The 61,444-nt window shown below is 39.2% G+C and overlaps 2 protein-coding genes across 2 annotated transcripts; both read right to left on the bottom strand.

Annotated features, from left to right (window-relative positions):
- Positions 1 to 9,574: 9,574 nt before the first annotated feature.
- mov10b.2 (Mov10 RNA helicase b, tandem duplicate 2) lies at positions 9,575 to 32,302 on the bottom strand. The gene is made up of 22 exons (XM_079827404.1): positions 31,820 to 32,302; positions 31,633 to 31,738; positions 28,380 to 28,573; positions 27,351 to 27,589; positions 26,958 to 27,207; positions 24,149 to 24,274; positions 23,141 to 23,300; positions 22,908 to 23,062; positions 20,877 to 21,053; positions 20,627 to 20,774; positions 20,297 to 20,464; positions 19,941 to 20,038; positions 19,759 to 19,856; positions 19,541 to 19,639; positions 19,234 to 19,336; positions 15,796 to 15,913; positions 15,515 to 15,706; positions 15,319 to 15,390; positions 15,114 to 15,239; positions 12,588 to 12,676; positions 12,377 to 12,492; positions 9,575 to 11,914 (listed from the first exon to the last, which is right to left on the bottom strand). The coding sequence occupies exons 1-22, from the start codon at positions 31,969 to 31,971 to the stop codon at positions 11,853 to 11,855; spliced, it is 3,048 nt and encodes a 1,015-aa protein (XP_079683530.1). The 5' UTR covers positions 31,972 to 32,302; the 3' UTR covers positions 9,575 to 11,852.
- A 360-nt stretch (positions 32,303 to 32,662) lies between these two features.
- On the bottom strand, positions 32,663 to 59,874 carry LOC307133280 (putative helicase mov-10-B.1). The gene is made up of 22 exons (XM_079828261.1): positions 59,415 to 59,874; positions 58,926 to 59,025; positions 50,542 to 50,741; positions 50,213 to 50,451; positions 49,728 to 49,983; positions 49,506 to 49,640; positions 49,183 to 49,354; positions 47,943 to 48,097; positions 46,989 to 47,162; positions 46,744 to 46,891; positions 46,444 to 46,611; positions 45,578 to 45,675; positions 45,373 to 45,470; positions 45,173 to 45,271; positions 42,202 to 42,304; positions 40,921 to 41,038; positions 36,330 to 36,521; positions 35,571 to 35,642; positions 35,350 to 35,475; positions 35,173 to 35,261; positions 34,951 to 35,069; positions 32,663 to 33,847 (listed from the first exon to the last, which is right to left on the bottom strand). Exons 1-22 carry the CDS (start codon positions 59,558 to 59,560, stop codon positions 33,786 to 33,788), a joined length of 3,069 nt encoding a protein of 1,022 aa, XP_079684387.1. The 5' UTR covers positions 59,561 to 59,874; the 3' UTR covers positions 32,663 to 33,785.
- Between the last annotated feature and the right edge of the window lie 1,570 nt (positions 59,875 to 61,444).

Raw genomic sequence — 61,444 nt, 5'->3', positions numbered from 1 at the left:
TGGCTGTTTTTGCTTATAACTTCTGAACCGTTTGTCCAAAAATCATAAAAGTGGTCTCGTTAGATTCAGGACGACATGCCGAGTTGTCTGATATTCAATTTTACCATATCGGCCATTTTGGCTGTCGGCCATTTTGAATTATGTGCTAAAATGCTATATTTTACAAATGCATTAGTGTATTGTTACTAAACTTGGTATGTGTCTTCCACTCCATGCCCTGAAGGTACTCAACAAGTTTTGGGGCAGTGTCACCTTGTGGTCAAAAGTTATAACAAACTTGACAAAAATGCTAATAACTTTTGATTTAATTAGCTTAGTATAATGACACTGGTCATAATACATTAATTGGCTCATGCCGATTCAATTGCACCCTATGACGTCATTTTTGGTCATGATAATTTCCCCGCCATATTTAATTTTCCAAAAAACCTACTTTTGCGAACTCGTCCTAGACGGTTTGTCAGATTTGCACGAAAATTGAACCAGATCATCTTCAGACCATGCTGACAAAAAATCTTGCAAATCAAGTTGATTCGTCAAATCATTTGCGATAAACGCACAAACAAATTTTACGTAGCGGTTGCAAAAACACTCATAAGACTATATCTCCGCAACGCTTTATCGTATTCAAACCAAACTTGGTACATGTCATCACAAGCATGACTTGAGGCAACATACAGCGTTTCGGCGCAGCGCCACCTACTGGTCCGGAGATACGAAAAATTGCTATTTTTGCTTATAACTTCTGAACTGTTTGTCCAAAAATCATAAAAGTGGTCTCGTTACATTCAGGACGGCATGCCGAGTCGTCTGATATTCAATTTTACCATGTCGGCCGTTTTGGCTGTCGGCCATTTTGAATTTTGTCAAAAAATGCTATATTTTACAAATGCATTAGTATATTGTTACTAAACTCGGTATGTGACTTCCTTGCTATGCCCTGAAGGTACTCAAAAAGTTTTAGGGCAGTGCCACCTTGTGGTCAAAAGATATAACAAACTTGACAAAAATGCTAATAACTTTTGATTAAATTAGCCTAGTATATTGAAACTGGTCATAATAGAGTCATTGGCTCATGCCGATTCAATTGCAACCTATGATGTCATTTTCGGTCATGATAATTTCCCCGCCATTTTTAATTTTCCAAAAAACCTACTTTTACGAACTCGTCCTAGACGGTTTGTCCGATTTGCACGAAAATTGAACCAGATCATCTTCAGACCATGCTGACAAAAAATCTTGCAAATCAAGTTGATTTGTCAAATCGTTTTCGATAAACGCGCACACAAATTTTGCGTAGCGGTTGCAAAAACACTCATAAGCCTATATCTCCACAACGCTTTATCGTATTCAAACCAATCTTGGTATATGTCATCACAAGCATGACCTGAAGCAACATGCAGCGTTTCGGCGCAGCGCCACCTACTGGTCCGGAGATACAAAAAATGGCTATTTTTGCTTATAACTTTTGAACTGTTTGTCCAAAAATCATGTCTTCCGCACCATGTTTTGAAGGTACTCAAAATGTTTTGGGGCAGTGCCACCTTGTGGTCAGAGGTTATAACAAAATTTACAAACATGCTAATAACTTTTGATTAAATTAGCCTAGTTTAATGAAACTGGTCATAATACAGTCATTGGCTCATGCCGAGAACAGAGATACTAATTTTTCCATATTTGGTCAAAAATCCTGTCCTCAATGTTCTTATTTGATCAAAACCTACTTTTTCAAACTCATCCTAGACCGTTTGTCCAATTTCCACCAAAATCGAATCGTATCATCTTCAGACTGTGTCAACAAAAAGTTAGGGATTTTGCATCAATAGATGAAACCGTTTTTGTAAACCGCAGCGACGAAGTTGAGCCATTATGCCAAAATGACTCTTGAGGCTGTATCTCTGCAATGCTTTGACATATTGGCATCAAACTTTGCATGTGTCATTGTTCGCTTATTCTGACCACACCACATCAATTTCGTATCTGTGCCACCTATTGGTCAAAAGTGATAAACCATTAACTTATATTATCAGTGACTCAATATATGATATTTCAGCCATTTTGCCTAATCTTCTTAAACTGTATAATTGTTAATTGTTGCAGTTGGTCTGACACTCTCAGACTACAATGCATTTTTCAGCCTTTTGCCTAAAATCATATTAAAATGTGATTAATTGCTCATTGCTGCAGTTGATCTGACACTGCCAGCCATTTTGGCATGTCTTGTCTTCTTCTTTGCGCTTGGCCCCGGTATTGCTGCTTGCAGCTATATTTATTATTCATCTTCTTCTTCTTCTTCTTCTTCTTCTTCTTCTTCTTCTTCTTCTTCTTCTTCCGCCACGAAGTCTATGGCAGCCCATAGAACCGTATGGTAAAAAGTTGTGAAATTTGGCACACTAATAGAAGACAGTCTGAAATGTCACCGAAGCAAATTTGGAGTCTCAAACTCAATCCCTCTAGCGCCACCATCAGTCCAAAATTTGACTCATGTTTATGCTAATAACTTTTGAACCATAAGGGCTAGAAACAAAATCCTTTTTTCCTCTGATTCCTTGGCTCAAGACGATTCGATTGCACCCTATGGCGTCATTTTCCGTCATAATAATTTTCCCGCCATTTTGAATTTTCCAAAAAACCTACTTTTGCAAACTCGTCCTAGACGGTTCATCCGATTTGTACGAAAATTGAACCAGATTATCTTCAGATCATGCTGACAAAAAATCTTGCAAATCAAGTTGATTCGTCAAATCGTTTTTGATAAACGCGCACACAAATTTTACGTAGCGGTTGCAAAAACCCACTTAAGGCTATATCTCCGAAACGCTTTATCGTATTCAAACCAATCTTGGTACGTGTCATCACAAGCATGACCTGAGGCAACATGCAGCGTTTCGGCCCAGCGCCACCTACTGGTCCGGAGATACAAAAAATGGCTATTTTTGCTTATAACTTTTGAACCGTTTGTCCATAAATCATAAAAGTAGTCTCGTTAGATTCAGGACGGCATGCCGTGTCGTTTGATATTCAATTTTACCATATCGGCCATTTTGGCTCTCTGCCATTTTGAATTATGTGCTAAAATGCTATATTTTACAAACTCATTAGTCTATCGTTATGAAACTTGGTATGTGTCTTCCGCACCATGCTTTGAAGGTACTCAAAAAGTGTTGGGGCAGTGCCACCTTGTGGTCAAAGGTTATAACAAAATTTACAAAAATGCTAATAACTTTTGATTAAATTAGCTTAGTTTAATGAAACTGGTCATAATACATTCATTGGCTCATAACGATTCAATTGCACCCTATGACGTCATTTTCGGTCATGATAATTTCCCCGCCATTTTTAATTTTCCAAAAAACCTACTTTTGCGAACTCGTCCTAGACGGTTTGTCCGATTTGCACAGAAATTGAACCATATCATCTTCAGACCATGCTGACAAAAAATCTTGCAAATCAAGTTGATTTGTCTAATCGTTTTCGATAAACGCGCACACAAATTTTGCGTAGCGGTTGCAAAAACACTCATAAGGCAATATCTCCGCAATGCTTTATCGTATTCAAACCAATCTTGGTACATGTCATCACAAGCATGACCTGAGGCAACATGCTGCGTTTCGGCGCAGTGCCACCTACTGGTCCGGAGATACAAAGAATGGATATTTTTGCTTTTATCATTTTTTTAACCGTTTGTCCAAAAATCATAAAAGTTGTCTCATTAGATTCAGGACGGCATGCCGAGTCGTCTGATATTCAATTTTACCATATCGGCCATTTTGGCTGTCGGCCATTTTGAATTATGTGCTAAAATACAAACGCATTAGTCTATCGTTATGAAATGTGGTATGTCTTCCGCACCATGCTTTGAAGGTACTCAAAAAGTTTTGGGGCAGTGCCACCTTGTGGTCAAAGGTTATAACATTTGCCATATTTGGTCAAACATTCTGTCCTCAATGTTCTTATTTGATCAAAATCTACTTTTTCAAACTCATCCTAGACCGTTTGTCCGATTTCCACCAAAATCGAATCGTATCATCTTCAGACTGTGTCAACAAAAAGTTAGGGATTTTGCATCAATAGATGAAACCGTTTTTGTAAACCGCAGCGACGAATTTGAGACATGATGCCAAAATGACTCTTGAGGCTGTATCTCTGCAATGCTTTGACATATTGGTATCAAACTTTGCATGTGTCATTGTTCCCTTATTCTGACCACACCATATCAATTTCGTAACTGTGCCACCTATTGGTCAAAAGTGATAAACCATTAACTTATATTATCAGTGACTCTATATATGATATTTCAGCCATTTTGCCTAATCTTCTTAAACTGTATAATTGTTCATTGTTGCAGTTGGTCTGACACTGTCAGACTACAATGCATTTTTCAGCCTTTTGCCTAAAATCATCTTAAAACGTGATTAATTGCTCATTGCTCCAGTTGATCTGACACTGCCAGCCATTTTGGCATGTCTTGTCTTCTTCTTTGCGCTTGGCCCCGGTATTGCTGCTTGCAGCTATATTTCTTATTATTTTCTTTATTTGACAGTAGTCCTTTTTTCCCTGAACATAGCAAATACTGAACCGTACCGAAACGGTGAACCTAAAACCGTGATACAAACCGAACCATGAGCAATCTGTACCGTTACACCCCTAGCGTAACGTATGCGAGGGGGTGCCACAAAATGGAGGACATTTTCAAAGGGTGCCATGACTGAAAAAAGGTTGGGAAACACTGGACTAACAGAAAGCTGTTTGTTTGGAAAGTGACTTCTGCGTACGGCTACATCACTACTATAGAAAATTAACCTTTTTGCCCACGGTATATCGACAAAATGTGAGTTATGAACTCGGAATAGCAATAAATGAACCCGCAATTGTGAGAAAATGGGAAAATTGCTCGTTAACTCACAATTCTGACAATTTTCCTCAGAATTGTAAGATATAAACTCGGAATTGTGAGAAGAAAAAAAAAGAATTGTGAGATAAAGTATATACCTCACAACTCGTGAGGGAAAAAAAGATTGCGATTTATAAACCTCAAATTGCAAGAAGTCAGAACTGCGAAATGTAACCCCCTTAACTGTCACCGTCCCGCTAGCTGAAAGCTTTTGGCGCTCTTTTTATTTATAGCCTTTTCTCATTTTAGTAATCATCATACATTCGGTATCATTCGAAAGCTTATGAACTCAAACTTTTTAAAATTGGACCTTGTGTTACCATGGAAACGGTTCTTTTAACCTTTTCTAAGCTTGACAAAACACATATCGCCAGAAAGAGTCTCATGGTTCCATATTTTGTGATGGTGATCAGTGATATTTGGGCAGAAATGTATTCATTTGTTACAGGACAATGCATAAAAAAATTCAATGGAATGTGGGTGACACCCGGTGGCTATTTTAGGTTCAATTTAAAAAAAAAATTAAGCACAACTTGGTTAGACGTATGGCTTTGATTTTATAGTAATTTAAAATATATATATATATATATATATATATATATATATATATATATATATATATATATATATATATATATATATATATATATATATATATATATATATATATATAATAACATTTAAACTAGGTCTATATTCAAAAGCATTCTTGAAGTTAATTTTCACGTCCATCTCAAGAAGGGTGACAGTTAAGTCAAGTTGTGAGGTGTAAATGCTATTGCAATAGAATTTAGATAAAAGTCGCTTTTTTTTATTCTGTGGTGGAAACAAACTTCCATAGCTGGCAACACAAATATATATGGGTTAATTGCAGGTAGAGGTGACTGAGTTACTAAAATCTATTTATGTATCCTTGAACAAAAACAAAAAAAAGTACCCAGTGGAAATGTCCCTGTAGCCTAATTGGTGTCCAGCATGCTATTTTAAAATGAGAGACAAGAGGGCCCTGATTGGTTTAAACGTGGTGTAAGCAGTTTGTTATTTTTAATGGCAGTCAGAAAATATCCGATTACTTGACAGATAGCACTAGATCAGGTGTGCTGATGTTGCAGACCTGACAGACATAGGCAATATAAAATGCTATGATGAGGGCAGAATTGTGAGCCTGAAGGCGGTTGGTGTAACAGTATGTAATATAAGGATAATGGCAGTAATCTCAGATGGGTATAGCAGTGCATCCAATAGCCACAAGGGAGAGACATGCACACTGTAAAACCACTCGACAGAGGGGAGGTTTTCATTTAAAAGTAATTTAATAGACTTAAAGGGATAGTTCGCCCAAAAATGAAAATTTGTGATCGGTTTGTGCGAGAAACCGAACAGTATTTATATATTTTTTTACCTCTTGTTGGGGTAACAGTTTAGGACCCAGGACCAGTTGTGAAAAATGAAGACCAAGAGTCAGGAGTTAGATTAATTAAATAAATATTTACTGAAGAATAGTTTGCAGTTTCATCAGCAGAAGCCAGCTAACAAGGAATTCGTAGGCCGCGCTCCCTCTAACAGTCTCCCCGCCTCCGTCTAACGTACATACAATTTTCTGAACAGTTATACTGTTTTCAAGGTCTAGCCACATCATTACTGCCATGTGGAATGATTCTGATTGGTTCTAACAACATGCAATGTAAGCAACTTTCCACACGTAGACAGATAGGAGCATATATCACTAAAAATGCGTAGACTCGTTGTCGTCCAGGCCTAGATTTAGATCACAATGACCTCGGAGGTCATAGAAAGGCTCCTCCAGGTCTGGCATCGCCTGCCGAAAAGCCCATCTCCAATACTGGATCTGCACAGATCATGCAACGCACATACACACAAAGCTCCAGAGAATAACAGTTTCCTCAAGGTTGAGAACATCTTAACTAACTATCAACAAAGCACTTCTCCAAAACATACTGATACTAACTCTAGTTCAGAAGTGAATTTATTCTATTAAGTAAGAAAAGCATATAAAAGAGGTACATTTCTCGGAGTCCCCAAAGAGTCACGTAGACCTGTAACATATGTGACCCTAAGGTCACTTTAGGAAGACAGTTAAACACATGCTAGGGGCCTTCTCACTCCCAGAGTGTTTTTACACACCAAGGACAGTTGCCTGTCAGCACGTCTTGACACAGACATCAGAGCAGCACCTAAAGAATGTGGATCCAAAATCACACAGCAAATATAATACTAAAATCTTCAAAATTACTTATATAGAGGTTATATGTGAACTGATTTATCAAATGTAGGAAATGGTTATAACTTGATTGTCAATGATTCTTATTTTAATATTGAACATAAAATCATTCTTGAAGGATATGTGTCTGATGAAGAGGCAAGTGATGTTTGACTTGACCCTTGACCCTTCACTCTAATACACCACTATGTCCAACAGCCTTCAGCGCGCGATCACTTCCGGTAAGTGAGGTCAATGTACACGATCACGACATAGATAGACCGTAAAAAAATATGGACGACGCAACTTCATTGGCTTCCGCTGAAATAACTGAAGCCTCCGGAGGTCCGAATATGGCGCTGACATCTTGGGCAGATTTGGGACAGAGTCTGCGCAGTAGTGATCTCGGGACCGAAATCTGTGCGGTAGAGAGCAGGAAGTAGAGGAGCGATATCAAAAGCCCGCCCACACTCTCACAGATGCTTAACAATTCATTATGTTGGTGTGAAATAAACAGTTATGGAAATGTAGAAATTAAAGCTAAAGCTCCAATCTCCACCCGAAAAAAGTCTGTTAGTGCCTCAGTGACAACTTCACTCAGAGAAGCCGTCGATCTCAGCTGTCAATCATGACGTCACCCCCCCCCCCCCCCCCCGTTTTTATAGCATCAAATAACTACAACTAAACCTATTTAAAAAACGAACACTTGAAATGAAATCATCATGATAAAAACTGCCAACAATGACAGAATCCAACTTTTGGAAAAAATGATTTGAAGTGTAATTTGATTGTTTATCTCACGTCCATTAGAAAACACGGAGGGGCGGGGCTTATGACCTATACTGGAACCAGCCACCTGGGGGCGATCGAGGTGCTGAGGCTTCAGTTTCTGAGAGGAGTGCTACAGGCTTGAGAGATACACGCGAGAGATCACGTCTGGCGCTTGCGTCAACTACGTCAGATCGTGTACATGACCTCACTTACGCTGCATTCACACGGGGCGTCGGCGTTAACGCTTGGCTGAAGCTTCGTGCTGATGTGACCGTCATAGCGACAACAGCCAATCACACGTCTGCTCTGGGGTTGCATGAACGCAATTGGCTAGCGTCTGCTCTAGGATATTTGCATTTTGCATTTCAATCGATCTGAAAAGCTTGAAAAGTTGAGAAATCTTCAACTTCTGCCCCTTGCAACGCGAGTGAAGTGATGCGATGTGACCCACAATTCAGTTCGGCAATGCATGACATCACCCATTCAAAGTAAATGAGAAGCGTTGACGCCGATGGACGTGTGAATACAGCGTTACCGGAAGTGATCGTGCGCTGAAAGCTGTTGAACATAGTGGTGTATTAGAGGTAAAAATTATATAAATACTGTTCGGTCTCTCGCACAAACCGATCGTTTCATGTCTTAAGACATTAATGGGTTGTCATGAGCCACAGGACTTAATATGGATTTGTCTGTGCATGTTTTTTTAACTCCCATAGATTTTGTTACCATTCACATGCATTATACGACTGACAGACTGCAACGGTTGGAGTTAAACATTTTCATTTGTGTTCTACTGAAGAAACAAAGTCACCTATATCTTGGATCACCTGGGGGTAAGCAGATCAGTCCTGAACAGGTATTTCTGGAACGGGTGAAAAAATCTGCGTCGGATATGGATACGGGTGTGGGTCGGACAAGGGAGAAACACGGGTCTAAACACGGGTTTAAAACAGTCACGTGCAAACGAATCTATTTAGAAATATATGCATGTATATTGTAGATGTTTTCCTAAAAAAATATATGCATATTTTTAGGAACCCATCTACCCATCAAAAATATGCGCGGCGTGCGTGCGCCATCCCAGGAGAATTACAACTGAGTCCGCGCGATCTGCCTGCACTGCAGTCGTCCAGATGGATCCTGAGGAGTTTAAGAAAAGATCGTATATTGGATAGCCGCAAATATGGAACTTCATCACTGAGGAAGCACACAGATAACTGTGGAAATTAAACCAAGCACAAGCAGTTCTATCGAACAGTATTTTTCAAAAGGGGACAGAACTGAATGTGCCTTGCAGGGATGATAAGAACACATAATCGTGCTTTTCATGATGTAGCCTTTTGACAGCTTCGGCTGAAGTTGTCCTTGTGTTAATGGTCGTGTAATAACTTCTGTATGCTGGCAATAAACATTTCTGTAAGTGTGTCTATAATGTGATATGCTAAACGGATTTTATTTCGGGTGCGGGTCGGGTCGGGTGCAGATTTTAATTAGTGCTGCTGTCGGAAAACGGGTCAGATGCGGTTTTAAGCACTACCGGTACGGGCGGGTGCGGTTTTACAAAAGCGGACCCATGCAGGACTCTGAAGCAGATAAACATCACATTTTCATTTTTGGGTGAATTATCCCTTTAATTATAAAATATATTAACATGACTGTGGTTTGGTAATAAAAAACAAAGCTGAAATCCAAAGAACAAAGGATTTATTAATAACGGGACTGACAATGTTCAGATGTTAAAAATAAACTATTTTAAAAGTCACATTTTGTGCAGAGTGAAACAAAAACTGTTTGGTTTGCTTACAAAGAAACAAATTGAAACAAATTAAGAAAACCGATTTAATGTAGAAATCAGAAAGTCACTTTAACAGCAAAAATGTCTTCATATTTTCAAGAAAGTTTAAAATATTTTCTCTCGTATCATAATACTTATTATATTGGATTAAAATTATGTTGTGCAAGCTTGAAAATTACGGCAGGTTCAAACTGCAATGTTTTGGCTACAATGTATCATACATTCTGACTTAAAATGGTTGATGTTGCACAGTGTTAAAGGGGTCATGAACTGAGAAATCAATTTTCCCTTGAGCTTTTGATATATAAAAGGTCATGGTAATACAAGAATATTCTGTAAGTTTCAGAGCTGAAAACTTTCTTGTTAGTCAAAGAAAAGCTTTTATTGACACCAGGCCTGACAAACGAAATATCTCAGAATGTGCCCGGCTATGACGTCAGAGTGTAGTGAAACACCGCCTCAACAGAAGACTTGTGCCTGGCATGTTAGATAAATAACAGGCCTACGTGGAGCTAAACCGAATCGAACTTCTAAGCAATAAAGCTTATGGCATGTTTCAAACATGAATTAATCCTTCAGATTCCAAAATGCATGGTTGAACTTTATTTTTAATGAAGATCCAGCTCACGTGGGGAAGACATTGCATTTGTTCGCTTCATTTCACCGCGGATTCGTTTGTAAACAAGACTGGATTTGCAGACAGAATGAGATTAAAAAACCATGCTGTGGCTTCTGAATCTGACAGGAATGATGCAACACATTTATGTGAGTAAAAAAAAATTTTTTTTTATATGTGATAGTATTGCATTGTTGTGTTTGATATCTATTAAGGCCTGTTCACACCGGGACGATTTTCGTGCGCGTTTATCGCCGACGTTTAACTCGTGACTAAACAAAGGCCGCCAATGTGAGTGTGCACACTTGTCGCGCCTAACGGCAGGCGTAAAAGCATAATTTAAAAAAAAACGCATCGTGTTAATTTTTTTATTTTGATGCGGGCCGTTAAAAACTGTCCGACCAATGAGATCAGCGCTTTTGTTCACGTGCCTGGAGCTGCTGAAGTGACAGTAAAACACGACTTGGTGGCGCTCAAGCACAAAACGGTCTTGCCGAGCACACATTGATAAAACAAAGAAGTAGTAAGTAGACAAAGAAGAAGATGAGCTGCTAATGCTGCTTGCCAGTTAGCAAAAAGTGTGTGAATGGTTTTGGCCATAGACATAATAATATGCACGTAAATACTGTCTCTCTTCTTCTTCTGTGTGACAAGCGAGTGTCAGAAGCGTAAAGTGCCGTAGCACCACCTTGTGTACCGGGAGCGCTATCTACTGAATTTGCACGTTCACTCGGCCCAGTGAAAATCGCTTGGGTGTGAACACTCAAAACGCGCCGAAAAACGCTGGCGAAAAGCGTGCGTGCGATATTCGTCCCGGTGTGTACAGGCCTTTATGTACTTGTCTAACTAAACATAACTTACACACTGTCACAGGCTTTGTATTTGAGGTGGTTCATTGACTCCTACGATTCCTGATCAGACTTGAACATGTATGGGCCAGGGCCAGGGTGTGTGTGGTATTCACAGTTTGCGGTTATATCCGCTGATCGGGCTGGCCAAGTAATAAAAAATAACATTTCAAGTAATAAAAAATAACATTTATTTATTTGATAAAGACATTTTGCGACCCCTTTTGGCAAATCATACCGGTTGCCGTTTTCCCACACGTTTCAAAACAGTTCCCCACGTGTACTGACGGGGAGCAGAAGCTCATTATAATATGCAAAACGGTCATCCAATCATTGCAGTGGGTGTTTACTTCCAAGTCTTCAATGCGGCACGCCCATAAAAAGAGCTAGGCTCAAAACCAGGGTAGAAAATAGCCTATTACTTATTCATTATGATTTTTTGAATGTAAAAACCATGCGAATGTCATAAGTTGACCTCAGACAACAGTATAAAACAATTTTAAAAAGCCAGTTCATGACCCCTTTAATGTTAATCGTCAAAAAACAGTGGTTTATAAATCAGTCCATGTGCTCTTTTTTCAAGGTAGATTAAAGTATTTTTCTACAGTAAAAATCGTAGTTTTCACCCAGCTTTAATGAGAAGATCCAGGATTTCCATACTAGCTTCAAAAGGAGTAGAACATGTGTGGCTAGTGAAGACGGGCTCTTTAGTAATCATGTCTCCACTCAGGATGCAGCTGTTGTTGGACCATACTCTCCTCAGTTTCCACTAGGGGGTGAAAGAACACAACAGTTTTCACACCATGCCTTTTTGAAACAATTATTCAGGCTATACTATAAGTAGTAATATAAATTACTATTGTATTATTACTATGTATTACTTACTATTACTAAACTATAAATCATCATAGAACAAGACTGCAGTTAACTTTTCCAATTGAGCAGAAGCTGATTATTTATAGAACAATATTGCCTTGAGCATTTGCATCAAGGCAAAACTTTGAAATTTGAAACGATGTAATGTTTTTGGCAGAACATCAACAGACATGGATGACTACTCCATGAATGTTTTTCAAATGAAGACTTCCCAGGTATTTTGAGGGCATTAAACTAAATCAAGTTGAACTTTTCATCCCAATGAAAGATTACTTCTGAAATCTACAGCAGCCAATAAAGTTGTGGCATGTTTAAGTCAAACACTGCCACAGGTTTATGATTAAAGCCGTCTCACCGCTCTCATCGTCAAAGTTAATAGCAAGTAGACGCTTTTCAACCTCCTCTATGCCCTCTACACTGGTAAAGGGAAGCCCGGTGTAACCTCCCTTCTCGGAGCAGAAGTCAATAAACCTATGGAAATACACAAGCGATACACATCATTTAGTCAGTTCCTCATCAGGGTTTCCAATTCATCCATGTGTAAGTTGGAAGTTTACAATACATACCGGCCCCAGATTTCATCTGTCTGCAGAATGAAGGGGTTTCCCACCATGATGAACAGGGATTTTGCTCTTGTCACTGCCACATTGAATCTCTACAGAAAAAGACATGAAATTAACACAAAAAGTTCAAGACTAAGTACGTTTAGCACGTTGTTACAGAAAGGGCATATTCACAATGTAGCACACAACTTAGTTCAGGTTCGCATCATTTTGTGTTGAGGCATGTTGTGATATAATCAGTGTTGGGGGTAACGCATTACAAGTAACTTGAGTTACGTAATAATATTACTTTTTCCAAGTAACTAGTAAAGTAATGCATTACTTTTCAAATTTACAACAAAATATCATTACTTTTTCAAAAAAGTCAGAGCAAGTAGACGCTTTTCAAAAAAGTAACGCAAGTTACTTTTTCACATTAATTTGACTGACAGCTCTCCTGCTCCCATGTTGAGAAAAATAAGTGCAGAGGCGTTGTGTGTAAACATGATGGTTATTGTAGTTCCAGACTAAATGTGAGCATTTATTTATCTCACTTGCACAATAAAGATTCAGTACTCCTCAAAATGATTAAAATCAGTCAAATGCAAAATCAGAGTACTATGCAAACCTCCAATAATTAAATGTTAAATAAAACAACTATTTTTATGCATAATCTACCTTTATATTTAATTTACCAATGTCTTGCTGCTGACCTTTGATGATGAAAATAACTAGATTTTTTGTTTTTATTGGTAAAACTTTTTTCTCCTGCATCCTATTCTACCATTATCCAGAATGGCAGCACAGCAGAGCTGCGCCCTCTACTGTTCATGCGTGAATTTGCATTTTTACCTCAGCATGGGCCTTATTATTTCAATTTTGGTATTTACCGTTGCACAAAAATATAACTTTTTTTTTATAAACAAAAACAAAAACAAGCCCAGCCCAGGTGAGAAAAAGTAACGCAAAAGTAACGTAACGCATTACTTTTCTTAAAAAGTAACTAAGTAACTGAATTAGTTACTTTTTAAGGGAGTAAAGCAATATTGTAATGCATTACTTTTCAAAGTAACTTTCCCCAACACTGGATATAATATTTTATAAGATTTTTTGATGTTTTTGAAAGAAGTCTCTTATGCTTACCAAGGCTACATTTACTTGATCAAAAACAGTAATATAGTGAAATATTATTAAAGTTTAAATGCAGATTTTCTATTTTAAATTATAATTTATATCTGAGATGACAAATCTGAATTTTCAGCATTATTACTCCAGTCATCAGTGTCACATGATCTTTCATAAATCATTCTAATATGATGATTTGCTGCTTAATAAATATTCCTTATTATTATCAGTTGAAAACATTTATTGCGCTTAATATTTTTGTGAAAAACGTTTTTTATTTTCCTATTTATCTTTGATGACTAGAAAGTACAAAATTACAGCATTTATTTGAAATAGATGTTTTTTGTAGCAATGTAAAAGTCTTCAAAAAAGTAAAGTGATGTGAAGGCTAAGTATGGTAACCCATACTCGAAATTAGTCCTCTGCATTTAAAGGAACACACCACTATTTTTGAAAATAGGCTTATTTTTCAACTCCCCTTGAGTTAAATAGATGAGTTTTAATTTTTTCGAATCCATTCAGCCGATCTCTGAGTCTGGTGGTAGCACTTTTAGCATAGCTTAGCATAGATCATTGTATTATTACAATGTATTATCAAATTGAGCAGAAGCTAATTATTTATTTCAAGGAACTTTGCTGCCGTACCATGGGTGCACCAGGCGCAATGATATTACGCAGCGCCTGAAAATAGTCCCCAGCACGCTCTCCCTGTGCAAGCAGGTTGGTTGTCACGTTGGTTATGTTGATGGAAGTTAGCCTTTTTCAGGTGCTGCGTAATATCATTGCGCCTGCTGCACCCATAGTACGGCAGCAAAGTTCCTTGATCATTACACAGTAATGAGAGAATAGTTCCTAGCCATATAGGAAAAAAATCACAACTTTTCATTTTCTGTCGGGCTTAGTACACGATGTAACTACAGAAGAGTCAAGTTTTAAATAGGAAAAATATCGCAACTCTTTGGTCATTTTTGAGCGAGATGCTAACGGTCTAATCAGATTCAATGATCTATGCTAAGCTATGCTAAAAGTGCTACCGCCAGATCCAGAGAATTGATTCGAAAACGGTAAAACTCAACTGTTTAATTCTAGTTCGAGTTGGAAAATTAGCCTATTTTCAAAAATAGTGGCGTGTTCCTTTAACCCATCCAAGGAACAGTGAGTAGTGAACGTATACACACACACCCGGAGCAGTGGGCAGCCATTTTCTGCAGCGCCTGGGGAGCGATTGGGGGTTAGGTGCCTTGCTCAAGGGCACCTCAGTCGTTTCCTGCCGGTATTGAGAATTGAACCCACAACCTTCAGGTTACCAGTCTGACTCTCTAACCATTAAGCCACAACTGCCCTTCTGTTCTAGCCTTATTGTCACATTAAAATTTAAATGTACATTTATGTTGTGTTCTCTTGTCAGTTGTGTTTAGATACTACCTTCTCATTCTTGAGAAACCCAATGCTGAATGTTTCATCCAAAGTGATGTGTTCCTTGCTGCTGCGAACAGCCGACACCATGATCACTTTCCTCTCTTGGCCTTGAAACTCCTCCACGGAACCAACCTACACAACACACCGAACACACAATCATTTTGTCATGTCCTAATTTAAGATAAAAAGCCATACCAGAGTGTTTACTAACTTTCAGGTCATCGATGCACATGCACTTTATGAGGTCCTCGTCTGATTTGATGGCCCGTCTGATCTTCTCCACCTATGAATACAATCCCAAGAGAAATTAAAGTGAAGGAAAAGACCATCAGAGTCAAGAGAAGTGTCATGGTCATTTTAACTGCTATTTTGGTCACAGAATAGAGCTGTCCAAGAGCAGGCTCCACCTGTTTCCTGTAGGGGGCGATAATGCCAATCTCTCTGGGGGAGATTCTAGAGATTCCTTTCTTGGCCTGTGTCAGGAGCAGCTTCTTCAGGTAATCTATGATGATGTCGATTTCAAAGGTGTTAAAGAATGAGGGGCTGTTCGACTCTCTTTCATCCTTCCCAGGAACTCCATGAAAAATCACAGGAAATCCCTGGGGGGGGGGGGAAATGCACAAATAGGTAATCTCCAGGAAACAGATTTAACCATAGTGACTAAAGTGCTGTTTAATATGTCTCATACTCTTTGGGGCAGGTACTCCCAAGTGCAGTACTGGTTAGAGCTGATCTCATTTGCACATGCCCTCAATTCCCCATCATAGAACAACTCATTGGGAACCTCCAGAATGGACGGATGAGACCTGAAGAAAGAGAGAGAGAGAGAGAGAGAGAGAGAGAGAGAGAGTGAGATAATAAAATAGGTGCACACTATAGCATATCGGATGAATCAATGGAACTCATAGGAAAACTGGGGCCGTTTCTCAAAACCAAGTACGCGAACTTCTGACTTGTGTCCTTGGTAGTTCAGACTTGCCAAGTTTGACTCTGGAGAACGAACTCCCGAGGACGGGAGGACACAAGTCCGGTACTCTGCTAACGGAAAAGCTGCATCACTCAGCTTGCTCTCACTCCAGTTATCTCTGTAAGTATATTTTAGGCTACAAAACGAAATATGTCATAAAACACCACTCTGCATTTTTTCATTTTCATTTAAAACAAACCTTAAACATAATAGCCACACAAATGTGGTTCAGGCAATGCGTACATTGATTATCTTTACTGCATGTATATTTATAACAAAAGGAAATATAAAACACAACCCTACCTCTTTTTGTTTACATAAAAAATGTAAATTAAACATAATTATGTGGTTCAGGCAATAAGTGTGCATATACAGTGAGGAAAATAAGTATTTGAACACCCTTCTATTTTGCAAGTTCTCCCACTTAGAAATAATGGAGGGGTCTGAAATTGTCATCGTAGGTGCATGTCCACTGTGAGAGACAGAATCTAAAAAAAAAATCCAGAAATCACAATGTATGATTTTTTAACTGTTTATTTGTATGATACAGCTGCAAATAAGTATTTGAACACCTGAGAAAATCAATGTTAATATTTGGTACAGTAGCCTTTGTTTGCAATTACAGAGGTCAAATGTTTCCTGTAGTTTTCTCCAGGTTTGCACACACTGCAGGAGGGATTTTGGCCCACTCCCCCACACAGATCTTCTCTAGATCAGTCAGGTTTCTGGCCTGTCGCTGAGAAACACGGAGTTTGAGCTCCCTCCAAAGATTCTCTATTGGGTTTAGGTCTGGAGACTGGCTAGGTCACGCCAGAACCTTTATATGCTTCTTACAGAGCCACTCCTTGGTTATCCTGGCTGTGTGCTTCGGGTCATTGTCATGTTGGAAGACCCAGCCTCGACCCATCTTCAATGCTCTAACTGAGGGAAGGAGGTTGTTCCCCAAAATCTCGCAATACATGGCCCCGGTCATCCTCTCCTTAATACAGTGCAGTCGCCCTGTCCCATGTGCAGAAAAACACCCCCAAAGCATGATGCTACCACCCCCATGCTTCACAGTAGGGATAGTGTTCTTGGGATGGTACTCATCATTCTTCTTCCTCCAAACACGGTTAGTGGAATTATGTCCAAAAAGTTCTATTTTGGTCTCATCTGACCACATGACTTTCTCCCATGACTCCTCTGGATCATCCAAATGGTCATTGGCAAACTTAAGACGGGCCTGGACATGTGCTGGTTTAAGCAGGGGAACCTTCCGTGCCATGTATGATTTCAAACCATGACGTCTTAGTGTATTACCAACAGTAACCTTGGAAACGGTGGTCCCAGCTCTTTTTAGGTCATTGACCAGCTCCTCCAGTGTAGTTCTGGGCTGATTTCTCACCTTTCTTAGGATCATTGAGACCCCACAAGGTTAGATCTTGCATGGAGCCCCAGTCCGAGGGAGATTGACAGTCATGTTTAGCTTCTTCCATTTTCTAATGATTGCTCCAACAGTGGACCTGTTTTCACCAAGCTGCTTGGCAATTTCCCCGTAGCCCTTTCCAGCCTTTCCTGTACAATTTTGTCTCTAGTGTCTTTGGACAGCTCTTTGGGCTTGGCCATGTTAGTAGTTGGATTCTTACTGATTGTATGGGGTGGACAGGTGTCTTTATGCAGCTAACGACCTCAAACAGGTGCATCTAATTTAGGATAATAAATGGAGTGGAGGTGGACATTTTAAAGGCAGACTAACAGGTCTTTGAGGGTCAGAATTCTAGCTGATATACAGGTGTTCAAATACTTATTTGGAGCTGTATCATACAAATAAATAGTTAAAAAAATCATACATTGTGATTTCTGGATTTATTTTTTTTTAGATTATGTCTCTCACAGTGGACATGCACCTACGATGACAATTTCAGACCCCTCCATGATTTCTAAGTGGGAGAACTTGCAAAATAGCAGGTTGTTCAAATACTTATTTTCCTCACTGTATATGACTATCACTGTAATAAAATTAAATATGACATAAAACACAACCCAGTCTCTTTTTGTTTAATTATCAATAATAGCCATTATACAAGTATAAGTAAAATAAATAAAGCAAACAATAATTAAATAGCCTAAACATATAAAGTTATGAAACTTCTCTTTGCCGTCCGTCAAAACAATTTACCAGGGAACAAATAATAGACTCATGAGACCAAAGATCGGCCATTAGATCTACACAAGATGAATTATATCTCATGTTTAACCACTACAGAAACATCAGAGCCAGCGGCAGACGTCAGAAGGACTAGCCGAGGAAAGGCTGCTCTCGGCGGGGTTAATATGCACTGAGTGCCCAGTGATCTCCTGGATCTCACAATTCGTGGATTTCACACTCCGAAAAAGCCAGGTCAAAATTTTCAAATAAGCACTCTCTTTATAAATAAACCACAGATTTGAAAAAGTCTTCACATTACGTGGGTTTTCTCATCCGCTACTGACGCTTTTTGGTTGGTGCGAGATGTATTCTGGGATACCTGTCTGTCTCAAGTCCATTCAAGTCACCTCTCGATGCATCCTCGATAAAAAGGGCGGCTCAAGGACACATTCGGGGATTTGAACTGCACTTGGCTAGATGTGAACTTTGAATTGAAACAGGACTTGGGCAGTGACTGATGATGTTCCACAAGTCCACAAGAACACAAACTTACAGATAAGAATGCATTTTGAGAAACGGCCTGGGTCAAAGGAAAACAGGCAAACAGAAACTGAACACAATGAAAACAAAGACCAGAACATAACCCTGACTTGACTGTAGGTTGTCTAAATTAAAAAAAAAGTTAGTCTAAATAAATGAAACATTTTGGAAGCTAGTTTCTGCCATGGATTAAAAAATAAAATAGATAATTATGACTTTTTATCTAACAATTCAGCCTTTTTTCTCGCAATTGCGTGTGATTGACAGGTTGTCCCGCCCTCGCGCCAGTAAACACATCTTCAGAGAAGAGATGTCGTTACAAGAGGGAGAGGAAGTTATTTTGATTAAAGATTACAAGAGCACGTGAATTTTATTAATATAATAACGCTGTACACAGGTAAATCATTTACAACAAATACTGCCATATTCCATAAAAATTGTCAATTTAGATTTTATGTTGATTTTAAGAACTAAGCAGACCGGTGTCCTACCTGTAGTTCAAAAGAAGTTTGGTGACATAGCGTTTGTCAAACTCAGTGTTATCTTTCTTATAAAGATCATTCTGTGTCATCAGCCTCTCCAGCAAAGAGACATCTACAGGAAAGACACACAACTCCAGATTACAATACATTACAATGAAACACATATTCATAAACACCATTTTGCTTATGTCTCCTTTTTTTAATTTACAACAGTCATGATTTAGCGATTGTTAAAGGTTAAATGGTAAACTATAACAATACTATTTTTAGGAACATAATTTTAACATTAAAATAATTATCTTAAAGGGCATCTCACCAAGTCCATGATTCATAGCAAGAGGAGATCTCAGGATCGGTCCCAGCTGCTTGGGATCTCCAGCCAAAACAAGCTGCCCGTTCTCTGCATTCAGCAGTCCTAAACACACCCAACGAGACAATGTAATGATTCCAAAAATGGATCTCGCTACTATCAGACGTTAAGACTTTTACTACTACAGTACATATGTATGCATCTGAGCAAGAGTGATTGCCCACCTGCCACACTGATGATGGTCTCTGATTCCACAGCATGTCCTGCCTCATCCACAAAGATGTGAGAAAAATGATCCACAGGAAAACCCCCAGTGACCAGCCTACCAACACAGACACAGTGTTTACAGACTGCTGTAAATCATACCTGTGAGAGAAATTTGAGTTTATAAGATGACGTCCTTCACCTGCCAGCGGTGACTAGAGTGCTGACCAGGATCTTGTAGGACATCAGATCCTCTTTACATGGGAAAATAACAATTTCTCCCTCCACATTACTGTTGTTCTAAACAACACACACACACACACAACATGGACAATCAAAATAAAAACTATAGCATACTTGCATATAGTAACTCCATATAGCATTTGGTCACTTAAAAATGTCACTACATTAAATAAAGTGTGACTATCTTTGTTAAATTCATCTTTATTTAAAAAAATATATATAATGTTTTACATTATTTATAATATAATATATTTTATATATTGTTTTAATATATTATACTATATTATACATTTTAATTTAATATTGTTTATTTACCTTTAGATATTTAGGGATGTCTTTTGGATTGCGTGAGCTAGCGTAGAGTCTGTATATTTTATGTGCATCCACATGTTGACTAGTGATCAACTTTTCACACAGTTGATCAGCTGCGCTGTTAGATGGAGCGCAAGCTAGGATATAAGCACCGGGTATATTCTTCTCCACCTGAGAGATGTTGAGAAACAGAGAAACAAACAGAAAGAATGACTGAATGCATTAGCTATTACACTGAAATCTTTCATGCAGGCAAGCATAATCCCAAATAACATTTTCATGCAGAACTGGTGGGGGTGTGTTTACTTTGGTGTGTATGATAACTAGTTTTACCTGTTTGATGGCCTCCACTATCGTGACGGTTTTACCAGTGCCAGGAGGTCCAAACACCAAGTACGGTGCCGGCTTGGACGTACCGGCCACGATGTTACATACTGCGCTGTACTGTTCAGGGTTCCTCTCAAGCTGTTGATCAAAGAGTCTAGAGAAACACACATTGTGCTGAAACACTCAATGTTTCCTTCTGAAGGTTCAACAGTATAATAATAATAGCATATTAATAGCACTCCTGGGTCTTACTGACCTCAGTGCAGGTGGAGACACGGGGGTCACAGTCCTTGGGGCCACAGGGAACAGCACGTCTCTGAGATTGTGCTGGACCGCCATGTGTACAGCTCTGTGTTGCAGTCTTAATGGGAGACGATTCACCGTGAACTCCACACGGAATTTCATCTTATCTATGTATACATGTTCAAGGAACCTTAACACACACACACACACACACACACACACACACACACACACACACACACACACACACACACACACACACACACACACACACACACACACACACACACACATGTTTGGTTTTCATCTTTTATGGGGACTTTCCATAGGCGTAATGGTTTTTATACCGTACATACCGTATATTCTATCCCCCTACACTGCCCCTGCCCCTAAACCTAACCCTCACAGGAGACATTCTGCAATTTTACATTTTCAAAAAACATCACTTAGTCTGATTTATAAGATGTTTTCCTCATGGGGACCTAAAAATGTCCCCACAAGGATGAGGATTTCGGATATTGCTATCTTTGTGGGGACATTTTGTCCCCATAACGTGATGATTACCAGTCCACACACACACACACACACACACACACACACACACACACACACACACACACACACACACACACACACACACACACACACACACACACACACACACACACACACACACACACACACACACACACACACACACACACACACACACACACACACACACACACACACACACACACACACACACACAAAGAATGAATAAACATCTATTGATGCATTTATTTAATTTGCTGATTACATTGCCCTGCAAATAATTCTGGTAATTTGATGTTTGCTGAGATTAAAAAATATCAATAAAAACTTTCCATCATGTACATTTTTTCAAATTATATATATATAATTTGAAAAAATTTACATGATGTATATATATATAAATTTACATGATGGAAAGTTTTTATTGATATTTTTTAATCTCATATATATATATATATATATATATATATATATATATATATATATATATATATATATATATATATATATATATATATATATATATATATATATATATATATATATATATATATATATATATATATATATATATATATATATATATATATATATCCCAGCTTTAATGCATTACAGAAGCGGTCAAATGTCAAAAGTTTAAAAAAAGTCATTTAACATACAATAAAGGAATGGAAAAATATACCCAAATATTCAATTTAATGCACAAGAACTTTACATAAACACAGAGTTTATAAATAAATAAACACACACACAAATTCTGTAATTTTCTGTCGCTGAATGGATTTAGTTAAACACCCACAGATGTAACAAAAAAAAACATCTGCGCCATGTTTTCATTTTCTTCTGTCACTGGCCATAATTTTAAACCTGAAATCAGACTTAGGCATAAAATAATGTAATACATGGGAAAATCGGCTGAGAATTGAACAAATAGTTCTAACCTGGCTCAGAGGACGTCTTTGTGGCAGTTTTTCTAGTGTTTAAGTGATAACAAAATGCTACGACATGCATATTATATGTTATGAGAAAGAGTGTGTGCTAGAGCAAAACAGGTACCATTTTTGGAATCAGCACCCCAAAATTAAAGGGATAGTTCACCCAAAAATGAAAATTCTGTCATCATTTACCCACCCTCAAGTTGTTCCAAACCTGTATGAGTTTCTTTGTCCTGCTGAACACAAAAGATGATATTTAGAAGAATGTTTATAACCAAGCAGATAGAGCAACCATTGACTAACATAGTAGGGGGGGGAAATACTATGGTAGTCAATGGTTGCTCTATCTACTTTGTTACAAACATTCTTCTAAATATCTTCTTTTGTGTTCAGCAGAACAAAGAAACTCATACAGGTTTGGAACTCTTGAGGGTGAGTAAATTATGACACAATTTTCATTTTTGGGTGAACTATCCCTTTAAGTAAGTGTTGGATTTCATACAGCAAATATGAGGCAGGGCAGTGTTATGCCACATGCAGCATGCATTGTTTTAAATCTCAATCATACTTCATACCTTCTGGAGAAGCCCAGTTTCACTTGATCCAGTTCCACTTTGTGAACGTAGCCCTTGTATTTGGTCACATTTGAGAAATTGACCTCCTCAAACTTGGTGAGAAGCAGGTGATCTCCCCTCAGGACTGATGGCCTGTTCTCTGATACACCAGGGAGCTTTAAATCAATAGATACACAAACAGACCTCAGAAACCATACACAGGAAGTGCTTTAACAAAAGACATTTCCACTCACGTTTAAGACCATTAGTCTTTTGTCATAGTCCCTGACTAATGTGACTTGCTCTCTGTTGTATCTCTTGATATCCACATGCATCTGACATTCCTCCAGGTGCAGCAGTAAATCAAAGCGTTCGGCATAATTATGGAAGCTCAGCGGACTCTGCAGTAATGACCTAGACACCCCCAAACACATTAAGGAATATTCATAACTATACTATATGACACCAAGTGACACAAAAAGGCAGTATGGAACATATAAAACACATAAGAATGCCACACAAAGGACTCAGTAATGCAGTGTGTGTGTGTGTGTGTGTGTGTGTGTGTGTGTGTGTGTGTGTGTGTGTGTGTGTGTGTGTGTGTGTGTGTGTGTGTGTGTGTGTGTGTGTGTGTGTGTGTGTGTGTGTGTGTGTGTGTGTGTGTGTGTGTGTGTGTGTGTGTGTGTGTGTGTGTGTCCTATAAAGCCTACAAATGAACAAAAGCACAATTAAATTATCTTAGTAAAATCATAAAATTGATTTTTATGATGCCTTTAGATTATTCTGGAATATCCTGCAAGTTTGCTCAGGGATTTTGTGGGCAAGCATGAAAAAAGCCACAATGTGAAAACTTCACAAACTTTGTTGCATAGATGTTAGGCCAAACTTTGACCAAACAAAACAGCATGGCACAAGCAATGCCAAGGCCACAGGTTCGATTCCCAGCAAATGCATGAACCGATAAAACGTTTCTCTTGAATGCAATGTTAGTCTCATCGAATACTCACCAACAAATGGGTAGCTGCCCCCCTGATAACATCAGACCCAAACACTGATCTCAAACCAGTTCTAAATGGCATAATTGGCATAACTTGAAGGACACTAACTGAAGTCTTATCAGCATGATTTCTGAAGGGTCACGTGACACTGAAGACTGGAGTAATGGCTGCTGAAAATTCAGCTTTGCCATCACAGGAATAAATGACATTGTGAAATATATTGAAATAGAATTTGTAATAATATTTTTCTTTAATGATACTAACTGATGTTCCTGAAACTTTCCACTGAGGATCCGATCATCTTTCAGGAGCTTAGCCAGTTGGGTGATGTCAGGAGAAGGAGTGTATTTCCCCAGTGGCAGAACATTTTCTAGAAAGTTCTGAACATAACTACAGGATAGAAAAACACATGGAGATACACATGTATAAATAAATGCACAAATAAAGGTATATTATCTATTTACTAGTGCAGGGAAAATTAACGCATTAACGCGGGCGTTACATTTTTTTCAGTTTAACGCATTAAAAATATTTAACGCAATTAACGCAGAGTTCGTTTTGCCTATCGATCCCTAGTTGCGCCAGTCTCGTGCACACATCGAGTTCTCTTTCGCTCTTGAACAAACAATAACGACACAGAATGTTGCCAAAATGCCAGTTTTGTCGATTATTCTCATAATAGGAGTCTTAAATAACGTCTGAAATGAACGTGAGAAAATGAGATGCGTGTGACAGCGCATCAGATCCACGTCATGTTCGGCAGCGGCCGATCTTAAAGTGACAGAAGCACTGATGATGTCTGTCATTAATGTTCATCAAAGAACAATGGGAACCGAGAAAAGATGATTAATCTATATTTAATTTATTATTTATGCAGTTAAGAAAGGTGTTTGATAACTATTACATTTCCGTATATGTCTAACAGGGAAGGCCACAGGTAAATATAACATTTATTATAATGGGTTTATTTAAAGATTGTTTTAAGTTCACTTTAATTAAAAGTAATTTGTTAAAGCCTAATACATGTTGAAATTGGGAGCTTTCATTTATACTGTAATTTAACGTCATTCATGTTTCATAGAGACATTAGTATCAGTGATTCTGGCCTTCATTCATAAAAAAGATGCCATTACAACAAATATTTTAAATATGCTGTCTTTAAATTGCTTCTACATTAATTTGGAGAGTAACTGAAATTACTACAATATCAAAATATTAAAAACGTGTGATTAATCGCGATTAATTACAGAAAACATGCGATTAATTAAATTTTTTTAATCGATTCCCAGCACTACTATTTACATTTCTATAACTTTAAGGAGGACTATATATTTCAATATATATATTTTTTTTAAATTAATTTTTGTTATTCATTTTTTTATGAATAACTTCTATTTATTACAATTTGTATAACTTTAAAGGTGTATTATGTAACTTTTTAACATATATACATCACTTGCCTGTGCATGTGTTGTCACATCCGTAATTAGAGAAAAGTTGCTCTGGATACTTGTGTATGTAAGTACGTATAAATAATGTATGTATGGTGTGGCAGTGGCATATGCTAGTTGTCACAATGAGGGAGAAAGGTGGACAAGGAGCACACTAAATCTCCAACCTGCGGAGAATTACCCCTTTAAAGAAAGAAAAAAAGAGTCTGCTGGCAAAAAAAAAGAATGCGACAGAGCTCGTAATAAAACAAGAATCAACATTGGCTTAGCTTTTTGGAGATGCGAGAACTGAGGGATTTGAAATGTTGTAAATGTGATGTGGAAAGGGCATTTTTGTTTTATTGAACAAATTGTTCATTGTAAAGCATTATCTATTGTGAAGGGTCATTTCATTATGGTTGTTGTAGCTGTGCTAGAATTTATTTTCAAGGAATTACCATGTCTATTAATGGGTAGAGCAACAGTTACATCTTCAGCTGGTCAGCTTGAGATCCTTTCCATCTAAACTGCTTATATCTCTAAAGCCTAGTAGTGAATGTTTTATGAGCAGTAGGATAACCATATTCATCCGCAGTCACAGAGCCGAAGCACAACCATAACATGCAGTACGTATGCATGCAGTAGGGCTGGGCCGATAAACGATATCATATCGAATCGCGATACAATTTATTATCGATAACGATGATAAGCTCTGCGCATTTTTACTCAATATAGATTACTCTAACACCCAATCACACAGCAGATATAAACGCGACAACAGCCAGTCAAAGCCAGTCAGCGTGCAGCTTTTAACGTGCACATCAAAAGTACCAGCTCTACTGACAAAGAAAACTCGACATGAGAAGAAAAAAATGAGTGAAAGTGGCGACGATCATTAAATCAAAAGTTAAACTAACTAGTTATTATCCAAAGACGACGGATTTGTTGATAAAAGGTAGCACGAATTGTTACTCATTTGAACCACGATAATTATCGATATCGACTGATATGAAAAGATTTTATCGAGATCATTTTTTGGGCCATATCACCCAGCTCTGGCATGCAGTTTTGTTTTTTAATCCGATATGGATTTTGTGCCGATGCCGATACCGATTTTTTTTCATCAGCCTTAGCCGATGACCGATACAGGCTGCAGATTTTCTTGAGCTGATATTTGGAGCCGATACTGCTTTTGCTCCCTCAATTTACATCATAAAAATGACACAATGATGATCATGATGATAAAAATTTAAAAAGTGCAGTGGTGAAACTAAATTCGGAAAATAAATATTTAAGCATAAATAAAATAATTACACTATTGCACACATTATCATCAAGCAAGCATCATAATAAAGTGCACACTGACTGTACTATGCTTAAAACTTTTATACTTTTACAATTATTTACAACCTAGTCATTTAATGCTTAGGTGCACTTAACTTAATCTCTTGAAAAAAATATCGGCGAATGCAGCAGCCTTGTATCGGCCGATGCTGATACATGTAAAAATCGCAAATATCAGCCCGATATATTGGCGGGCCGATATATCGGTCTAACACTAGTTTAAAGTGTTTCTTTAATTTCATAATATTTTATATTTTATTTTAAATTAAACATTCATCATATCATAATGTTTCTCTCACCCTTCAGGTGGAACACCCTCGTCCACTTTACAGTTTTCGGGTTCAAAGATGTTGAGTTTCAGGGGTTTGTATGGTTCTGTAGGACCCAGTAGGGCTGCAAGCTTAGTCCTGTACTCTGCCTCAATGAAGCGCACAATATGGAAGGGATGGGTGGCAGACTGGGTGTTCTGCTTAAACTCAAATGCCAGAGTAGCTGAATAAACTCCAACATGACTGCATTTGATTCTCACAGTCACCTCATACTTCGCACCTATTTAAAAAAACAAAAACAAAGAGGTAACCTTCATTTCTGATAGATCACATTAAAGGCATCAAACCAGAATATATCAAACTGTAACCTCCGAAACAACATGATGCGATTGGATCAGTACGCCAAGTGTCGGCTGCACTCACGTGGTTCCAGACGGAGAGGATTGTTGCGTGCAACTTTCCTGCTGTCTTCCAGAGTGAAACACTGCAGCCAGTGAAGAGCAGTGTAGTATGTGAAATACACGGCCTGTGTTCCCGTGTTCTCCACAAACAGCTTCAGCTCATAAACTTCTGCCCGATCCACAGAGATCTGAATCTTTCCATTCTCCATATTGAGCTTTGAGGACACCCGCACCCCATGCTTATCAGATATAAAATGGGACCTGGGAAAGAGATAATCAGCATTACAGATTTGTGATGGTATTATTCAGCATGTAACTAAGAGTTATACATGTCTTTATCTCTTCTCGATGGGACTATTGTAATGCCCTATGTTGGTGTCAGTCAGGCCTCTCTCTTACGCCTGCAATTGGTGCAGAATGCTGCAGCTAGACTATTAAAAGGAATATATAAGCGTGATCACATTTCACCTACAATGGCCTCCCTTCACTGGCTTCCAGTACGTTTTAGGGTTGATTTTAAAGTTTTAGTGTTTACGTATAAATCCTTAAATGGTCTAGTCCCGACTTATCTTTCTGACCTTATACAACACCATGTCCCATCGAAGTCGCTTCGGTTGGCAGATTGCATGTTTCTGGCTGTCCCCAGGGTAAGGCTAAAACGTAGGGGAGATCGGGCCTTTGCAGTTGCTGCCCCCAAACTAACGTACCATTGTCTGTGAGGCTGGCTCTCCACTTTTAAATCTAGTCTTAAAACATATTTAGTATTCTTTGGCTTTTGATTCAGTTTGAGAGCTGTGTCTTGTCTTTATGTTGTTGTTTGTTTTATTATTTTGGATTTACAGCACTTTGGTCAACTTCTGTTGTTTTACGTGTACTCTAGAAATAAACTTGACTTTGACTTTTGACTTTGACTTATTAAGCACTTATTATGCAAGTATCAATTGCAATTTTCACATTGTGAGAGAAAATAAATGCTAAATATTGTTTACTTATTGTTACACCCAGTCGGTGTCTTGGTAAAGGATCAAATTTAGAAAGTGTACCAACTCACCTGTCTGTACTGTTCAATCGCTGTAGGATGTCTTTTGCCAATTTTCTCCTTCCTCTGACTCCACCCTCTGGTCCTGGAACGGCGGCATCCTGACCACTAGGAGGCGGCAGTGAGCTAACATTACTCGCAGCAGTAGCTTGGTTTTGCTGTCTTCGACAGGGTCTGAACCATTGATCATGCAGCCTCACCCGGACCTGGACGTACCTTTTTCATGAGTGCACTACATCTAAGTTTTTACAATCTCAACCAACATTAAACAATAAATGCCAGTCAAACAATGCACATGCAAAAACAGTGAATACAAATAGCCATAAAATTTACATAACTCTATAGGCTGTGACTAACACATTTGCAGAACAACTTCTGTATGAGCCAGAAGTTTGGTGCAGGCTGGTTTATGCTGGTCTAGCTGGTATACCAGCATATTAATGCTGTTCTCAAGACAGCATGGTATGCTGGTTGCCGGTTTGTATGCAAAACATGCCTTATGCTGATGACCAGCAATGTTGGATTTTTCAAAACGAACAATAGTCCATGTTTCGAACACTGTGTTTGTTTTATACAAGTTAATATACGCACACGTACGTACGCACGCACGCACGCACGCACGCACACGCACACACACACACACACACACACACACACACACACGTATATAGTGGTTTAGAGGGACACCCCTTTTCTAACACCCTCAAAATAAAACAGATTTATCAAACATTGGTATATGGCCTCACTAAGATGCATCACACTTAAAAATGTAGTTCTTTCCATAAAATAATAGAAATATAACACCTGTTTTTTTTCACAGGCATACAGGGTCAACCAAATCATGGTTTGCAGAGACACAGGTTTACAGGGACTGCTTGTAAAACTTTACACATTTAGCACATTTACATGGTTAGGTCAAACATGGTTTACTAATTACAACTGATATACTATATTTTGACATGCTTGAATTAATCTATCTCAAGGTGGGTCAGTTAAAATTAGGGGCTTTTCACACTTGGCTCATTCAACCCTTGTGCATCAATGGGCAATTGTGGCTTTTTCAGTGTTTTTTTTTCAGTGTTTTTTTTTTGATAACTTTGCCTGTGGTAATGCTAACTGCATAAAATTACACAGGTGTGTATTTTTATTGGAATTTTACTATTTCACCCGCATTTCCTTTAAAAATAATTTGCACTATGTACACAAAATACTTCCTCTTAGCATCGTTCCCTTAGCACCCATTGAAACCCATTAAAACTGCAATTTGTAATCTCATTGTCATTTAACTATAAAATTATGCAATCTTTGTTAAAGGCTTTCATTCTGTTGGCAAGGCTTCAAAATTTACATTTCTACAAAAAAAATTTACCAGAAGGTGCCATTTTTTCAGGTTTGGTGTCTAGGCCTAAAGTAAATACTCACTTTATTCCTGTTTTCTGTCAATGCATATTATAAAGCCAATTTGATAAATTATGCAGCTGTAACTGTGTGGGTGTGTTAGTTAGGATGTCAGAGTGTGGTGTGTATGTAATAATAAAATTGTGTGTGGGTGTGCATGTGTGTGTGCTTGTATTATTTGAGAGACAAAAACCCAACTGCAAATCACAAATCCAACCGCTGTGTGTATCAGTGGAGTTTTGCTGGCATTTAATGGGGAAAAATTGGCACTGCGCCCAAACAAAATCTTACTGAGAGCTCATTTTTTGAGATATCAGCCTCAAATTTGGAACACAGCTAGTTTAGATGCATGGCTTTGATTTTCTAGCAGTTTTATCAATTTCATCAAATCACTTTCATAAACTTAAACCTCTATAATTTTTTGTTTTGTTTCACTTTTTAAACAATAATCTGAAAAGGGTCTTCTTTAAAATGACACCAAACTTAAGTCTGTGCTCCCAAGATTCGTTTTTTATGACAGTTTTTCGACATGGACATCTTTGTCCTCTTTGGACCTATGTGCAACTTTTTTTAATTGATGCACAAGGGTTAAACTGGTGCATTATTGGAGCAAAACAACTGAGCACCCTCTTTTGAGCAACTTCTTTTGGCTCACATAATATGTAAACTGTAAACCATTAAAATACAATACGGTAAATACATTTGAAATAATATACTGAGTATACTTAATTATGTAAATAATATTCAGGAACGGTATCTGAAATTAATAAAGCGTAATAAACAAATACTAATCCAGCAATTCAAAGAAAAGCCATTTATTAAAAAAGGTCACATATTTGAGTTGAAACATGCCATGCTAACGTCAAACAAATGATCACTTCCGTGGTCCTCTTGATATTCTAAAAAATAGTCCTAGCTTGAGTTAGCAGATTTAAGAGGCCACATCAGAGTTGATTTGTACAGCCCAGAAACGTTTTTTTTTCTTCTGGAAATGTGACGACTGGTTCTAGATTGTGCAATGGCTACAATACTGGTGCATCGAAAATGCTCGATGTTTATGATACGGTCTTAATTTATATCATTTATTTAATCATTTATGATTTATTCCTTATCAATATTATCTTTTAATTATTTTACCCATTTATTCCTACTCTATATACATAATAATCATCATTATACCTGACTACATCAGAACCCCGCCTAAGAGCCTTGCTCTGAGTCGGATGACGCCTTGCCTATGAACACTATCACTTGGGAATAAGATCTCTAGTTTTCCACTAACCTGCTGCACAGACTCCAGACAATCCCTTTGGCTATGCTTTAACCACGGTCGGAAGACCTCTTCATATGTATCATTTTATTCAGCAAACCCTATTGTTACTAGGTAAAAATCAAATCTGGATGTCTTGAATATTTCACTTGATTACTCAAAGTCATGAGTTTATTTTGATATCTCTCTAGTTTCATTTCCCATTTTGTTATAGTCAGATTTGATTCAGACACACTTACTTTGACCCAAGATTTGGGGACATTTAGATTTTAAAAGCATATCCTACAAAAACAAAAAAACAAAAAAAAAACAAATCACACTTCCTATACACAAATCATTTCCTGGACTCTTCACACATACACATCATGGTATCTACGGTCATAATGGTATTTATACACATACTCATCATAGTGTGTAAGGTCTTTTTTTTGTTTTAGTAAATTAAAGAAAACTTCATAATACACACACACACACACACACACGCACACACACACACACACACCAAGACTATATCAACTAATAATGAAAATACATACTTCAAACAGGCATACATCATCTGGCTAACTGTAACCAGTAGTTAATAATAAGGTGTCTTACATTGCTGTTAAAGTAAACATGACCTGTTCTGGAAAGACGCGCTTTGTTGCCTTTTCTCAATGCAAAGATGACTCTAGAGAAGATTGGATCTTTGATACGACCGTCCCTGTTAAGACAAATGTTTAACTTGTTCATTTAACTGACGATAAATCCAAAACGTCCACTGATGTGCATTTCCATTGTTTACCTGTCTCGAAACTCTTCATTGTAGATGTCTCTGAGGGAGTTTCTGTCAGTAATGGATCTCCTGTTTGTTTCCTCTAGCATCTCTATGAAGTCCAATCCAATTGCGCGCACAGCGACTAAAGGGAGATGATTATTCCTGTTTCTTCTGTTCATACTGTTTGAAACCTATCTCTCAGGTCAGTTACTAGATAGTGAACGGTTTACAAAGACACTACCTGATATGTGCCAGGCGCAGCTGTTACCGCGGAAGAGTTATAAACCAGACAAAACGAAACTTAAGCGTAACGTTATAACTGATAGGGTTAAACCTGCAGGATAATTAAACGATACGCACGCTTTCCATATGTGTAAGGAAAAAATATGATATAAAGGGTTTAAGATGATAGTACCCCCAAAACAAAAGTTGCAGAATTATTTGAATAAACTTAATTGAAGTGTTCAGAGGTACGCGCGCCTCCAGACGACCAGAGAGCAGTACTACAGTGACCCAGTGAGGAGGATTATTGCCTGGTGATAACGTCACATGAGTCATGACAGCCCTGCAGGAAAACTGGCTTGGCAAGGAAGGGAGAGCTTAGGCTCAGGAGCTCTTTATAAAGGGTTGCTTTTCACCTAAACTTTGTTGGACTGGCAACATAATAGTTGTGCGTGTGTGTGTGTGTGTTTTACAAATTTGTAGATGACTTTAAAAAGAACATACTGAACAATGTTTTATTAAAAATGTAAAAATGCAGAAAGTTTACTGTGATGGGTAGGTTTAGTGTAGGGGAATAGAATATAGTTTGTACAGTATAAAAATCATTACACCTATGGAATGTCCTTATAATGATAGGTGTACCAACTTACAAAAAAAACATATTTTCATGTTGAATTTTTGGATGATGAAGAGACTGTATATACAATGCTTTTAGTGACAAAACAATACATATTCAAGGGGGAAACAACTAAATTCCTTAGAAAAAAAAATATACAAAGTACATTTTCATACAAATGGATTTATTTTTTTCAAGCTACTTGTCATGGCATGCAGCACATTTTCGAGTCTGCCTTGATAGATCTGACTCTGAGAAACCATGATTTAAGCCAGAAGAGTAACTGTAATGCCTGGTTCTGAGTGTGTTGATAGGGTTGTTAAAAGAAGCACATTAGCATGTCTTCGGATTTTACATTGATTTGTGATTAAACATGAGATCCATCCTCCATTACACAAAATTGCATTTACTTCAGTCAAACGTCTTTCAAATTAAGTACACAATATTTGAATCATGTGATTGACGATGCACTGATGTAAACCTCCAAACCAAACAAATGGGAACACAATCAAAACCATTATCACCATGAATTATTAAGCATTACTAAATTAATGCTGCTGTATGTTGTTTGAAAGTTTTATGAAATAAGGCACTTCTTTTCAAGTAATCAATGATTTATCAATCATGTGTTCCATGAGCTCATATTTATTTGATGTATCTAAACTATGTAGACAACATTGCGTACAAAGCCCTGAGATTAACGGACAGGTTTGCAGATTTTCAACCAGTTTTGTATTGTTACAAATGAACAATGTTTACTTTTTTAATGTTGCCTGCACCCCGATCTCCCCCGTTTATTTGTCAGCAAACATTTGACAGCTCCAGCGCTTTTGTTAAAACTACAGTGCACTATGAGTGTTGAAGTTTCCCTATCTTTCTAGGAAAAAGGCTACCGCTACAACTCCTTTTCTCTAGTCACAATGTATACATTTTAAAAAGTGCCTTTCTACTTTCTATTGCATAGACACGTTTTATTAAAACCCTATCTTGACAACAATGAATGACCAATTTAATGCAATGTTTATATATCATAGTACTGTTTAGGTTTAAAATTAAGCTTCTGAGTTCCAGACTTTTCCAGTGTAATGCCAGAAAGGGGTGTGGTTATGCTAATGTGGACCTGCGTAGGAGGGGCTTTAATAGTGGCACTTCATTTTAATGTTCATGTCTCCATGCAGGATTCTCATATCGCTGGACCACACTCTCCTCTGTTTCCACTAGGGGGAGAAAGAATATGATAGTGAGCACTTGGTGTACATGATTTTCTGCACATTCAATCCCAACAAAGAACAGAAATTGGCCTTAAAAAGAAGCTATAAACAAAACAGGAGAGTTGTGCAAGTTCAAATGCACTACTGTTTAAAAGTATGATCCATCATTCTATGCTGATTTGAAAGTGAATAAGAATTTATTATTTTACGGTCATGCTGCTGAATATATTTGTGGAAACAGTGATACATACACTTTTACTCTTTGATTAATATACAAGTTCAAAAGAACAGCATTTATTTGAAATAGAAATATTTTGTAATATTATAAATGCCTTTACTGTCTCTTTTGATCAATTTAATGTGTATTCATTAAAATATTAAATTTGATATTATTAGAAGTAAGTATTTATTGAAAGAAATCTTACTGACCCCAAACTTGAACACTAGTGTATTTGTATAACCGGTCAGTAAATGGTGAGTTATGAATGTGCAGTCACACTAGGCCTTACTTCAGACGCTAATAAGCATTGGAAACAGAATGTGACGTCACACTCTAGGGCCATTTAAATAAATAATAAATTATAAATAGAGTACATTCAAAATGTTTAAATATATCTCTTTATGCAAATTCATAGATAAGAGTTCACTGCACTTGAACTTAAAGGTGCAGTGTGTAGTATTTATGAGGCTCTATTGACAGAAATGCAATATATTATATATTATAATATATATATATAACTATGTTTTCGGTGGAGTTTACATAATGAACCGTTATGTTTTTATTACCTTCATTATATGAAGCCATTTCTATCTACATACACTTGCACTGCCATGTTTCTACAGTAGCCCTAAACGGACAAACTGCTCTAAAGAGCGCTTGCTACTCTCTGCTGTCTCAGACGATGACATCTTTGTCCTGTGTCGGCCACCGTAGCTTCTCTATGTGCTTCAAAGGGAGGGGTCAGAGGTGGCCTGTTACAATTCCCAACCTCACCGTTAGATGCTGCTAAAATTTACACAGTGCACCTTTAAGTGAAAGACTAGCTTGATGGAAGCAAATTAAGTGCTAAGTCTAGTGTGACCGCACATGAATTAAGGCCATCTCTTACCTTTGGTCTCCTGGTGGATGTTTAGAGCGATCAGACGCTCAACAACTTCCTCTGTTCCCTCCAAGTCGGGATTATCATATCCAGTATAACCATTCTGCTCCTTGCAATAATTAATAAACCTGCAAACAGAAATGTACAAAAAAAAAAATTACTCGCAAGTTCACACAACCTCACAATATTTTATATGCATTTCATTCATATGTTAGGTGGAAGCGTATGTACCTGCCCCACGTTGTGTCTGTTTGTAGAATGATGGGGTTTCCCACCACGATCAGCAGGGATTTTGCTCTCGTCACTGCCACATTGAATCTCTGGAGGAGAGAAGAAAGGAGGTGAGCAAACTTTGTTTTCTAGGCTTCGCTGTATTGTATCGTCTACTCACTGTGTGTGAGATACTACCTTCTCATTCTTGAGAAACCCAATATTGAATGTTTCATCCAAAGTGAAGTGTTCCTTGCTGCTGCGAACAGTTGACACAATGATCACTTTCCTCTCTTGGCCTTGAAACTCCTCCACGGATCCAACCTAAACAACACGTACAGCATTGATTTTTTGCTCGCTTGTCCTGACAAGGATGAGAACCGATAACAGAGTGTAGGAGTGCTCAGACTCGCACTGACCTTCAACTCTTCAATGCCCATGCAGGATTTAAGCTCCCTGGGAATGCGAATGGCTTTCCTGATTTTCTCCACCTGTAAAATTAAAACAATGTCGAAAAATGGTATACAGTGATAAAATCATCAAGCAATCTATGTGAAAAGAAAACAGTAGAAAAGGTGTGTATAGATTTCTGATTGTTCAAAATGAATCCCCCCAAGTACAGACTATTTCATGGATATTCACTAACGTTCAAAAGCATGTTTTTTGTAAGAAATTAATACTTTTATTCAGTAAGGATGCATTAAATTGATAAAAAAGTGACAATGTTACAAAATATTTATATTTCAAACTAATGCTGTTATATTGAAATTTCTATTCATCAGAAAATCCTGAAAAAAATGTATCACGGTTTCCACAAAAGTATTTAGCAGCACAACTGTTTTCAGCATTGATAATAATACATGTTTCAGCGGAAAATCAGCATATCAGAATGATTTCTGAAGGACCATGTGACACTGAAGACTGGAGTTATGATGCTGAGAATTCAGTTTAGTTTAATAAAGTAAACTATATTAAAATAGAAAACACTTATTTTAAATTATACTGTAATAATATTTCAAAGTACTGTAGCATAAGATACTTAAAAAAAATCTAACTGACCCCAAACTTTTGAACAGTAGTGTATCCTCTGCAAACAAAATTTCTTGAGGGTGTACTTGCTACTAACTGCATTTTGTGTGCAGTATGCATCAGGTTTGCTGTTGAAAATGAATTTTCACCTGTTTCCTGTAGGGGGCGATAATGCCAATCTCTTTGGGGGAGAGTTTTGCAATGCCCTTCTTGCCCTGTGTGAGGAGCAGCTTCTTCAGGTAATCTATGATGATGTTGATTTCAGAGATGTTGAAAAAAGAAGGGCTGTTGGACTCTCTGTCATCCTTTCCAAACACTCCATGGAAAATCACAGGAAAACCCTAGAAAAGAAGCACAGGCTAGAGCATAATGTGTCATCTCTAGAAAGTACAAAAAAGCTGATAAAGTGAAAACGTGCAAAAATGATCAGTGAAACCCAACAACATAATTAAAAAGGGACCTTGGTAGAGTAACAACAGCATTACAAAAACAAGTGGAGACTTAATAAAAGCACCCTTAAGCGCAAAAATGTAGCCATGAAATACAACCAAGCTCAGGAAGACTGTTATCTCAGTTTGTGGCCTTCACATTCCTTACACTAATGACTGCTGTGTGTGCAGGACTGCATGACCGCATAATCTACACTGTGGACTAAATGTAAACAAGTGAATGGAAGAAATTGAAATGCTCAAAACGACACATTTTTAATAGTTTGTTTACTCTAGAACACACACTTTAACTCGACTCATTTGTGGACTAGTTTTTCCTCATTCAAGCAGACAGGAGCTTGTATGCCCAGAAAAAAGATTTGTGTGACATAGACTAATAATCATGTTTTGTGTCCCTGAGTTTCAGTATGAAGCAAAGACAAGACACAACAAAAAGAGACAAAAGCAAGCAATGTTTACCAAAAATATACTTGAATACTGAAAAGTTGCTGAACACAAAAGATGATATTTTGAAGAATGTCGGTAACCAAAATGTCGGTTGATGGGCCCTATTGACTTCCATAGTATTGTTTCCCATACTATGGAAGTCAATGGGGCCTTTCAACTGTTTGGTTACCGACATAATTCAAAATATCTTCTTTTGTGTTCAGCAGATTCATATAGGTTTGGAACAACTTGAGGGTGAGTATGATGACAGAATTTTTCCTTGTTGGGTGAACTATCCCTTTAAGGCTGTGTGTCCACCAAAGCGTTTTTTTACGCGGCAGGCTGGCGTATCCAATTGTTTTCAATGGGAGCGCGTGTTTTTAGAACGGCACGAGGCGCTGAGCCCGCTGCGTTTTTTACCGGTTGCCGAGAGTTGAATAATGTTCAACTTGAATATAACGCAGCGTTCTTCATTGTCGCTTTTTACCCAGCCGACCAATTACATTAGAGGAGGGGCAGGACAAATACAACACCAACCAACCGCCACATCCTGTTTGTACAACGTCAACAGATGACAACAACAAGCATAATAACGGAACAAAATCATTTAAAACAAGAGTCAGAGAAAATACTTTACATTGCATCTGCATTTTTATACAGAATCAATACAGAAACAAACTACCTGTGAAATGAGATACTAGTAACACTTCCGCGGATATTCCGTATCATAAGTAAAGAGTCTCAACTGAAAAAAAAAACGCTTCGCTACCAAAACACTCGCAAAACCCCAACAGCAGGGCGTTTTCAACAGAGCGCCTAGCATTTTCAGCTGGCTGAAAACACTTTGGTGGACACATGGCCTAAATGATGCCGCAACCATATGATAAGTGAAGTTGAAAATTATTTGCTTCTTCATTGGTGGGTGTCCTAACATAGGGTCTGTGCCCAACTCGTATGCCGCAAAATGATGTGAAATTACTGGAAATACAAGTGCAAAACCGCAACTTCTGGCTAATAATGTCAAATCTGATTACAAAAAAACATGTATATCTTTGTTAGAACGATTCAAAACCACAACACGTCCATCTATTTCTGAAGCTTTAGCCTTTCTTATCTGGCCTAAGCACATGTAGGCTATAGGAGGATGTAAGTTTCCTGTATATAGGGGAGCGCGGGGCAGAACCTAATGTGCGGTTAGTTGCAACACGCATGGTTTAAAACTTTCCTCAGATGCCAGGATGACGAAACTTGGTGTATTTACTAGTTGCCATATCGACATTATTTAGAAAAAAAATTGCGCCAAAATTTAAAAATCTTTGGAAGAACATTATCACTGAACATTTATTTAACCATAGCAAAAATACATTTCTTACTTAAGTTTATTTTTCATCAGTTTTTTTGGGTTTATTTAAAATAAGACAAATCTGATATTATTTTAATCTTATATCTGTTATTTAACAGTTTAGATCTTTCTTAAATGCTGATCTAACCAGCAGAAGACACAAGCCAGGGTTTAAATCCCAGTTGTGCAGGTGTGGTGCATTGTACACTGCGTTACAATGAGCTCCTATTAGAAATATGCTATTATATTCTATACTTTTATGAATTCTTTTGAGAAACCATGAGAAAAGGGTGAGATGTCAATGTTCAGAAATGATTCATTATTATGTTTTTAATTTAGCTGTATAGCTGTATTTAGTGATGTGTTTGTTGTCAAACTCAAATGTGTATATTTTTAATGATTAAAAAATGCCATTATTTTATTTTAAAAAGTTAATAATTGTATTTTATTGACAAAATATTTTAGTTTGTCTTGGATATTTTTTTGATTATATCAGATAACATTTTAAGCTGTCATTTGGTCATGTTACAATGTTTTAATAATAATAATAATAAGTTTATTTTATATAGCGCCTTTCTCAAACCCAAGGTCGCTTAACATAGTACAAGGAAGCCTAACAACAAATAGACAAACAAAATAATATCAATAACAATACAACAAAACAAGCTGTGTATGGAGCTATGTGTTGGGTGTAGAGGAGAAGTGATCATTAAACAAAAAGGTCTTGAGATGTGCTTTGAAGAAGGGAAGAGATGGACAAGTCACGAAGAGGTTGGGGGAGGGAGTTCCAGAATTTGGGGGCCAAGGCACTGAAGGACCTGCCACCCAGAGTGGAGAGTCTGGTGCGGGGGATGACTAGGAGGTTTTGGTCAGAGGATCTGAGTGAGCGGGAAGGAGTATAAGGGGTCAAGAGGTCACAGATGTAGGGGGGAGATGTTTGAAATTAATGTGGTGAAAAAATAAATACTCTGAACTTCAAGTAGATTTACACAAACTGAGACAGTCAAAAAACGTTAGGTTGTGCCCCGCTCTCCCCTACACTATATTGGCAAAAGTTTTGGGACGCCTGCCTTTACATGCACTTTAAAGAGATCCCATTCTTAATCTGCAAGGTTAATAATTAGGAGTTGGCCCACTCTTTGCAGCTATAACAGCTTCAACTATTCTGGGAAGGCTTTCCACAAGGTCTAGGAGTGTGTTTATGGGAATTTTTGACCATTCTTCTAGAAGCGCATTTGTGAGGTCAGGCACAGATGTTGGACAAGAAGGCCTGGCTCACAGTCTCCGCTCTAATTTATCCCAAAGGTGTTCTATCGGGTTGAGGTCAGGACTCTGTGCAGGCCAGTCAAGTTCCTCCACACCAAACTCACTTATCCATGTCTTTATGGACCTTGCTTTGTGCACTGGTGCGCAGTCATGTTGGAACAGGAAGGGGCCATCCCCAAACTGTTCCCACAAAGTTGGGCGCATGAAAGTTTCCAAAATGTCTTGGTATGCTGAAGCATTAAGAGTTCCTTTCACTGGAACTAAGGGGCCAAGCCCAACCCCAACCCCTGAAAAACAACCCCACACCATAATCCCCCCTCCACCAATCTTTACACTTGGCACAATGCAGTCAGGCAAGTGCCGTTCTCCTGGCAACCGCCAAACCCAGACTCGTCCATTGGATTGCCAGACAGAGAAGTGTGATTCGTCACTCCAGACAACACGTCTCCGCTGCTCTAGAGTCCAGTGGCGGCATGCTTTACACAACTGCATCCAACGCTTTGCATTGCACTTGATGTAAGGCTTGGATGCAGCTGCTCGACCATGGAAACCCAGTCCAGGAAGCTCTCTGCGCACTGTTCTTGAGCTGAGCTGAGCTGAAGGCCTGTGTGTCTCAGCATGTGCTGAACCAGCTCTATGATTTTACGTTGCCTACCACTTTTTTGGCTGAGTACTTGTTGTTCCCAATTGCTTCCACTTTTTATAATACCACTAACAGTTGACCATGGAATATTTAGTAGTGAGGAAATTTAATGAATGGACTTACTGCACAGGTGGCAACGGTACCTAGCTTGAATTCACGGAGCTCCTGAGAGTGACCTATTCTTTCACAAATGTTTGTAGAAGCAGTCTGCATGCCTAGGAGCTTGATTTTATACACATGTGGCCATGGAAGTGATTGGAACACCAGAATTCAATGATTTGGAGGGATGTACCAATACTTTTGGCAATATAGTGCCCTTGTTCTATTGTTCACTTCTTCTTCTTGCTCTTTGCTTCAAGGGCCTTTCAGTTCCCTTACTCTTTGCTTGATTATTATACTCAGATCTAGACTTTAAATTTTTTTAATTTATTTATTTGAATTAAGATTTCTTTCATTTCAATATTGTACTCAATTATTAAAAGTTTGACTTTTTATTACTCTATTTTCATCCTCACACTTATCTAACTGGATCTCACCACATCATATTCTGATCAAAATATATTGTCTTGACGCTGTCTAAATGATGTTTATCAGGTGTGTCTGGGATGTCTCACTTTTATGGGCAGGTACTCCCAGTTGCAGTACTGGTTAGAGATGATCTCATCTGCACATGTCAGCAACTCCCCATCATAGAACAACTCATTAGGAACCTTCAGAATGGATGGATGAGACCTGAAAAGACAGAAGGAGAACAAAAAATAGACTTATTACAGTGGCCCTACAACATAATTCAGACACTGAAGTCTCATTTTAAAATGTACATACAAAAAATATATAAAAAAAAAAACTAAAGAAGCATCTATATCTTTAAGATACTGTGTAAATTTTGTCGTAGGAATGTGAACAAAACAAAAAAATCCTACACCTGATTAAGGATCCATGATCAGGTGTTCCCAACACTTATTCCGGATCGGGCCTATCCCAATCTATTTTTACTCAGATTGGCCCTTTCCCAAAGTTTTCATATGGCATCCTGTCCTCTGAAGACTTCTGACCAATTAAATCTTTCTAGTGCCCTTTTCCGTTCCACATAGCAAACACACACTAGCTTTATGCTTCCCATGTTTATTAGGAGTGAAATTTATGTTCAAGGTATTTTTGTATCTTCTTGATAATTGGATGTGCCCTAATCTTTGCTGAGCATAGCTCTCGGTTACTAAGCAGATAAGGTCTTCTACTATTACTGGCTACAAGTCAAAACTACTAAATCAAAAAGAAAAATGGCTCTGGTATGTGTGGGCCTCATTCATAACCATCTGTACTCTATCCACACAGAGGTCCAGGAATTTGTGATCTGCTCTATAAATCTTGGAAACTTTCTCTACATATATTCTAAGCTTTAGTTCAGCTTTGAGGCCCCTGTGTTTGTTCCATTCAGTTGTACTCCAATAAACGGGTTCCATTACTAAATATTAGTTAATGAAATAAGTAACATTAACTAACAAAGAACAATACATTTGTTACAGTATGTGTTAAACTTTGTTAATGTTAGTTAATAAAAAATGTAACTTTTCATAGTTAGTTCATGTTAGCTCAGGGCCATTAAATAATATTAACAGATACAACTTTTGATGTTAATAATGTATTAGTAAATGTTGAAATGAATATTAACTAAGATTAATAAATGCTTTGGAAGTCATTTTCACTAACTGTTAGTTCACGTAAACTAATGCAAATTAATGAAACATTGTAAAATGTTACCTTTTTTTTTTTTACGCATAGTGTGTGAACATGTTTCCTCTGATGGACCCTAATTATTCAGGGATTCCATGACACCAACTAGTCAACTAGTCAGTCAATTTGTAGTTGAGGTCTCTGGATTATTCAGACTTTACCTGTAGTTCCGCAGCAGTTTGGTGACATAACGGTTGTCGTATCCTGTAGTACCTTTCTGGTAAAGTTCATTCTGTGTCATCAGCCTCTCCAGCAATGAAAGACCTACAAACACATTTACAATGCAATTTACAATAAGAATAGAGTGTTGTGAAGGAAATGTTGAATTAAACATAACTAATATTTATTTTTCTTGCAGGATTAACATGTATATGCTTTCGAGTACTAAATTTCCCAACATCAAAGTTAGTGTATACAGCACCATGACCCTAGCAACAAGCTGAAGTATCAGGGGAATCCAAATTTGCTTTACCTAGTAATAGAGAATTATACATATGAAGAACCAATCATATTGAAAAAATATATATATATAATGAATAACTTAAATTAGGTGCGTAGGGGAACTCTACTACAGTGGATGCTGTACAGTGCCCTCCACTAATATTGGCACCCTTGGTAAATATGAGCAAAGGTGGCTGTGAAAATAAATCTGCATTGTTTATCCTTTTGAGCTTTCATAAAAATAAAAAAAAAATTAAAAAAAAAATTCTAACCTTTCATTTACGTAAAACAATTTAAAACTCACATTATGAAATATATATGTTTTTCTCCAATGCATGTTGGCCACAATTACTCAATTCTTATGAGTAAAATATATATATATTTCCATATTCCCATTCATATATATGTTTTTTTAGCACACCAGGGTGACTAGGAGCATGGAATTGTCCAGCCATGATATTTTGATATGATATGTAAATAATATATAAATATGAGGAAACACTTTATCATTCATCACAATGAGTGAAAGCAAAGAATATAGTCTCTATAGTGCAGCAAAAGATTGTTGGGCTTCGCAAAATAGAAAGTGGCTGTAAGAAAATAGCAAAAGCATTGGAAATCCCCATTTCCACCATCAGGGCAATAACTAAGAAGTTCCAATCAACTCAAGAATCTGAATCTGCCTGGAAGAGGACATGTGTCAATATCGTCCTAATGCAGTTTGAGTGGCCAAAGACTCTCCAAGGATCACAGCTGGAGAGTCCTGGGGTCAGAAAGCATAAAAAAGATCAAACAGCACCTACATCACCACGAGTTGTTTGGTAGGGTTTCAAGAAAAATCCTCCTCACTTATCCAAAAACAAACGGCAGCATATTCTGTTGTCAGACATGACTGGAACTTCAAATGGGACCGGCTTCTAGGGTCATATGAAACCAAAAAAAAAAAAAGGCAGCAAGATGTGTTTGGTGCAAACAGGAAAGTAATAATACAGTTTATTGCCCACGGTTAAAAATACAGCTGGATCTTTAATGTTTTGGGCCTATTTTTTTGCTGGAGGTCCTGGACATCTTGTTCAGATACATCATGGTATCATGGATTATAGCAGATACCAACAGATAAAAAATCAAAACCTGACAGCCTCTGCTAGAAATCTAATAATTAGCACAAAATGAAGCTTCTGCCTGAGTCCGATTCTGTAAATCCGCACCTGTCCGTACCCACAGTGCTTAAAACCGCATCCAACCCGTTTTCCGACAGCAGCACTAATTAAAATCCGCACCCGACCCAAAATAAAATCAGTTTAGCATATCACATTATAGACACACTTACAAAAATGTTTATTGCCAGCATACAGAAGTTCAGCCGGATCTGTCAAAAGGCTACATCATGAAGAACATAGTTATGTCACATAAATGTGTCCTCATTATCTCTACGAAGCACCTTCAGTTCTGTTCTGTCCCCTTTTGAAAATACTGTTCGATAGAACTGTGCTTGGTTTGTTACCACAGTTATCTGCGTGCTTCCTCAGCGATGAAGTTCCACATTTGCGGCTATCCAATACGAAAACTTTAAGGCAGGTTTTGCATGCAGCAAAGCCTTTCACAATATTGTTTTCTTCATCTGAGATGACTCCAAATTTCTCCCACACACTGGACTTGATTTTTGATGACGTATTGTCGACAACTTTACAATCTCCACTAGCTATTCTTTTCTTCAACTCCTCAGGATCCATCTCGACGACTGCCCTGCAGGCAGATCGCGTGGGCGCTGTTGTGATTCTCCTGGGAGAGCGCACGCGCCGCGCGGGCACAAATAAACTGACAAAAAAAAACTTGAAATACAGGCAAGGCATATTTTGTAGATGTGTTCCTAAAAATATGCATATTTTTTTTAGGAACACATCTACAATATACATGCATATATTTTTATGTTTGCACTGTTTTAAACCCGTGTTTAAACCCGTGTTTCTCCCTTGTCCGACCCGACCCGTATCCGACACAGTAAGGATGTTTTTCACCTGTTTCAGCAATATTCGTGGGTCACCCGAACCCGTGCCTCTGGCTTCTGCCATGGCCGTCCCAGTTCCCTGACCTGAACCCTATAAATGAGTGGGGTGAACTGAAGAGAAGAAGCACCAACATGGAGCTGGGAATCTGAAGGATCTGGAGAGATTCTGTATGAAGGAATGGTCTCTAAACTCTTGTCAGGTGTTCTCCAAACTCATCAGGACTTATAGAAGAAGACCCAGAGCTGTTTTCTTGGCAAAAGGATGCTGCAATAATTGGGTGCCAATAATTATGGCCAATGTGAACTAGAGAAACATTTATTTCATAATGAGATTTTCCCCCCACTTTCAATTGTTTTACTTCAAATGAAAGTTTAGAATTTTGTGAATTTTTTTAATGAAAAATCAAAAGGAAAAACAACGCAGATTTATTTTCATATCTGCCTTTGCTCATATTTACCAAAGGGTACCAATATTAGTGGAGGGCATTGTATATATATTTAACACCATAACTCAAGCAACAAGCTGAAGTATCAAGTAATCCAAAATTGCTTTTACCAAGTAACAGAGAATTATACATATGAAGAACCAATCATATTGTAGAAAAATTATGTAATGATTAACTTAAATCAGGTGCGTAGGGAAATTCTACCACAGTGTATATTTGTATTCATTTGTATCTCACCTAGTCCGTATTTAATGGAAAAGGGTGATCTCAGGATTGGTCCCAGCTGCTTGGGATCTCCAGCCAAAACAAGCTGCCCAGTCTCTGCTTTCAGCAGTCCTAAACACATCCACACAATGATAGACAGAACAATGCTACCACAGACTGATCTCTAATGAAAGATCTGAGTTTTCACAATGTTATTCTGTAAAGTCTTCAACCTGCCACACTGATGATGGTCTCTGGCTCCACAGCATGTCCTGCCTCATCCACAAAGATGTGAGAAAAATGATCCACAGGAAAACCCCCACTAACCAGCCTACCAACACACACGCACACGCACACATAAACACTCTTTACCTTTTGGCTGCTATGTGTATGTGAGAGAGTATGTGTATTGTATTTGTATAAGATGATGCCCTTCACCTGCCAGCGGTGACTAGAGTGCTGACCAGGATCTTGTAGGACATTAGATCCTCTTTACATGGGAAAATAATCTTATCTTCCTCCACATTACTGTTGTTCTAAACACACAAAAACACAGTCAGTAACAACAACAAAAAAAACTATACACAACTCATTCTCTGAACATGTCTCTCTCTGTGTTCCCATGACTTACTACTGAAATTATCATAATATAAGATTACTAAATATAGCATATTATTTGATTGGATTTAACATTTTACTGTTATTAAAATTAAAATATGCATTCACTGTAGCTTTGTTAATAATGCTTTATGCATTTTGTCAGAATTTGTCTTTTCCCCCCTTTATGATCTCTCTGACATCATATTTAAAAGTGGTTCAAAGAACAGAAGTATTGTTTCTTCAAAATGTAGCCCCATTAGCTCTGGGAAAAATCAAAGTGAACATTTTTAAAATAACATAAGAAAAATGTCTTAGCAAAAAGTACAGAAAATTTGATTAATAATGTGGTGTGGTGCTTCCATATTTCCATATTTTAATTAAGTTAAGGCTGTGATTGCCATATTTGCAATGTCCTTTGTTTTTATTTTTTTTTAAATATAACTTATAACTAGAAACTGAGTGATACAATCATATAATAATAATAATAATAATAATAATAATAATAATAATAATAATAAAAATAATAATAATAATAATAGGTATTTATTTTTAGCATAAATATTCATATTTAGTCCGCGTGTAACTTTTTATTTTAAAAATGAAAAGTCCTTTTCTATCGGTTATTTTCTTTCATAACTTCCCATTTTTATTGTGTTCATTTAATCAAACCTTTAATTAATAAATAAAGTCACACAAGCACTAACCTGTAAGACTTGAGGGATGTCTCTTGGATTGCGTGAGCTAGCGTAGAGTCTGTATATTTTACGTGCATCCACATGTTGGCTAGTGATCAACTTTTCACACAGTTGATCAGCTGCGCTGTTAGATGGAGCGCAAGCTAGGATATAAGCACCGGGTATATTCTTCTCCACCTGAGAGATGAAAGACAAAGAATCACTCACAATAGCTGCTTATTAAATTTAGCATACAGACACAATGAGATGATTTGCATGTAGGTGTGTCTGTTAGGTGTGTGGTGAGTTGAACATGATAACCAGTTTTACCTGTTTTATTGCCTCCAGTATGGTGACGGTTTTACCAGTGCCAGGAGGTCCAAACACCAAGTACGGTGCCGGCTTGGACGTACCGGCCACGATGTTACATACTGCAGTTTTCTGTTCAGGGTTCTTCTCAAGTTGTTGATCAAAGAGTCTTGAGACACATACACACATCCAGTTGAAATACTCCATAATATTTCACTAAAATATGATTTAGTAGCATACTTTCAGTCCAGATGGGTCTTACTGACCTCAGTGCAGGTGGAGACACAGGGGTCACAGTCCTTGAACCCTCGGGGAACAGCACATCTCTGAGATTGTGCTGGACCGCCATGTGTACAGCTCTGTGTTGCAGTTTTGATGGGAGACGATTCACTGTGAACTCCACATGGAACTTCATATTATCTATAAAACCGTCAAGCAGCCTTTACACATAAAACAAACACATACACACAAAGTTTAAGTGGTTATAAACTGGTCTGTAAACAAATATGCAAAATGACACCAATTGAACATGCTATAATATTTTGTGGTTACATGCTATAAGTGTGTGGTTTAAGCATTTGATGTTTGACTTGCACGACCGATCAAATGTTTGGGGTCATTAAGATTTTTTGTTTTTGAAAGAAGTATAATTACAATATAAATGTATTTACACTTTAATATATTTTTCAAATGTAATTTATTCCTGTGATGTCAAAGCAAATTTTTAGCATCATTCCTCCAGTCTTCAGTGTCACATGATCCTTCAGAAAACATTCTAATATGCTAATTTGCTGCTCAAAAACCTTTCTTATTATTATCAATGTTGAAAACAGTGTTGCTTAATGTTTCTGTGAACAATTTCTGGATTATTTTATGAATAGAAAGTTCAAAAGAACAGCATTTATTTGAAATGGAAACATTTTGTAACATCAGAAATGGTTTTACTGAGGTCAATTGAATGCATCCTTGCTGAATATAAATATTATTTCTTTCAACAACAAAAAAATTTTACTGACCCAAACCTATATATAGATTGGTCAGTTTTTAATGCTTTCTTATATATAATTTATAGTACATGGACAGAATATGATGATATATTTTTCTCATTTCAAGGATAATCTGGGAAAAGAGCCTTGTGTCTTGTCATTTTTAAGTGTGACCCTATAAAATGCTCTTTAGCTTAAAATCTTAGCTTGTCATAAACTCCTCATACTTCATACCTTCCGGAGAAGCCCAGTTTGACCTGATCTAGTTCCACTCTGTGGACGTAACCCTTGTATTTGGTCACAGTTGAATCCTCGAGCTCATCACTCTTGGTGAGAAGCAGGTGATCTCCTCTCAGGACTGATGGCCTGTTCTCTGATACACCAGGGAGCTTTAACAGAGACACACAAACAGCTCAAAAAGGTATCGTTTTCAAACAAATATAAAAGTACATACACCGCTAGAAATTTTACATTCCAGAAAGTTCACAGAACGTCCCCGCTGGTGTCAAGGACGTCGTCTGGTAACGTTCCTAGACTGTCATGATGTGGAGTTCTTTAAAGGGTTTGGAGACGTTATTTGACGGACCTTCGTGGAACATTCTGGACGTTCTCAGAACATTTAGGGGACCAGATTTTATTTGGAAAATTGATGTTCTCAGAACATTCTCAGAATTTCCCCGCTGGTGTCAAGGAAGTCGCCTGGTAACGTTCCCAGAACATTTTGAGACCGTCACGATGTGGAGTTCTTTTAAGGGTTGGAGAACGTTATTTGGCGGACCATCAGGGAACATTCAGGACGTTCTGGGAATGTTTAAGGGACCATTACTATAGGATGTTCCCTCTACACTATATTCCCATAACGTTTGCAGGACTTTTAGGGGACCAACCTAGAATTTTTGGTCCTATTTAGGTCTTTCCATCATGTTTACAGAACATGTTTGTGTGAATCTATGTACACTGGGCTGCTTTGCAAATGAGGGTCAGTAAAACGCAGGATTTGCACAAAAGTTGCTTCTTAAAGATGGATCAATACCAACCCTTCGTGATCCAACTTCATATCCAGAACACGCAAGTACTGCACTTTATAATGTGTGTTTTTGCAAATCGCCTTTCTGAAATTATGTTCGCTAATGCGGCTAAAGTTACCACTGTCTCTTACGGTGTTCACAGAGACCAGAGCTTGTTATTCTCAGCGCCCCTGATTCTATAAAGGGTTCGGGATTTTCGTGAGGTAGGTCGTGAGAACGTCCCCTTCTACGTGGGTACTACATAAAGGGACACTTCACCCCAAAATGACAATGCATCATGATGTTCCAAAACCAAACTGTGATTGGTTGCTTTACATGTCAGTCAGACGGCCTCTTGGGTGGTCATTGGCCAAAGAAAGCTAATATGGAGTCCTTCTCCCGTCAGTCTGAACTAAACTAACACAATCACATGCTTTATTAAACAACAGAAAGAAGCTGCCACTCACCTCTAAGACCAGAAGTGGTTTTCTGTTCACTTGCTCATGGCCCTTCACCATGGACACATCTTTTTTGTTATATCTCTTGATATCCATGCGCATCTGATCCTCCTCCAGGTACAACAGTAAATCAAAGCGCTTATCGTAGTTCAGAAAATCCAGATCACTCTCAAGTAGTGACCTACAAACAACCAAACGTACAGAGAAATAAAAAGTTACAATGGCTTTTACTACACATGCTCATGCAGAGAGCTTATTCTGTACTCTTCAGGGACTAGTAACAGGTCTCAGATCAACTGTAAAAGGCACAATTGGAGCTAAAGACCACTAACTTTTGTTCCTGGAGCTGTATTTTGAAACTCGGGACAGGATGGTTGACTTTCAGGACTACGATTAAGTCAGAGATGTAGGAAGGAAGACGGTAAGTCTCGAGTGGCACCACAAATTTCAAAAAGTTTTGGGTAGAACTGCAAATGAGAGAAGAAAAAAAACATGCAAATGAATGATTTCTGTACAAATGTATTTAATTCTAAAGAGAGTGATTTTTCTCTCACCTCTCAGGTGGAAAGCCCTCATCTATGTTGCACCTCATTGGCTCATAGGTCTCAAGCCGTTTATGTCTGAATGGTTCTGTAGGAACCAGCTGAGTAGAAAGCTCAGAGTCAAACGAGTACTCTGCCTCAATGAAGCGCACAATGTGGAAAGGATGGCTGGCAGACTGGGTATTTTGCTTAAACTCAAACACCAGAATGGCTGAATTAACTCCCACATGAACTGGTGTGAATTTCAAGGTCACCTCATACTTTTCACCTTTTAAAAAAAAACGAGAGAGAGAGAGCAACAGTTTGGGATCAAACCTCTTTCGCACCACAGTCCAACCCTTCATAGGAACGTGTGGCAACCACTGCTATATAATATGGAAGTAGGCATTCAGAAGCAGGAAAAGTCACAGACTAGCAAACTACAGTACCAAATGTAGGCTCCAAAAAACACCAACACCACTTTATCTTGTATTGCTGTACTGTTTGGTTGCACTCACATGGTTCTAGACGGAGTTCATTGTTGCGCGTGACTTTCCTGCTGTCTTCCAGAGTGAAACACTTCAGCCAGTGAAGAGCACCATAGTATGTGAAATACACGGCTTCTTGACCCGTGTTCTCCACAAACAGCTTCAGCTCATAAACTTCTTCCTGATCCAGAGAAAACTGAATCTTGCCATCCTCTATTTGCAGCACTGAGAACACCCGCACCCCATTCTTATCAGCTATAAACACAGACCTGGAAAGGAAAAGGGCAGAAAAACCTTTTCATATTTCGATGTATTTTCAGTGGTTGGTTTCTATCCACTGTTCAAAGTGACCAGTTCACCTCTCTGTAGTGTTCAGTCGGCGTAGGATGTCTTTTGCCAGTCTTCTCCTCCCTCTGACTCCAGCCTCTGGTCCTGGCGGTAGGTCAGGACACTGCGCACTAGCGGGCGGAGGCGAGCCACCATTACTCAGACGGGGAGTAGCTTGGTTTTGCTGTCTATGATGGGGTCTGTCCCATTGATTATGTGGCCTCACTCGGACCTAGAAATGCCCCAATAGGGTTGTCAGTCTTTGGCCATTCTCAGTAACACATTACATTATGACAGGGATCAACAAATAACGATATAAGTGATATTTCAGATTTTTTGAGTTTTGGTCATTGAAATTAAGAAATCAAATCAAATATAAATATAAGATGAAATATGTAAACTTAATCTTGAACAACATTATAAAAGTTGCTTTGGTAACTAAATTAAATAAATGAGCTAATTTGAAGCTAATTAAACTAACACTGAAATAAAATCAAATGAAAGTTAAATAGAAATATATATAAAAAAAATATACAAAAATGACAAGAGCATAATAATATTTTAAAATTTAAACAAAATATTTATAGTATATAAATATATTTATATATATTTTGTATATATTCTGCAATAAATGTATTTTTATATTTGCTAGAAATAATATCTATTTTTATTTTTCATTAAATATTAAATTTTAATTTCTATTTTTCCCCCACATTTTTCACAAAGAGAAAACCAAACTTTCACCAAAATTCACAAATGTCAAATTGTCAGTGGCACCGCAAAATGATTCAAAAGTGCACAAACCCCACACTAGCAAGATATCCTTATTGTTGAGCCCTGTATAACCAGCTCACTCATTTATGAGATTTATCAGATCATTTTTAATTGCAGGATGACATATTCCCCAGATTCGATAAGCCATTAAATCACAGTTTCATGTTAGTTATGACCAGTTAGTTTCATGCAGTAACAGTGTCTACTAATATTACAGTATCTTCAGCTAAAACAGCAAAACTTTATTATATTCTTATTTTCTAAACAGCTGAGTGCATGTTGTATTCCTCTTTTACGGTGTCCCTCTCCAAAGCATTCCTAAGAGACAACAAGCGTGACTCTTTTTCTTATGAGGCACTGTTGACTTTGTCTGAAATGGCAGAGTGGAGATTTTTGTGTGGTTTTCTCACTTAATTATTAACATTCAGCAGACAGGTTTATGCCCAGGAAACTTCAAAGAATGAGGATATGCTGTCCTCCTGAGTGTCTTGATTTACTTATTTCATCTGCACCACTGCCTTTTTTTCATAAAATGAATTAGCTAGAGTGATAAGTTGCAGTGCTAGTGCATAGCATATGACAGATGTCTTGAATTGATACATTTGCAAGACACTGAAAAAATGTTTTATGAAAGTATCGCATAATAATGGATATAAAAAGGGCACCTATTGTATAAGTGGCAAATACCAATACAAACACAAGTATAGGTAGCTAAAAAAAAGTGATCCACAGTTTTAAAATAAGCTGTAGATCAAAAGAAAAGAAAAGAAAAATCACTTTGGATATACTGTTTGGTACTGACCGAAAACTGCATAGAGTTGCATAACATCTGCTGCATGTCCTCACATGTAATCAGGGTTGGGGAGTAACGCAATACATGTAACTTAGTGACTTTATTTCATTACAGTTACATTTTTAATGGGTGGTAATCAAATTACAGTTAAATCTGAAAAGTATTTTATTTGTGTAATGTCATCTATTTAATTTGAACATTAATATAAACTGTAACGGGCAATTCATGTAAACAGCAGTTGGTGATTATAAGACTCTGACAGTCTGCAAAAGCGTCCTAAGCTACATTTCTGCTCATAAAATGTCCTTACCCTTGCAGAACATGCAATTTTTTAAAAGTTTTAACAAAATAAGAGGATAAAATTGCATTTTATTTTTATTTAGTACTGTCCTGAATAAGCAATTTCACAAAATAGATGTTTACATGTAGTCCACAAGACAAAATGACTGAATTTATAGAAATTGCCCTTTCAAAAATTGACATACCCTTGAATCTGAACAGTCTGTCATTACCTGGATGATCCACGACTGTTTTCATGTTTTGTGATAATTTATGAATCTCTTGTTTAAGTAATTTCGACATTTTAATCTTACAATTCTGACTTCTTTTCTCAGATTTGTGAGTTATAAACTCACAATTGCTTATCATGTCTAATTATAAGTGGGGAAAAAAGACTGACGTTTTTTTCCTCAGAATTGCTATTTATATCTCATAATTTTGACTTTATAACTTGCAATTGTGAGTTAATATCACGCAATTCTGACTTTATAATATACAATAGCGAGTTTAAATCCCCCAAAAAGTTAGAATTGTGAGATAAAATGTCACAATTATCTTTTCAAATTAGTGGCGGAAACAAGCTTCCATGAAACTCAATGCATTAAGAACAGGGGGTGAAAAAAACTTTAACAGGATCATGTGTAAATTTTACATTTAGTACCGCCCTTCAAGAAGCTAATAACTACATCCCAGAAGACAAAATGAGTACAAATTGACCCTGTTCATCCAATTCAAACAGTTTATACACCACAGATCTTAATGCATCATGTTGCCTTCTTGAGCATCAGTATTTTTTCCCTTATTTCTAAGATTGTCTGCATTGGTTTTCCCCTTCAGTTCATATTGTGGGAAAACTGATGTTGTTTAAAATAATATGCAGGAAAACGTCTCGGGTTATGACTATAACCCTTGTTCCCCGAGAAGGGGAACGAGACACTGCGTCATCATGACGACACTTTGGGGAACGCCCCTCGCGTAAAGCGTCTGAAGAAACTGTAAAATCAGCCCAATCCGATTGGTGTTGCGTGATGACGTCGTATGTGACGGCATACCCGGAAGATACAAAGAGACGTCTGAACGAAACAGAGATAGCGTTCTTTGCGATGAAGCGAGCGCTCTGATGATTGGGTGGACACGAGACGCAGTGTCTCGTTCCCCTTCTCGGGGAACAAGGGTTATAGTCATAACCCGAGACGTTCCCCTTCGAGGGAACTCGAACTGCGTCATCGTGACGACACTTTGGGGAACGAGTACCAACTATCCCGCACCAATCATACCCACCCCAGTGTGAAGCTGGAACCAGGCACAACTAGGGGGCGAGCACTCTCGCGCCAGGCGTCTCAGGGAGATGCAGACTATAAAAACGAATGAAGGTGTGAGGAGTGGCCCACCCAGCTGCCTCGCAGATGTCTAGCATAGAGGCCCCAGAAAGGAGGGCTACCGAAGAGGCCATGCTCCTGGTAGAATGGGCCCTCACGGCTAAGGGTGAAGGCAGGTTGCGCACCCGATAAGCCATGGCTATAGCCTGGACAATCCAGTTACTAATCGTCTGCTTTGACGCAGGCAGCCCTTTCTTGGGTGAACCAAAACACACCAACAGCTGGTCTGACTTTCTCCACTGAGCAGACTTCTCCAGATAAATCCTCAATGCCCGCACGGGGCAGAGGAGGTGAAGTCTGCTCTCTTCCGCCGTCACGTGAGGTGGAGGATGGAATGCCTGGAGAACCACTGACCTTGCCCTGTTAGATGGCACCTTGGGCACATAGCCCTGGCTGGGATGCAAGATGGCTTTAACCATGCCAGGGGCAAACTCCAGGCAAGTCGGCGTGATAGCCAAGGCCTGGAGGTCCCCCACTCTCCTCAGAGAAGTGATAGCAAGGAAAAAAGCCACCTTGAAGGTCAGTATTCTCGCCTCAGCCGACTCCGGCGGCTCAAAGGGGGCCTCAGCCAAACCCTCAAGCACCACCGCCAGGTCCCAGGTTGGGACCCTGGAATGAGCCGCAGGCCTCATCCTCCGAACCCCACGGAGGAATCGTACAACCAGATAGTGCCTTCCCAATGGCCCATCACTTAGAGGTGCGTGGAAAGCCCAAATGGCAGCCACATACGCCTTAAGTGTGGACGGGGAAAGACCGGCGGAGAAGCGGTCTTGACGGAACTCCAGCACTGAAGCCACGGGCAGATAACTGGGTTCACCTCCCGCTCTCTACGCCAAGTGGAAAATATTCCACTTCAGGCTGTACAACCTCCTGCTGGAAGGAGGTCTGGAGCTGAGTAGGGTCTCTACGACACCCGCCGACAGGCCCTCTACTAGGTACTGGGCCCCCTCAAGGGCCAGACCCAGAGACCCCACACCTCTGGCCGGGGGTAGGCTTAAATCGTGCCCTCGGCCTGAGATAGCAGGTCCCTCCTCAGAGAGACCTGCCATGGGGGACCGTCCCGCAGGTAGATGATGTCGGAGAACCATACTAAAGTGGGCCACCGGGGTGCTACTAAGAGAAGACTGATGCCCTCCCGGCGGACACGATCCAGTACTCCCGGGAGCAGAGTGATCGGGGGAAAAGCGTACAGACGAAGCCTCGGCCACATCTGTGCCATGGCATCCAGCCCCAGCAGGGCCAGATGAGTGAGGGAGAACCACAGCGGGCAGTGGGACGTCTCTTGAGACGCGAATAGATCCACTTCCACCGGGCCCAACCGCTCGCACATAGCCTCCACCACCTCGGGGTGGAGTCGCCATTCCCCGGGCCTCAGCCCCTGCCTCGACAGGATGTCTGCTCCCTAGTTTTGGTCCCCGGGGATGTACATCGCCCTGAGGGATGACAACCTCCCCTGGGACCACAGGAGAACCTGATGCGCCAGTCTGCAAAGAGGGCGCGACCTCAGGCCCCCCTGGTGGTTTAGATACGATATTGCCGACATATTGTCGGATCGTATCAGGACATGGTGGCCGCGGAGGTCCGGGAGAAAGCTCCTCAGAGCTTTGTAGACCACCAGCATTTCCAGGCAGTTGATGTGCCAGGAAAATGCCGGGTCTCCCACAGACCTCTGAAAAAGCGGCCTTCCATGACCGTGTCCCAACCAGTGAGGGATGCGTCTGTTGAAACGGTTTCCCGACAACATGATGCTCCCAGCACCGGCCCCCGGGACAGGAACCAAGGTCTCTTCCATATGACGAGGGAACGAAGGCATCTGCGCGTTACCCTGATCATACAGAATGAATTTCCCCTCAAGGAAAGCCCCCTGGTTCACTTCCGCATCAGGACATGGTGGCCGCGGAGGTCCGGGAGGAAGCTCCTCAGAGCTTCGTAGACCGCCAGCATTTCCTGGCAGTAGATGTGCCAGGAAGAATGCCGGGTCTCCCACAGACCTCTGAAAAAGCGGCCTTCCATGACCGTGTCCCAACCAGTGAGGGATGCGTCTGTTGAAACGGTTTCCCGGCAACATGATGCTCCCAGCACTGGCCCCCGGGACAGGAACCAAGGTCTCTTCCATATGACGAGGGAACGAAGGCATCTGCGCGTTACCCTGATCATACAGAATGGTCTTCCCCTCAAGGAAAACCTCCCTGGTTCCCAGCCACCACTGTAGGGGTCTCGTGCAGCAGGCCAAGAGATATTCTGTTGGACGCAGCTGCCGCAAGTCCCAGCAGTCCTAAACTGCTGTACAGTGATGCCCGAATGGAGGAACCTGATAATGATACGCTTCGCCCCCGAAAGCGAACCTCAGGAATCCCCCGTGACACAGAAGGATGGAACATGGAAGTATGTGTCCTCTTTAGATCCACCGTGACAGACCAGTCCTCAGACTGTATCTGAACCACGACACTCAAGCATCTTGAATCTGAATCTCCTCGGAGAACGATCCAAGTACCTCCGATCTAAAGTTGGACGCAACTGGCCATCCTTCTTAGGAACTATGAAGTACCGGCTGTAGGACCCGGACTCCCTGACTGGCGGAGGAATACGTTCAAAGCCTCCTTAACCGACAGGGAGTGTACTTCCTGTTCCATTACCCGCACCTGCTCTGGGCCGACCACAATTCAGACCACCCCGTTAGACTTCGGGGGAGGGAACTGAACTGCAGCCTGTAACCCGTTCTACAGTACGCAGGGCCCATGCAGATATATTCGGAGGCATAACCATGCGCCGAGATAATCTGCTAAGGGAACCAGCCTCTCGAGGCCAGCCTCGGGTGTCAACCGAGCCTCCTCCCCGACCCCCTGAAGCGGCTAACCGGCAGGGCGAAATCGAGGAAGATTTTCGGTGTGCGTACGCGTTTGCTGGACCGCCGCAGGTCTTGCTAGAGGCGGCTGGTGCAGCGCGCGTGCGCTGAGAAACGATGTGGCCCGAAACGTACTAGACGGCGGGAGCACAACATCGATTCCCAAAAGCTCCTCAGGGAAGGCGACCTCGATCGCTCCTACCCGGGAGAGGGGGCCGGCCAGCAGGGGCCTCATCTAAGGGAGCAGCTCGACAGGGCCGCAACCTCCAATCTTAGATGGATATCCAGACAAGTCAAACACGCTTGGGCGACAGACTGATTAAATATCTAACTTAACAAAGTCAGATAACATGACACTCAATTCCTCAGAATTAAATGTCATCATAATCACCCAACCGTGCAACCTGGTCTGAATGATAGGCTGAGTAAAAAATACATCTAACTCCTATAGTCAGATAATATTTTAATTTAATTCCTCGGAATTAAATGCAGCCATAGTAAGGTGAAAGCGAATACTGTTCGATTATATTATATACGGCTCGAAAATCACACGTTGCCTCAGCAACGCGGCTCAAGCAGTTATAATACAATTGGCCTTCCTCCCTCGAGAAGAAAGCCAAACAGTATCACATTTCACAAATACGGTGAACATGGTCTGAATAATAGGCTGAATATCTAACTCCTCAAAGTCAGATCATATTTCATTTAATTCCTCAGAATAAAACGCAGCCACAATTATCAGACAATACTGCTTAATTGTATTATATACGGCTCGTAAACCACACGTTGCCTCAGCAACGCGGTTCAAGCCGTTATAATACAACTGGCTTTCATCCCTCGAGAAAAAAGCCAAACGGGCGCGAGGCTGAAACACCCGAAGGCGCACGGCAGTACGCGTCGAGATATTTCTGAATGAAAACAGCCCGCCCCCTCAGGAGCTGACTGCATGCCTCGCACCCACAGTATCCCTTCTCACCGTGTCACGTTGTATCACTCTAATAACAGACCCAAACCTGCGCGCCGCCTCGGAAACTCGAGGTTGAATCTGCATTAGGAAAGGCGAGCCTCGATACGGAGCCCATCTAATTCCTCAGAATCAGACAGCTCACGCATCGGGTCCTCCACCCCGGGGGAAGAAGCCGCAGCGCGGGCTTCCACGCGGGGAAGGAGAACAATGGAGCTGTCACCGGGAAGGAGAAGATGCATAAGCACTTCTCAAGTTCCCCTGACAGACCCATCTGCGAGTCCATGATAGATCAACCGTGCTGCCTCAACAGCACGGGACCGGCCATGGAATTCGCGAGCCCTGTATGCTTGTGAAACAACGTTGGTAGATAACAACACCAAATACTCTCAGACTGGTAACACAGAGCGCTAACGCTGAAGAGCAAAAAAGCTATCTCTGTTTCGTTCAGACGTCTCTTTGTATCTTCCGGGTATGCCGTCACATACGACGTCATCACGCAACACCAATCGGATTGGGCTGATTTTACAGTTTCTTCAGACGCTTTACGCGAGGGGCGTTCCCCAAAGTGTCGTCACGATGACGCAGTTCGAGTTCCCTCGAAGGGGAACCAAGTCCTTTGGTGGTCCCTTGGTGTTACTAAGTATTCCAAAGTATTCTAAAGAATTTAGATTCAGTTACAAAACTTGTGTAATTAATGAAATACATTACAAATTACTTTTTAAAACATGTATTTTGTAATCTGTAGAGAAATATTTTAAAAGTAACCTCCCCAACCCTGCGTGTAATCCTATTCTTTGTTTAGCATCATATCTGTAATTTACTTCTCATACCGGAAATTGCCAGAACTGATTTATAGCATGTTTTTAAAAGATCCTTTTTCACACATAATCTCTAAACGGTAAATACCCGTAATAAACTCTGTGTGAAAGGGTTTTAGATGACTCACTGTTCATGTGCATCTGATTAAAGGAGTGTCTACCATCAGCTGATCAAGATAACACTGAATGATTACATCAACTAAGTTTCAGTTTGATGAAAATGAAACACTTATTCAGGCTCCAAATTTAGACACAATATTGTTTTGCTTTCCAAAAACTATTTATCTTAGCATTACCATTACAAACCATTTACATAAACAGCATGTAATTATGAGAAGATCAACTTTTATTTATGCCATTTCTTTATTTTAATTTTATTTTTTAAACCCCAGGAGTAGACACGACCAAACTGTGTTTGGATGTGTAGCTATAACATAAACCAGCATAAATACAAACCTACAAGCATACTGCCATTGACAACAGAAATAACAACACTATATGGGCATCAACAATAGAATTACAAAATGTCAGACAGTGGTAAATACAAAGGAGGTTTCTTACTTGTGTGTTAAAGTAAACATCTGTTCTGGTGACACGCGCTTTGCTGCAGTTTCTCAGTACAAAGAGGACTGAAGAGAAGTTTGGGTCTCTGACTCCGTCCCTGTGGATACAATTCGTAAAATAAATAGGCTACATGTTTTCATAAGTGCCTCTGTCCACTCATTTCACTGGTCAATTTATTCCAGTCATTTTATTTTATTTTGACTCCGTTTTGAGTAGAATTCAAAGTGAACACTGCAGGTTGAAACTTGGATTTTACATAAATACATCAAGAATTTTACATCAAAGTTTAATTTAACTACTGAAGAGAGAAAAAAAGGTTTTCCGTTTGTTTACAGTGTAATAACCTACTGATGCACTTCCTCTTTAAAATGTCTGTTTGAATGAATTGCACATAACGATCATTTCAGTGTAAGTATAGCCTAAGCGGAATAATTATTATAAGCAATACAAATTTAAAATAAAAAATAATAAACGTGAAATGATTACCTGTGTCGGAACTCGTCATTGTAGATATTTTTGAGAGAGCTTCTATCAGTAATGTGTCTCCTGTGGCTTTCCTCAAGCAGCTCTATAAAGTCAAATCCAACTACACGCAAGTCAGCGTTAGAAATCCTATTTTTTCTGTTTACCATGCTTAACTTTGGTACCGTGAGTCCTGTTGTAATGCACAGATATAATGTCAGTTATGATCCACACTGGCTTATATAAGCGCAGCTGTTTCAGCGGAAGCGGTAACGCAGGAAACGAAACTTAAGATCTACGGTAGGTTTATGTTTCTACAATGAAAACGTAACAAATGCACTTCGTTTACTTCTGTTAATAAAGGAGAACAGTCCAGGAGATGTCCAAAGCGCTAGTGGGCAAAAATAGAGGAGTAAAAAGCACATTATTATAAGAAGAAACTCTTTTCAGTTGCTCGGAGAGGTAAGTGCGCTCTCTGGTGGTCAGAGGGAGCAAGTGCTCCAAATATACACCTATTCTTTCTTGAAAGTAGTCTTACAGTTGCAGAGCTATTTGTGCTGTTCGTTTCTGATTTATGTGGGTATGTTACATTTTGTCCGTGTTGCTTATAATAAATTCAGTCAATGGTGTACATTATTAAACAGGACAGGGAAGTTTCACACAGGCCCACACAAACTCGTTTTTTAAACTTCCAAAGGACAATGTTTCTGGTCTTCATTTCGAGGTAGCCGGTCTTAATGCATCCCATCCCGTCCCATCCCAGACTTGAAACTCAACAATGCAGCAGGCCCTGACATTCACCCACGTAACGTTACTTTGAAAGTAGGCCATGTATGTGCTGATCAGTTGTGTTCAGGTCTTCATTTACATTTTTCTTTATCCTTGTCTTCATCAAAAATACCTGTAATGTGGAAGACATCGTGTCTTGTTCCTATTCCAAAACATGGCAATGTCACCGGGGGTCGTAGATGTAGTTTAGACAATTTTAAATGTTTTGAAAGGATACCTTTTCAAGATCTTTTAAAATTTGCAGAAAAGGTTTGGGGGTGATGCCATAGGGTGAAGTCAGCTAAAATGGGCTATCAGGTAAAATGGGCCAAATAAGGTTGTAATAGCTAGCCTGACAAGCCAGACCCACATCAAGATGTTGGGTCTGGGAACACACCATTGGCAGGGCTCAATCCGAGGGGCGGGATAAACGGTTGTCTTTCAAATTACCTCTGCACGCAATAGGATAGCGCTACAACCAACCAGTCAGAGCAACAAAGAAGGTGAAGGGGAGCTAGTTGATAGATTAAACTTTCGCCGTATCCGGTCAGCAAAACTCCGAACACATCTTCCTTTCTTAAGAATGACTTCAGTGCCGTTCTTTGTTCTTTTCTCAAAGAAAAGCTTAACTCCAAGTCTTCCAGAGTCGATTGGAAAGACCTGTTCCTTTGTTTACAAGTAGCATGCGGAACCGCCAACTCTGCCGTCATTATGTTAAGCCCGCCCACCGACTCTATACACGATGTGATTGGCCTGACCAGAGCATGGTTTTTCCAGCTTGCAAGCCAACGGAAAGTTGCTAGACGACCCTGGCCCTGTCCCAAATGGCACCCTAAACCCTCACGGGCCCTGTCTCAAATGGCACACTTCATGTGCACTTTCGGTCTTGTGTACTTACAATGGCCGCTGTGTGCGCGTGTCCGTTAAGTCAAAGCATGCGTCTCAATCAGCTCCCTAGTTCAGTAGTCAGGGCACAGATCAGGACATAAGTCAATGGGCTGATTCCCTGATCAGTGTCCTGACTCCTGAACTAGGGAGCTGATTGAGACGCACCCAGAGTGTCCCATTTGTCATTTTAGGTTTCAGAAGGGTGCTTGCAAGCGTCCCTTTGAGGTCGATATGCGCCCTCGATGCACACGATGCATCAAGGGCACACATTGACCTCAAAGAGGGTGCTTGTGAGACCTAAAATGACAAATGGGACACCCTGCGGTCTCGTGGACTTAACGGACACGCGCACACAGCGGCCATTGTAAGTTCACAAGACCGAAAGTGCGCATGAAGTG

This window comes from Gobio gobio (assembly GCF_949357685.1).
Source record: "Gobio gobio genome assembly, chromosome: 10".
Classification (NCBI taxonomy): domain Eukaryota; kingdom Metazoa; phylum Chordata; class Actinopteri; order Cypriniformes; family Gobionidae; genus Gobio; species Gobio gobio.
This window is presented reverse-complemented; position numbering and strand designations above follow the sequence as displayed.

What these genes read in the sequence shown, in the direction of transcription:
- mov10b.2 (XM_079827404.1), bottom strand. Translation starts at nt 31,971, where the DNA reads ATGAACAGAAGAAACAGGAATAATCATCTCCCTTTAGTCGCTGTGCGC. An exon ending in AATGAAGAGTTTCGAGACAG is followed by an intron (nt 31,739 to 31,819) that starts GTAAACAATGGA and finishes TTGTCTTAACAG; the next exon opens with GGACGGTCGTATCAAAGATC. An exon ending in TAGTGGAGGCCATCAAACAG is followed by an intron (nt 20,465 to 20,626) that starts GTAAAACTAGTT and finishes AACATCTCTCAG; the next exon opens with GTGGAGAAGAATATACCCGG.
- LOC307133280 (XM_079828261.1), bottom strand. Translation starts at nt 59,560, where the DNA reads ATGGTAAACAGAAAAAATAGGATTTCTAACGCTGACTTGCGTGTAGTT. An exon ending in AATGACGAGTTCCGACACAG is followed by an intron (nt 59,026 to 59,414) that starts GTAATCATTTCA and finishes TTGTATCCACAG; the next exon opens with GGACGGAGTCAGAGACCCAA. An exon ending in GGGAGTACCTGCCCATAAAA is followed by an intron (nt 36,522 to 40,920) that starts GTGAGACATCCC and finishes CTTCTTTTCTAG; the next exon opens with GGTTTTCCTGTGATTTTCCA.